General features: G+C 22.4%; 11 protein-coding genes across 13 annotated transcripts in view; 2 read left to right on the forward strand and 9 right to left on the reverse strand.

Annotated features, from left to right (window-relative positions):
• The window catches only part of LOC122713795 (transmembrane protein 205), an 18,829-nt gene extending 18,645 nt beyond the window's left edge, over positions 1 to 184 (reverse strand). Inside the window, exon 1 of the mRNA XM_043934568.1 lies at positions 1 to 184. This exon is cut by the window's left edge and continues 248 nt beyond it. Within this exon, the coding sequence (XP_043790503.1) occupies positions 1 to 27 (27 nt within the window). The 5' untranslated portion in view covers positions 28 to 184.
• A 3,544-nt stretch (positions 185 to 3,728) lies between these two features.
• LOC122714003 (cullin-associated NEDD8-dissociated protein 1) lies at positions 3,729 to 10,049 on the reverse strand. 2 transcript variants are annotated; one of them, XM_043934954.1, is made up of 17 exons: positions 9,820 to 10,049; positions 8,990 to 9,159; positions 8,565 to 8,778; positions 8,104 to 8,396; positions 7,872 to 8,034; positions 7,506 to 7,779; positions 6,914 to 7,420; positions 6,535 to 6,818; positions 6,263 to 6,394; positions 5,965 to 6,133; positions 5,601 to 5,889; positions 5,341 to 5,539; positions 5,005 to 5,262; positions 4,751 to 4,939; positions 4,408 to 4,651; positions 4,194 to 4,340; positions 3,729 to 4,115 (listed from the first exon to the last, which is right to left on the reverse strand). In XM_043934954.1, the coding sequence occupies exons 1-17, from the start codon at positions 9,859 to 9,861 to the stop codon at positions 3,982 to 3,984; spliced, it is 3,708 nt and encodes a 1,235-aa protein (XP_043790889.1). In that variant the 5' UTR covers positions 9,862 to 10,049; the 3' UTR covers positions 3,729 to 3,981. The 2 variants fall into 2 exon arrangements, with proteins under 2 accessions (XP_043790889.1, XP_043790891.1); XM_043934956.1 differs by lacking the exon at positions 9,820 to 10,049 and having other exon boundaries at positions 8,565 to 8,796; positions 8,990 to 9,127.
• Positions 10,050 to 10,597: 548 nt separating this feature from the next.
• On the reverse strand, positions 10,598 to 11,438 carry LOC122713907 (PCNA-associated factor-like). 2 transcript variants are annotated; one of them, XM_043934734.1, is made up of 4 exons: positions 11,301 to 11,438; positions 11,016 to 11,081; positions 10,821 to 10,942; positions 10,598 to 10,736 (listed from the first exon to the last, which is right to left on the reverse strand). In XM_043934734.1, exons 1-4 carry the CDS (start codon positions 11,335 to 11,337, stop codon positions 10,689 to 10,691), a joined length of 273 nt encoding a protein of 90 aa, XP_043790669.1. In that variant the 5' UTR covers positions 11,338 to 11,438; the 3' UTR covers positions 10,598 to 10,688. The 2 variants fall into 2 exon arrangements, with proteins under 2 accessions (XP_043790669.1, XP_043790668.1); XM_043934733.1 differs by having other exon boundaries at positions 10,718 to 10,942.
• Positions 11,439 to 12,906: 1,468 nt separating this feature from the next.
• LOC122713955 (succinate--CoA ligase [ADP-forming] subunit beta, mitochondrial-like) lies at positions 12,907 to 16,893 on the reverse strand. The gene is made up of 8 exons (XM_043934805.1): positions 16,800 to 16,893; positions 15,620 to 15,756; positions 14,539 to 14,795; positions 14,264 to 14,426; positions 13,920 to 14,184; positions 13,536 to 13,840; positions 13,297 to 13,416; positions 12,907 to 13,172 (listed from the first exon to the last, which is right to left on the reverse strand). Exons 1-8 carry the CDS (start codon positions 16,876 to 16,878, stop codon positions 13,002 to 13,004), a joined length of 1,497 nt encoding a protein of 498 aa, XP_043790740.1. The 5' UTR covers positions 16,879 to 16,893; the 3' UTR covers positions 12,907 to 13,001.
• Positions 16,894 to 16,938: 45 nt separating this feature from the next.
• On the reverse strand, positions 16,939 to 18,600 carry LOC122713926 (succinate--CoA ligase [ADP-forming] subunit beta, mitochondrial-like). Its single transcript, XM_043934766.1, has 5 exons — positions 18,529 to 18,600; positions 17,985 to 18,241; positions 17,731 to 17,893; positions 17,392 to 17,659; positions 16,939 to 17,300 (listed from the first exon to the last, which is right to left on the reverse strand). The coding sequence occupies exons 1-5, from the start codon at positions 18,598 to 18,600 to the stop codon at positions 16,939 to 16,941; spliced, it is 1,122 nt and encodes a 373-aa protein (XP_043790701.1).
• Positions 18,601 to 19,949: 1,349 nt separating this feature from the next.
• LOC122713800 (uncharacterized protein DDB_G0287625-like) lies at positions 19,950 to 24,177 on the reverse strand. Its single transcript, XM_043934575.1, has 5 exons — positions 24,015 to 24,177; positions 20,965 to 21,566; positions 20,719 to 20,885; positions 20,380 to 20,566; positions 19,950 to 20,291 (listed from the first exon to the last, which is right to left on the reverse strand). The coding sequence occupies exons 1-5, from the start codon at positions 24,049 to 24,051 to the stop codon at positions 20,100 to 20,102; spliced, it is 1,185 nt and encodes a 394-aa protein (XP_043790510.1). The 5' UTR covers positions 24,052 to 24,177; the 3' UTR covers positions 19,950 to 20,099.
• A 407-nt stretch (positions 24,178 to 24,584) lies between these two features.
• LOC122713799 lies at positions 24,585 to 29,467 on the forward strand. Its single transcript, XM_043934573.1, has 17 exons — positions 24,585 to 24,778; positions 24,875 to 24,926; positions 25,000 to 25,205; positions 25,283 to 25,417; positions 25,743 to 25,964; positions 26,034 to 26,321; positions 26,403 to 26,701; positions 26,830 to 27,034; positions 27,120 to 27,323; positions 27,389 to 27,604; positions 27,658 to 27,814; positions 27,883 to 28,172; positions 28,243 to 28,476; positions 28,566 to 28,733; positions 28,811 to 28,927; positions 29,030 to 29,196; positions 29,259 to 29,467. Exons 1-17 carry the CDS (start codon positions 24,713 to 24,715, stop codon positions 29,368 to 29,370), a joined length of 3,138 nt encoding a protein of 1,045 aa, XP_043790508.1. The 5' UTR covers positions 24,585 to 24,712; the 3' UTR covers positions 29,371 to 29,467.
• Positions 29,468 to 33,951: 4,484 nt separating this feature from the next.
• On the reverse strand, positions 33,952 to 38,271 carry LOC122713808 (origin recognition complex subunit 1). Its single transcript, XM_043934586.1, has 9 exons — positions 37,994 to 38,271; positions 37,567 to 37,931; positions 36,939 to 37,307; positions 36,747 to 36,863; positions 35,524 to 36,666; positions 35,274 to 35,436; positions 34,673 to 35,204; positions 34,473 to 34,593; positions 33,952 to 34,412 (listed from the first exon to the last, which is right to left on the reverse strand). Exons 1-9 carry the CDS (start codon positions 38,112 to 38,114, stop codon positions 34,116 to 34,118), a joined length of 3,228 nt encoding a protein of 1,075 aa, XP_043790521.1. The 5' UTR covers positions 38,115 to 38,271; the 3' UTR covers positions 33,952 to 34,115.
• Positions 38,272 to 38,949: 678 nt separating this feature from the next.
• Positions 38,950 to 40,614, forward strand: LOC122713852 (serine/arginine-rich splicing factor 1B). Its single transcript, XM_043934657.1, has 3 exons — positions 38,950 to 39,240; positions 39,526 to 39,910; positions 40,001 to 40,614. The coding sequence occupies exons 1-3, from the start codon at positions 39,071 to 39,073 to the stop codon at positions 40,190 to 40,192; spliced, it is 747 nt and encodes a 248-aa protein (XP_043790592.1). The 5' UTR covers positions 38,950 to 39,070; the 3' UTR covers positions 40,193 to 40,614.
• A 5,419-nt stretch (positions 40,615 to 46,033) lies between these two features.
• On the reverse strand, positions 46,034 to 57,589 carry LOC122713927. Its single transcript, XM_043934767.1, has 15 exons — positions 57,385 to 57,589; positions 56,420 to 56,489; positions 56,175 to 56,328; positions 55,113 to 55,325; positions 54,529 to 54,779; positions 53,807 to 53,953; positions 52,109 to 52,313; positions 51,379 to 51,608; positions 51,161 to 51,307; positions 49,024 to 49,337; positions 48,256 to 48,760; positions 47,245 to 47,388; positions 46,653 to 46,917; positions 46,390 to 46,556; positions 46,034 to 46,279 (listed from the first exon to the last, which is right to left on the reverse strand). Exons 3-15 carry the CDS (start codon positions 56,260 to 56,262, stop codon positions 46,106 to 46,108), a joined length of 2,850 nt encoding a protein of 949 aa, XP_043790702.1. The 5' UTR covers positions 56,263 to 56,328; positions 56,420 to 56,489; positions 57,385 to 57,589; the 3' UTR covers positions 46,034 to 46,105.
• Positions 47,887 to 49,374, reverse strand: LOC122713851. Its single transcript, XM_043934656.1, has 2 exons — positions 49,024 to 49,374; positions 47,887 to 48,760 (listed from the first exon to the last, which is right to left on the reverse strand). The coding sequence occupies exons 1-2, from the start codon at positions 49,284 to 49,286 to the stop codon at positions 48,157 to 48,159; spliced, it is 867 nt and encodes a 288-aa protein (XP_043790591.1). The 5' UTR covers positions 49,287 to 49,374; the 3' UTR covers positions 47,887 to 48,156.
• Positions 57,590 to 60,948: the final 3,359 nt, after the last annotated feature.

Below are 60,948 nucleotides of genomic sequence, written 5' to 3' on the forward strand. Positions count from 1 at the left end.
GGTACCGATCAACGTACGTACACACATGGTTCTTCGTTTAGTAACCGTCTGTTGAAATCAAGCGTGATAAAAAGAAAATATATTATGTTTCAAAATATGTCGAATCGTTTATACCAATTATGCACAAGAATGTTATTAAATTTTATATAATGTTTCAGAAGCAATTTAGAAATCGCGACGCGTATCGACGCGAACACAAACTTATGCTATCGCACAGTGCGCCGCTCCGTGGAAATAACCCCGTTTTATACCCCCCCACCAAAGATCGACGATCGACCAATCACGAGATCATATAATCGAAAGGATTTACTATTCGAGAAATTTATAATGGATGAATTCAGTGATCTATGAAAATTTAATTCAATTATAATTATTGTATTAAAAAAAAGGTAAGAAATTATCTTTTATATTTCATATTACACATTAATTCTGTTTTTAGAATTTTATAGAATTAATTTTCAATTTTGTTACGTTATAATATATATTCTAGTCTTTTTTGTAGCATTGCATTGTTGATTTTATTAATTAATTGAAAATCAGTTATATACGTAAAATGACAACGATTTAAAACCAAAAACAATTAAATATTTTTTGGTTTTTACATATATTTAGTCAATTTAATATAATATAATGATTTCTTCAAAGTGTATTAAAAGCATTCGCAGTTTGATTGATTTCAATCGATCGATGTATGCAAAAGAATATATTTTACATTTTTTTTTTAAATGATTTCTTTTCTATTTATACTATTTCATATTTATTTTTAATATATTGAAATTAAGAAATTAAATTGAAAATACCGTCTCAATTTAATATCGAAATGCAAAAGACAAAATCCATTGAATTTAATTATGATTTATCAATAAAATCTTAATTTGTCATACAAGATTATATTTTATTTTAAAAGCAAGTTAATGTCTTTTTAATATGACTTTATCGTCACATAAAATTTTATTAATAGAAATAATTAAAATAGATTACAATATTCAATGGAAAATTTCAATATATATATTTATTCTAATATTTTCTCTTTTAAATTGTTTATCTATCAAACAATACTTAATATTTTTAATATTTATCATTCAAACAATATTTCAGATTTAGTCATTTTACATCGTTATCGGTTGATATCGATATTTTTATCCTTCATATATTTATTATGAATATAATTGAATATTCAATTATATGATTATTACTATTCAAAATCTGTTTCATTATTATAATTATATGATATTATGATGATATGATGATATGATTCCATATAAATTCATAAGATTAATTCGGAAATTTTAATTTCTGATAATTTCCAAGAAAGAAAGAGATGTTATTGTATATTATTCAAATATAAAAATTATAAAGAAGAACAAACGTGGAAAAAGAAGAGGAAATGAATAGACCGGATGGCACATTTCGACTATGCACTAACGTTATCCGGCAATTGCTGTTTTTTACTCACTTGATTTCAAATGAAGGGGTACCATCAAACAACACGATGATGAAAGATATTCGAATAATAGGCATGTTTTCAAACTGCCCTTTCATCAATGACACTCGCATGAAAGTATAATTTGAGTTTAAAATCTAGCAATAATATACAAAAAAGCCATTGTGATACATTAATTAAAATAAGAGATTAATATTTCTCTTTTCATAAATAAAAATTAATTTTAATTAATAAATCATTCATTTTTTATTATTTCGTAATGTTTTTTACATTCCTTATAATAGAAATTATATACAATATTAATTATATTTATTTAGAAAAAATTATAAAAATTATAAAAAATATTTTATAAAAATTTTAATTTTATTCAGACAAATTGAAAATTTAGGAACTCAACAAATGTTTAATACAATTCATTAATGATACAAATGAGATAATGACAAATTCTTATTTCGAAATAAAACATGAATATATAAGGAAAAAATTATTTAATGTAGAATGTTTGTTTCATATGGAAAATATAAAGATAATTGATAGCTAAGATCAGTTTGATTGATCAGTGGATATACGTGAGCTGTAGCATCGCACATACGTGAGCTAGGCATCGTTAGCTAAGTTAAAAGCAATTTAGAATAGATGTGTACGTGATTTCTAGCAACGCTAGAAATTTTGGTATTCTATGATTCGGAGAAATTTTTATATATAGTCGTTACAATTCTCACATATCAAATATTTGACTCAATATCAATTTCTAATATAATAAGTTGCATAATTTCTTCTTTCTTATTAATTTTCTTTTCTTTATTATAATATAATTTCTTGTTATTATTTAAATAAATATTAATTATCCATATTATTAAAAATTATGTAATTGATTGATCATTGTATATAAAAAAATGTCTTATAACAATATTACTTTCTATTTATTATCTAAATTTATTAAAATTTTTTATGATTAAGAAGTAAATGAAGATTTTCGAATAGAAAATGTGATTAGTGAAATTTTTTAAATAAATGAATTAGTAGAGGATTGCGGAATTTGTGCATGAGTTTATAAGAAAAATAAATCTGAAAACAGTAAATCATTTAATAATTAATTGTATAATGCGCTTCATCTTGCAATCATTATATGATATAGCAACATACTTAAAATTATTAATTAATTAATAGATTAGTTCATTAGATTATGCACATAATGTTTTTTTGAAAATAAACTTAAAAGATTGGATTTTATTAAAAATAAAATGAATTTAAAAAAAAAAATTTAGAAAATTAAATAAAACAAATATGAAAAATTGTAATAAAAAATTTCATAAAAAAATGAAAAAAATTATAAAAAATTTTAAAGATAGATTATTTATTAATTATCAATATAGTTTCTTATTTTTACATAATTCATTTATTAAAGTATACTCTATCATATACTTCTGAAATGATCTAATGAAAATATTAATGAATATTAATAATATTATATTAAATATTAATATAATATCATTATAAATCACGAATTCTATGAATTCAAATTTCTTTCAAAATACATTTTATATTAATATAATATATATAATTATAATATATAATATAATTAATATATATATAATATATAATTATATAATATAATATATAAAATTAATATTATAATAAAAATTTATAGAAAAAAAATTTTAACAGTAAAAGGAAAAAAATTGCTTATGAATGAAAAAGAACATAAAATACTTGGAATGCTACTTAAATAGAAAAGCTTTAATTATTGAATTATCCTAACTAATAACAGATTTTAATGATAAAATAATCGAGTTGCAGTTGCAAGATTAAAAGTTACTGATCACAAAATATTTGACAAAGTACTATCTTCTAAGTACAACTTAAGCTCTATTTATGTTTGGCTCACATTAATTATTCATATGAAATATTTTTGATTTTTTTTATTATGTGAAATATAATTGACATGAAATATATTTTTAAATATCTAAAATTGAAGATATTTTATAGTTATAATTCAATTTATAAATTAATATTTATTTGAAAAAAAGTAGAAGATAACCTTGCTAATAAATTTATTGATGAATCATATAAATAAATCATCAAATGAAACACATGTGAAAAAATCAATATTTTTCAAAAACGTTTTATCGATTTGTACAATTAAAAAAAATATTTAAACATCTATAAACGTTAGTTCTTATTATAAATTATGATATATTTTTTATTATAAATTATAATAAATATAATCTGAAACAAAAAAATCATTTCTTTTATAATATATTATAAAATTAATTAAGTCAAATTAAAATTATATTTTTAGTATAATTTATTATTAAAAAAAATTAATCTGTCATTGTAAGATGCTTACAATTGGCAAATTTATTTTATAATTTATACATGGCGTATTACATGAAATCACATTCATTTCGAACTACAGTTCAGATCGAAGATAATAATGAAAAAATAACGTATAGAAATAAACTATGAATAATATGATTGTGGATGCTTAGCTAACAGCGATCTATGTAAAATACAAAAAGTAATTCATAGACATTTTAGCTCTGATCCATCACATTGGTTTCATTTACATTACTACCAGTACAATCTTTTTGGATTACTTCGAAAAGTGGTTGAAGTTCAGGTGTTGATTTGATCTGTGTTACAAATTCGCTTAATGATGGATTTTTATCTAAAATAGAAGAAAAAAAATTTATAAATTAAATAATAAAATTTATCTTGATTTGTAAGAGACTTTTATATTTTTCACCAGCATCTGGAATAGTTAACAATGCTGCTACAGCTCTTAATGCCGAACGTTTAAGTTCATCTTGTTTTTCATATTCTTGTTTTACAGAATTTGCTTTTACTTTCATTGTACAAGTGCTTTTTAATGGTTCAACTAACCGTTCCAACCCTATATATAATCAAATGTCTTATTAATAAATAACAATTAATTAACACAATTTATATTATATACTTACTCTGTAAAACTGCTGTAGGGCATAATTGAGCGAGTCTTGCAGTCATTAAATAAGTTAACATCTTAATATCATAATGATCTCTGAGACCATTTTCTACATGATTTAAGAATTCAAAAACATCAAGACGATCGAGACAGGAATCGAGTAATGTATACATGCATTCAAATGCTGCTTTTCTAAGATCTAAACCATCATCTACTGTATGTTTGAATGGACCCATTTCAACTTCTCTTATTAATTCTTTCTATATTTAAATTATTTATTATATGTAAAATATTTTTTTAAATAAATAATTTCATGAAGAATCATATTTTAATATTATTATATAAATTATCTCGAATACCTTTATTTTAGTTTCAGCATAAAGATGTGGTAACACAGAATCTAATAAATCTCTTATGAGCATTGGTTTATTATGAGCTGCTGAATTAAATGCAACTAAAGCCACTCTTCTTACATTTAAATCAGGATCTTCTAAAGCAACTAAGAAATTATCCATACATTGTTTTAACATAACATCAATTTGTTGTGGCTGGAAAAAATTCCATAAAGAATTAAATAATTTATTTTAATATATAAGATTAATGTATAAGATACCTGATCAGAAATAGTGAATTTAACAGCGGTAACAGTAGTAGTTCTCAAAAGTGCAGAAGTTGATTTTAATGATTCTTGTAATCTTGGTAACAAAGTAGCAGGATCAATCAAAGTAAGTTTTCCTAAACACTCAGCTACAACATTACGAGTACCTTCTTCTGTACATTCGCAATGCCTATACAAAAGCATCCAAATCGAAGGCACGAAGTTTTGCAAATGAGATACACCGGATGGACTAGCAGATTGACATGTAATAATCTATAATTCATTTAATTTTTAAAATATTTTATTTCCAATAAAAATAAAATTTAACTTAAAATATTTAATGAACTTTACCTCTTTTAAAGAATGTAATAAAAGATATTGACGTTTTGGTTGTGCTTCAATTTCTTTCAATATAAATGGTAAATATTTTGGAAGATTGCCGACTGCTATATTACCTAATGTATAACTAGCTGCTGATTTTACTTCTTCCGAATGAGAAGAAAATGAATTTAAAATAATATGCTTCAAAGAACTTATTCCACTCAAATCCCTAAATGAAAATATAATATAAATAACAAAATATTCAAATTGATATGATAAAATATGCTTACACATGTCTGCCTATTTCACCAATAACTAATAATGCAAAAATATGCTGTGCATCACTCTGAGGATTTTGAACATCTTTTAAAAATTGTTCTACCACCGCTTGAGCTTCTTGATGCCATGTGATTGTTAATGCTGCTGCACATTTTGCAAGAGAATGATAAGCTTGCTTATGAAGTACAGATTGACTGACTGGAGCTAATAACATTGAGAGCAATTCTCTATAACCAAGACCTGGTATATCTGCTTGTACTAATGCTTGGAAAAATTCCAACATAGAATTCAAAGCCACTCCTAACACATTAAACAAAATTGATTATTAATATCTTTATTATATAAATACTTTTTTAATGATTAAATATATATTACCTTGTAGAAGTGGAGATTTTACTAAAACTAATATTTCTGGAAGGATATTATCAGAAACTCGCGTGAGAGCGACTGGATGTAATTTTGCTATGGTGGTGAGGAGATTAAGCGTTAATTGCGCAATATGTAAATCAGTTTCATTTAATAACGCTGGTAATTCTGTAGTCACCTAATAAGATATTTCATTATAATTATATTTATACTTATTATAATTCTATATTTCATTATAATTTCAATAAATTATTTCATTTAATCAATTAAAAAAATACCAATCATTATTTTTATATTTTTTTATTACCTTATCCAATAAATCTGCATGAAGAGTAGAGCTATAATTTCGGACCAACGTATCCAAAAGTGGAAGAGAACATAATTTTAAAGCTCGTTGATTTTTTCTTAGAAAAGATCCAAGAATTGGAATTGCTTCTTCCTATAAAAAAATATAATAAAATTAAACAAATAAAAATTTTATATATCCTATAAAAAATGTGGTAATATTAAACAAATGAAATAGTAGAATATTGTTTTAAAGTGTTTATTAATATTTATTATCAACTATAATTTATGTACCATAATTTGATTAAGATCTACTCTTAAAGGAGATGCTGCTATACATGTTAAAGCTTTTACTGTCGTAAGTCGAGTAATTTCATTACGGAGTCTGTCCAGAAATATAGGAAGGCATATATGCAATTCATCGAACAAAGTATCTCCGAAATGTGCGAGAATTTGACCCATACAAGCAATTGCTCTTTCTTTTACTTCTTGATCAATGTCTGCTGTTCTCAATCTCATTAATGTGCACCGATATATTTCTCCAGATAATGATGTAAAATCAAAATAACATGTTTTATCTAAAATAAAATTTTAATTTTTTTTAAGTAAAATTTAAAAAATTTTAATTTTTTTTTAATAAAATTTATTAGTAAATAACTTCTTTATAACTTACCATGTGGTCTGATTACTTGTACAAGTTGTTGTAATACCAATAATGCTTCTGCTGTAATTTTATAAAACGGATCTCCCACAGCTGTTATAATTGGAGGTGCTAAGACTGCCATATGAGCATGAAAGACTTCTGGTTGATGAGTTATTAATAAAGTATGTACAAATGCCAATGTATCGATCTTCATATTTGATGAAGAATTTTTATCTCCCAAAGAATATTGTATACCAGGTATTAACGCTGGTATGTGATTACTCAAAGCACCAGGCAATACAAGAACTAATTCTTTTAATAACGAAAAACAATCTTGTCTGGTTTTAATGCTCTTTTCTTTCATTTGACGATGGACAGCTTTCACGATTAATGGAACTTGTTGTTGTAACAATGCAATAGGTCCATCATCATCTTCCATTGCATCGGGATCAAGAGGCACCCCGGTAGCTGGTCTTGTTTGTCTTAGAAGTGCAATGTATGCGTGAAAAATATCAGATTTTACATTTTCCTCTCTTTCTATAAAAATATATATATAATCTATCTTTAGCAAGAATTAAAAGTATATTGGATTTCTACTAAACTATTTTACTGAAGAAAATACCTTTAAATCTTAAAATCAAAGCTGGAGAAACAATCTTATAAAGTTCAGGAAGAAGTTCCCGTCTACTAGATACAACAGCTTCAAGACATTTTGCAGCTGCTCTGCGAACTTTCCAGCTCATGTCATCATCATCTGAATATTCATCTTCTGCATCTTCTTCTCCATCTTCTTCTACTTCCATCATAACATCTTCTCCATCAGACATATCGTTCATATCATCATCATAATTATAATTTGGATCATATGTGATATAAACCAAACAAATTTCTATAATCTAATAAAAAAATGTTTTATTTTAATTTTTTATTTAATTTTTTATTTTATTTTAATTCAAGATATTAAATTTATTTATGAAAGTATACTCACTTTATTTATATGCGGAGTGATTTCTTTGGGACATCTGTATACAAATGATTCAAATGCTTGCAAACAATATTCTCTCAATTCATCATCATCTTCGTTACTATATTGTACAATTAATGGCATAACTTTTTCTATTTGTTCTCCAAATCTGTGTCCTGCTTGACGACTAAAATTCAATAATAAAAATAAAAATTGTATAAAAAAGTAAAACTAATTTCTCATAAAAGATATTTACCAAATAGAAGCAATGCATTGTATATAAGTACGTATAACATTTTTCGCTGTTTGTGTATAAAGACCTTCAAGTAAATGATCTACAAGTTTATTATACAAATAATTATTGCTTGAAGTTAGAAGATGACTCAGTGCTATTATAGTACGCTTTCGAACTGCTTGACGAGGAGAAGAAAGTTGCGGTAATAATGCAGCCAAAATGGTGGAATGAAACGTAATTAATAAAGCACCAAAACGAGACAATAAGTCAGCCATAATATCAAGTGCCTCAAGTTGTACAGATACATCCTCCTGCTGTGTAATATAGAATTATTCTTTTTTTTATCTTAATAATATATAATATAATTTTAATAAATATACAATTTTATTGATATATAATTATATAATATATAATATATAATTATAATATATAATTTTACTAATAATTTCAAAATATATTATTAATTTGAAAATATTAATTACTTTTTCTATAGCACTACTCAGTCGACCAGTTATTCGTTTACAAACATTTGCAACAAGTGCACTGGATCCCAAAGGAAGTTCAGATATTACAGTCTTCAAACCAATACTGGAAATATCTCTTAATTGTTCTTTATCCGATACCATGTTAATACATAGGGCATCTACAATAGTTTCCACCTGGTACTCCTTTACCTTATTGACTAGTGGGCCCAAACTGAAATCGGACACGTTTCTGTAATCGTGTCCAAATACAAAGAAAATCTTGCAAACATAATACGCGTTTTGAACATATAAGCAATTATATATATTTAATTTTTAAAGAAAAATATAGTTAGAAAATATAGTTAATACTCAAAAATAATATATAATATTATTATAAATTTTAAATAAATAAAATGTATATTTTAATCTAGACATTACTATACCATTTTACAGCAAGATTTTGTACTTCTCCATTTTTATCCTCCAATAGTTTTAATAGCATTTTCACAACTTTACGTTCTGAATCATCATCCAATTTGATATTGTCTTTCTGGAGTTCACTCATTAAATCATTAGTTGCCATAAATCTAAAATCCTTGTCAGTGGATGTCATCTAAGTCATAATAAAATATAAAATATTTAATATATAAAAATAAAATATAAAATTATAATAAAAATTTTGAAATTAAAATTATTATAGAAGAAATAAAAAAAAAATAATGTCTTGTATAACAATAAAATACAGCAATATGCATGCATGCATGCACGCACGCACGCACGCGCGCGCGCGCGCACGCACGACGTACATATACATATACATCATAATTAATAAAGAAAATAAAATTATTAAATTATTAATACGCAACACTTAGATATAAAGACTAATAATCATCATAAATGCATAAAAATTCGAATTATTCACATAAAAAATTAAAATAATAAATTATAATATCTTTGTGACAGATGCAAACACCTTTGTTTCTTGCTGACAATGAATTCATGAATGTCTACATAATTTATAATAATGTATGTAATTCATAATAAAAATAAAATTTTGAAAGCAATAATAAAGATTAAATATAATATTGTTACTTATATTAGAAATTATTAAAAAGTTTCTATAAAAATAATTAAATATTTTTTTAAACAATAAATGGAGGTTATGTAGAATTTAATATTATTGTCAGATCAAGTATAACATATTCTTCAATATTATTTCAAAGTAAACAATGAAAAAATTATTAGTACATATTTAAAAAAATATATTACATACCTTTTCCAGCAGGTTTGCAATTTGATAAGAAACACTAGCCATGGTTGAAAACTTTTTTACAGCCGGTTACAGTTGTCGTTTCAATATTCTACGTTATAATGAAACGAAAAGAAAAAAAAATTACGAAGTTCCGTCGAAGCAGACGACACTGAATTCGATTTTATTTATTTGATAAAAAATCGCGTCAGAAACTGTATTTTAATGAAATTTCACTGTCGGCAGCATTTCAATACTGCGAATCTTTACCGCAACTTGGACTGCTAAAATTTTGATGGTAATTGCGTTCCTAAACTCAACAGAATAATAACCGCGGAATGAAACATCGGAATATAGTCACGATTGGTTGATTTCTTCCTTACGTGTTTAACTTTACTTAAATTAAATTTTTTTCACCATATTTTTTTCACAAAATTTAAAGAATAACATTTATTTGATTAATAATATATTGATATATTCAATAAAATATTTAATACAAAAAAAACTTATACAAATAATTTAATGAAGATTCATTTTATTAGAATAAAAAACAAATATTTATTTCATATTTGCTGATAATAATTTTATTTGAATACATTACAATATTATTCTTCTAATTTTAAATATTATTTATAATATATTAATAATATTTCAAATGTCAAATAAAAAAATATATTTATTTTTGTTACTTAGATATTTGCTCTTTTTATTTTTTATTTATTTGTTTTAAATTAATTAAAATTAAGGAATCTTTTTATTATTTAAAAATAAAATATAAAATAACTATCTACATTACTTTTATGAAATAAATAAAATAAAGATAAATAATCTTTTTTAATGATTAAAAATAATAATATGATATTATAATTGGTTAATAACATTATTGTATATTTTTAATCCGTTTCATTTTCTACTTCTTTACTAGTCCCTTCACCACCATCCTATCATATTAATAATATATTATTTAATGTTTTGTTGTTTAAAAATACATTCATTAAATTACATGCCAATACTTCTTTATATACCTGAATTTCTGAAACATCAGTAGATTCTTTCAAAAAATTTTGATTGAGGAAACATGTAATAGGTTTTTGCCATTCTGGAGTTTCTCTTGGATGATATGGATTACCACTTGAATAACTTTTTCCTGAAATTAAAATGTTATTTTTGAAATAATGATTTATTTTTGAAAATATGTTTAATAAAATTAAAGATTTTACCTTTACCATTTGTTTTTTTAATTGATGTACTTTTTACAGATTTATGTGGTGCTTTGCTACCAACAGCTATAAATAATAAATATTAACAAAATCAATTAATCAAATTATAGTAATTATAAAAAATATCATAATTTAAATAAATAAAAGTACAAAATATTTATAAAATAATAATAAATATAATAAAATATTATCAATTAAATCGTATTAAAAATGAAAGAATAAAGAAAAGATAAAAATTTTTGAAATAACTTAATGAAGAAAATATATTTTAGAAATTTTTCTTACCTTTTGTAGGAACACGATCTGCTTTTGTTCTTACCATTCTTTAAATATTAATAATTCAAACTTAATTAAAATTTAATTAAATTAAAATATAAAAAAAAATATAAAAATAAATAACAATAAAATATAAAAATAAAAAACAAATAATATTAAATTTTTTTTATTATAATAAATATTTCGTTACTTTATACGTTATACGTTTTCTTATTCAAAATGAATTGTAAATTCTTAATACCAATCGAACATTAGGTGACATTAAACAGGAAAGCCAACATAAAAAAAATCATATATTAAAAACAAATATATTAAAAACAAAAAATAATTTAAAACACATCAAATTTATCTTTTATTTTGAATTAAAATTAAACATTAATATAATATATATGTATTATATAATATAAAATATGTTTTAGTATATCAAAAATATTACTTTAACATAAATATAAGTTAATATTATATCAAATGTATTTTTAAATTTATTTAAGTTTCAAGTAAGTTTATTTTAAATTTTTTATATTAAATATACAAATAAATTTACAGATTATTATAACACATAATTTAACACATAGTTTTTTATTAAAAAAGAGAATTATTGCGAATTGTAACAATTTCATTTAAGCAAAAATATATTCAAATAATTTTGCATTCCATTGAGGAATATTTAAAATTTTATTTTTTATATTTTTATATCGTATTTGAAGTAATATTATACATTTTTACTCATTGATAAACTTTTTTTATACAAATTACTTTTAATAAATTAAATTATATTATGATATTTTATAATATAGTATATTTTGTAATGTACATATATATTGTATATATATCTATGTAAATGTAAATGCAAACAATATGATATAATTTTTTTTTTTACTATGTAACCATATCATGTTATAATTGAACTATTATACTACATTGTAATTTGATTATTTTATAATGATATTATTAGGGAATTGAGAATAACTTTTGATTCATCAATAAAATAAAAACAAATTAAAATTACATAAAATAATTTATATATATATATATATATGTATATATAACTACATGTGTCTATATTACATAACAGGCCCTTTTTTTCCTTTTAAATGAGATATAATAATTATATCTCGTATAATATTTTAATTATAATAATTTTTTGTGAATGATTATATAAAAGATTTCATTTTTAAACATATACTTTGTTAATATCAATATATGACTTTTATATGAAAGAATATAAAGTACACTTTCATGCAAAAAATATGATTATATCAGTTAATATACATTATGTAACTTAATTTTAATACTGAATCACAGAAACCCATTAATTGGGTAAATAATAAATTACATTTTTAAAGAAGTTTATATATTTTTTGAAAAAGAATTTGTGCTTGCATTGAGAAATAAATAATATTAATTTTAAATAGATAGTCTGCAATATTTAATATGCAATATTTAAAATTATAAAAAAAATATGTTCATTTTTTTCTTTTTCTTTTTTAAAGAAGATAAAAATATTCCAAATATTGAGTAAGAGAAAATTTCAGTAAATTTTTTTTCATTTTACTTATAATAGAAATATATGAAGTAATTAAATATAATTTTAAAAACTGCACATAATAATTTGAAATTATTAATCTAGTTATTATTTTCAAATATTTAGTAATATAAATATATTCTCGTATTTTTTTCATAATATGCAAATTATAATTTTTACTAAATTTATGAAATTGAAGGTATTTCAAAATTAACGCTAAGATTTTCAGATTGTGCTAATTTGACAATCGTTGATAATTTAACTGCGACTCGAGCAGCTTCATCCAAATCATCAATTGGTACAATTTTTAAACCTGCATTCGCGATAAGAGCTTTTGCTTCATCTACATTTGTACCCTGAAATATATATTATATAATATATATATATTATGAAATATATAAATAGTTGAATAAAATTAAATTTATATTTCAATTATTAACTTCAATAAAAAAAAATATTATTATATTTTTAAAATTATACCTGTAATCGAACAACAACAGGAATTTTTAAGCTAAGTTCTTTTGTTGCAGCAATGATTCCTTCTGCAATAACATCACATCTCATAATTCCACCAAATATATTGACTAAAAGAGCGTGAACCTATATGTAATAAATGAAGAACATATTAATTTTATTAATATTAAATGAATATATATCAATATATAATATATATATAATATACAATATATCTTTATATATCTTTATATTATATAACTTACTCGTGAATCAGATGTAATTATTTTAAATGCTTCTTTCACAGCAGATGTAGATGCACCACCACCTACATCTAAGAAATTAGCTGGTTCTCCTCCATGTAATTTTATAATATCCATAGTAGCCATGGCTAAACCAGCTCCATTTACCATACAACCAATATTGCCATCAAGTGCAATATAATTTAAATCATATTTAGCAGCTTCAACTTCTTTGGTATCTTCTTGAGTCCAATCTCTCAAGGAAAATAATTCTTTTTGCCTAAATTCAGCATTATCATCAAATCTGCATTTGCAGTCCAAAGCAAAATCTATATATTAAAAATAAAAAATAAAATCTTCAAATATTACATTGTATAATATATAAAATTTCTTATGAGTTGAACTTACATTCTCCATTAACATCTTCTGCCAGAGGATTTACTTCTAGCAAAAGAGCATCTTTTTTAAGAAACATTTGATATAAATTCACAATGATATTAGAAATATAATCTTTAACATTTTGAAGTCCAAGTTTAATAGCAATACGTTCTGCTTGATCTTTTGTAATACCCTTGTAAATATCAATAGGTTCGTACATAATAGCATTGGGATTTGTTGCAGCAACTTCCTCAATATTTACACCACCTTGACTTGATGCTATAATGACTGGACCCTTAAATAAGAAAATTTTTCTAATAAATTATTTTAAACTATTTTATTTTATCAATTAAAAATATATTTTGACAACTTACACCAAAAGCTCTTTCCATCATGACAGCAAGATAATATTCTTTACGAGGAAACATGCGTTGTGTTACCATTACTGCATTGCATATTCTACCTGCTTCGCCTGTCTGTTTAGTAATTAGTAATTTTCCTAACATTTGACTGGCTAATTTTTTGGCTTCTTCTGGTCTATAAAAAAAAATTTATTTATTTTATATACACGCATATATATATATATATATAATAAAAATATATAAAATAAATATAAAACATAATTGTTTTTGTGCATTTAATAACTTACGTTTCACACATTTTCACACCACTTATATTAGTTTCCTTAAAATGTCCTTTTCCTCTGCCACCAGCTAAAACTTGTGCTTTCAAAACAATATCTTTAGATTTTAAGTCAGCAGCAAGTTTTGCTGCTTCATCTGGAGTTTTTGCAACTCCAAATTTAGGAGTTGGAACTCCAGCTTCATTTAATAAACTATAACTTATATGTTCATGAACATTTAAATTCCTCACTTGTTTTATTAAGTTGATTTTGCATCCCAATATCTATATGAATTAAATTAAAAAAATGGATCATTAGTAACAAATAAAGCTTTTATAAAATATCTATTATGTATATAATAATAATAAATATAATAATATGTATATAATAATAATAGATAAAAACAGAGTTTGATATTATAGACTATAAATTTAAACCTTAAGACTTAAAAATATTCTAAACTAAAGATCAATTAATGATAATGATCTATATACTTTTAATCACACTTGACACTTGACACTTATAGTTTATTTTATCTTTAATATTTCAATTTTATATGTATTCATAACAAGAAAAAATAACAAATAAAAAATACAGCTATTAAAATTAAATAAAATAAAATTTACTAAAAAAGAAAAAAATAATTCTCTAAGAAAATAATTCAAATAATCGATAGTGATATTCGATTATTTAAATTTTGAATTTTGAATTTTTAAAAAAAATGACAATTGTTCGTAATTTGACAAATAATATTTATTTTCGCATAATTTAATAACTACTAATTAAATGAATAGAATAGAATAGAGTTAGTGACCAACAAATCAAAAATTGATGATGGAAATGTCTACGCTCATATTATACAACTGTCATGTACATATTTCGTAAAAAAACTAAGTTTAACATAAGGTTACTATCTTTGGCTTCGAATCATCTGACCCTGGCGCCTAATTTAGCAGACAGCCATCTAATATAATGATTATCTTACTTATAAATCAATGACGTAGATATCGAAAAATTTAGAAAAATAGAATTAAAGGATATATGCGAATATGAATTTCCAAAAATAAATGATATAATAATATGTGATATAATAAAATATAAATCATACCTTCGATCCATTAAATCGGGTAAGATTTTCAACGAGTGAGATAGTCCGAGACAACATAGTAGCCATCTTACTAAATAGTGGCAGTGGACTGCGAAACGTAACTTGCGCCTTCATGTCCCCACCTTTCTTGATATTTACTACAAAAACATGACGCAAATTCTACGAATGAAGATCATGGTGGCAGCACTATTTTACATTATAAATACTTCTATGAAAATTTAATTTATTTATTTACGTATTTATAACATATAGAATGTAATATACATTTTATATTTTATTTTTTTATTAATTAATGTATAATTTTGCTTTTATAAATTATCTCTATAATATATTTTAAACACAATTGAAATTCAAAAATTCATCATATTTAAAAAAAATGTAAACTAGAATATAATTACATTATAATATTTATATTTTTGAAGAAAAATATTTATTCCTTATATTTATCTTTTACATACATTCCATATAAATTTATATATTATAAAAAAGAATAAAGAAAAAATATATAAATGTTCATTATTTCGTGTTTTATAGACATTATCGTTTAAAATAATTAATATAAAATATTAACATATCCATAAAACATTTTTGGAGAATTGATTAAAATTCTATACAAAAATATCAGTTAAGATTTATTTATTAAATTATAAGGAATGGAAATTTATATTACAAGAAACAAGAGTGAATCACTTTGTTTCGATTATATTTCTATCGCATTATCTCATTTACTTAAATTATTTATAACTTAATAAATAAATCTTTTTATTTATATTTTTATTTATTAATTTTTATCTTTGATTTCTAAAATCAACTCTCTAAAAATGTTAACACTCTGTATATATAAAATATAAATCGAAAATTATTTTATCTTACATATTCAAAATAATTATTATATATATCTTTTAAATTGTAATTTTAAAAATATAAAATGTTTGATTTTATTTGCTAGGCTTATTTTTAATTTTGAAATCCATTTCTAAATTCAAAGAATTTGCAATTTTTATTACTGAAGCTAATTTTACAGCTGCTAGTGCAGCCGTAGAAAAATCTTCTTCAACAAAAACTTTCAATTGAGCATCTTTTATTAATTGATTTGCTTCTTTTACTTTAGTTCCCTATATAATAGAATAAAATTTGTTAATTAAATACAGTCTTTATTCATGTGTTATCAATAAATTACCTGCAGTCTTACAACTATTGGCACTTTTATTTGTAATTCTTTGGATGCAGCAATAATACCTTGTGCGATTATATCGCATCTCATAATACCGCCAAAAATATTTACGAATATTGCTTCTACCTAAAGATTTTAATGAATTTTATATTGATTTTATTTTTGAAAAATTTATTTTGATTACTTTTAAATTTATAAGTACATTTGGATCAGATAGTATTATTTTAAAACCTTCTGTTACTGCTTCTTTGTCAGCAGAACCACCAACATCTAAAAAATTTGCTGGGAAACCGCCATTCATTTTTATTACATCCATAGTAGCCATTGCTAATCCAGCTCCATTTACCAAACATCCTATATTTCCATCCAAATGTATGTAATTTAAATTAAATTTAGTTGCATGAACTTCACTAGGATCAACTTGTGACATATCTTGTAGATTAAATAATTCCTTTTGTCTAAATTCTGCGCTGTCATCAAAAGAACATTTACAGTCTAAAGCAAAATCTAAAAATGTGTTATATTATTATTTATTAATATTTTTAATTTAATAATTTTTAATTAAATAAATTTTTAAAACATTTTATTTAAAACATACATTCTTCACAAATGTCTAATGCAAATGGATTAATTTCAAGTAACAAAGCGTCTTTTTCAATAAATAACTCATAGAGATTGCAAATAATTATCGAAGTGATTTTTTTTCCTTCCCCTTCAAGACCTAAATTATCCACAATTTTATTTATTTGTTCAAGTGTTAAACCTTTCATAATATCTATTGGCGTATATGATATAGCTTCCGGAGTCGTAGCAGCAATATCTTCAATATTTACACCGCCTTGCTTAGATACAATTATAACAGGACCCTAAATTATATATATTTTTTTTTATTTTGAATAACAAATTCAATGACTATTTTTAATGAAGAATAATTTACATCAAAAGTGGTTTCCATCATTACTGACATATAATATTCTTTACGTGGAAACATACGTGTCGTTACCATTACTGAATTACAAATTTTACCAGCCGGTCCAGTTTGTTTAGTTATTAACAATTTGCCTATCATACTACTAGCCACAGTTTTAGCTTCTGTGGGACTAAAAATTACATAAAGTAAAATTACGAAGTAAAGTATAACATATAGCACAATTGAAAATTATACTATAATATTCTAATAATTAAACTCACCTTTCACACATAACAACACCTCTCACATTGGAGTCTTTGAAATGTCCTATTCCACGTCCTCCAGCAAGAACTTGAGCTTTTAGAACAATATCTTTTGTATTAAGATTCGCTGCTATTTTTTCTGCTTCTTCTGGAGTTTTAGCTACTCCAAACGGTGGTGTTGGAATTCCAGCATCTTTTAATAAAGTATAAGCAAGATTTTCATGAATTTGTAGGTTTCGAGTTTGTTGAATAGTGGCAGAAACACGATTTAAAAACTGAAAATATTTTCTTTAGTGATTGTATTTATATTTATTGTATATGAATATTTAAATTATGTTATCTACCTGTTTTTCTATTCTTCGAACATAAAATGATATAAATGGCACGATGACATTAATAGACATATTGCCGACAATTAATTTTAAATAATTTTATAGCTATATAAAAGAAGCTTACTTAATATACTGACACAAAAAATTATTTAGTTTTTACGAAATTACGAGAAAAAAAATGTTTTTATATATAAAAAATTACAAGAAGTATGTTTGCAAAAGCAATATACTTGAACTTGTAACTTTAAGTGAAAATATAAATTTGAAGTCAAGTAGGCGATGGATATAGAATTTTGTAACATTGTAATTATAATTATAATACTAAATATTTGCTATAAAAGTTATTTACTAAAAATATTTTAATAAAAAATATATAGGTCTCATAAAGATTATTATATTTATGCATGTTATTGAATAGATTTATAAATTAACATTCAATAAGATAAATTTCAATAAACTATATTATACGTTTAATAAATATAACTTATATTTTAATGAAGATTCAATGTTTTTATTTTTTGTATATGTATAGGGTGTTAACGTATTTGTAATTTTTGAAGAATTTCTAAAACAAAAACAAATACAGAAATTGATATACAAAAATATCGGTTTATTTATCAAGTTATAAGCAATTTAAGTAAATGAAACGAAGCGAAAACAAAATATGAGAGCGAAACAGAGTTCATTTTATTTTCGTCTTGCTTCACCAAACAAATTTCAATTGTTATAATTTAATAAATAAATTCTTATTGATATTTTTGTATTTATTTTGGCTACAAGCATATTAAAATCCTGTATATCCTATATATTTAAAAAAACATACGTATTATATTACATTAATAAAATAAAATAAAATTTCAAAAATCAATTTATATTGTATTTATGTATGATTTTTTTACAAGCACTTAAATTTATTAAAATATATAATAAAGAAAAAAAATTTGCTATATCATAGGCTTATATTTCATTGATATATTGTATTCAATATATTTCAAATGTAAATATTCTTTGTATCTATAATTATACATTTATTTTTAAATTCAATATTATACTTACTTTAGGAACTACATCCTTAACAAAATTTTTAATTCTTATAATTTGAATGTAATTATAATATTTAATGATTCAATCTTTTGTATTAATATTACTATATTTAATTTTTAGATATTTTTAGATTAATTAAATTAAATGTGTTATTGAGGCCATATTTTTCTAAAAATTTATTAAGTTTAATATAAGAAAAATTATATTGAAATCATGTAATTTCAAAATACAAATTTAAGATCAAAATATTATTAAGACATTAACAAAATCTTGACCCATTAATAAAGAATCAAAATTTATATTTAATATTCAAAAAATTCTGATAGTTTCTTATATAAAATTTTACCATTTCATTTTTAAATATTAAATTTATAACAAAAATTTATTATAAAGAAAATATAAACCAATTATTCTTACAAAATTTTTATGGTAAAATATTATAAGATAATGTCAAACATATAAGATAATGCAAATATTGAATTTATTATAAATTCAATATTTGTTATATTTTGAAAATTATTTTTTGAAATTTATAAATTTTTTATATTTTAGAATTTAAAAATAATTTGTATATTGTTTAAAATAGAAATAGAGAAAATAGAAAATATTTGAATTAAATGAATTATTTTTTACATGAAGCAACTTTACTATCAATACAATTAATAAGACAGAATTACAATATTGGATATTTATGTTTCAAGCAATAAAATGTCTGGCCTCAACAGTCTTATATTCTAAATACAAAACAAACTTTAATTTAAAAACTAAATCTATCATTAAGTGTTCTTCCTGTAACGCCAAGGTTTCCAGACAAGCTGTACATGACTTCGCTAAATGTACGATCATCAACATCTGCTCCTGTATCTGATGATGGAGTATTACGTGTACGAGAACGGGAACGCGACCTTGATCTCGAACGTTGTCGACCGAACATAGGTGATCGACCAACCTGAAATATAAATTTTGTTATATTATAGATATATCAAATAAAAACTCAATTTTATTTTTTTTTAATTTTCTTATAATAAATATCATACCATATTCAAACTTTGTACACTTTGTCTAAATGGAGATCGTCCTCTTGGTAATGGGCGTAAACTGTTTACAGCACTTCCGTTTCGATTTGGTGTAAGAGTAAGAGGGCGTTGGTGCGTACTAGGACTATATTCATTTCCCAATGTACACATGAAGTTTACATTTGAGTTTGTACTTAATCGCGAAGAACTACAACATTGTATGATTTCAATAAGATTCCAACACGAAATATAAAGAAAAAATAAAATATTATTACATTTTATTTTAAAAAGTATCTAAAGTTTTATAAATTTTTTTTATACACTATTTAAAAAAATAAATTATGAAATGTGTAAGCATACTTCATTCTCATTAATTTTTGTTCATATTGTGCTCGTCTTTGTGCACGGGCAATTTGATCTGATCGTAATCCACCAGTAGTAAAACGACGTTGAGAAGTTAAAATTTGTTGTCTTCTATCTGTGGATCTTTGTTGGAGTGATAATAATGATTTTCCAGTTTGTGGAACCTATAAAAAAATAAATAATTAATTTAATTTCAAATTTATTATCTTTATAATTAAGTGCTTATATATAATATCAACTTACTCTAAATTGATTTTGCAGAGATAATTTCTGATTTTGTCTTTGAAGTAGTAACTGTTTTGCTCTTTTAACACGATTTCGATAAGCAATTTGGGCAGGACTCTGATATCCCAATCGATTATGAACTGAAGTTGGATCGCGTAAATTTGGTAAACTATTTGTTCTTTTTAATGGAGTCTTATTATTGGTAAAAAAACCTCCTTGTGTAAAAGTCAAGTTTGTACGACTTCTACTACGAGTCAGACCAAATCTATTGCCACGACCACGGCGAACATTAAAAGCTCCTCGTGTATTTGATTTCTGATTTAATGTTAAATTACTTCGTGATCGAGTGAGACCACTATTTTTCTTATATCGTTTTCTCACAAAACCACCACGCACATTATTATTATTATTGTTATTATTGTTATTGTTATTATTATTTTGTCCAGCTTGCCATGTTTGTTCTTTTTTGGCAGTTCCAGTATTACGCTTCACTCTAGCACCTCTACCCCTGAGTCCACTTCGCCCTCGCACACTTCCTCGAGTGCGCTTAGCACCAGATTTTCCATTAGCAGTCCCAGCCTTTTTCTTTTTCTCCTTTTTCTCCATCTTTATGATCTCATCTTAAAAGGAAGAAAATTCACAAGGTTTAGTGAGCGTACAGTGCATGAAGTTAATTTGTGTTAAGCTTTAATCTGGAATATGTGAAAAATTTCCTCTTGTATGGATGATGTTGAAGGACAACTCAATATGGCTAATTCAGTTTCTATTTAATTCCTTTAATGATATCAGTTTTTATCAATATTTATTTATTTTAATTATTTCCCTGATTTTCTTCCAATATGTATGTTTTCAAAATAATCTCATCGAGTATGGTCTAGATATACATACATATCTATTAAAATGTTTAAAGTAAATATAATAAAACAGTAATTTAAAATTCCTGTTTATCAATCAGCCTTTAAAATTAAAATATATAAATAATTTTTTAAACATGATATTAAATAAAAAATAATTAAAGTCTCATACATTATATTAAATAAAAATGATAAAAGTATTGAAATATTATAATTCTGAAGATAAAATTTAATTCTTCAAAAATATAACTATTTTATATAAAATAAATATATATTGTATATTATATATTATATACATAGATGTATAAATTTTATTAGATGATTTTTATATATTTTTTCATAATATACTACTTTAGAATTACAATTTTAATACAAAATTTCATTTTAAATGAAGAAAAAAAAAAAGAATTATTTATTATTATGCGAAAAGCATTGGCCAATTTAATAAATAACAATGTATTATATTCTTTATTCTTTTTTGCATAAATTTCTATATTTTATAAATTTTCTTTCTTTTGTATAATTTTTATTTTAATCTTCCAATAGTGTCAATTATTTTTTCCTTAATATTGACATATGTATTTTCTTATATATTGACAATTCTTCATGCTTTTTACATTTAGATGCTTGACATATTTCAATTTTTCCTTTAACTCAATGTATATCTTCAAGATATAGTTTTTATATTATATTGTTTGCTGAGATTTGCTCCGTTTTTTCCACTTCAGTTCCATGTATTAAAAATATTACTCAATGTTCATTGTTTAAAGAAATATATAAATATTATACTGCTATTCAGATAATATTAGGATAATTACATTGAACAAAAATTAGAATTGAATAAGCATATTATTGATAATATGCTGTAGTAATATTTCTTGGAATATTGGATTGCTTCAAAAGTAAATTTTTGTGAAAATCATCTCCTTTTGCATCTAATGTTATTCACAAAATCTTCATATATAAGCATTAAAATCCAATAATATATTTTTTCCATTTTGCTTTTAGCAAAAGTTTGTCAAAAAATTGGCTTTCGTTTATTGAATATTAAAATGTACCACATATTTTATTTAATAATTGACTTAGTTAAGACATTTAATCATGGATCTTCTTGAACTTTCATGTATTTTTATTGTTTAAATAATTATTAAACAATCATAATCAGTTGAGCGTTTTATTTTTGATTATTTGTTTAATAAAAAATGCTTCTGCTAATTCTAAATATCATGAAAAATATATATATATATATATCATAAAGATAAATTATTCTGTAGTGCAGATTCATAAACGTTTCTTTTATGAAAAACGTTTCAACCAGTTTCTTTTGTAATTTAATTAAATTTCAAATTCAACAATGAGTATTTGTCACAAATGACAATTCATATATTTTCATATCAAAACACGTAGTGCATTGAAAATAAAATCGATTCGAAAATTTCAATGTTTTTATCTCATATATGGTAGTGTTTCAAGTCCATCACATCAACAAAGAGAAACTCGAGGAACATGATAGCAGAGATAAAAATACGACTAAAGTTACGCAAACATATATCTCACGTAATGAGAAAATTGACTTGTTTTTGTGAAGTATAAATTATAACTTTGTTTGCGTTATTATCCAAAAGCGTCTCGTTCATGTTCGTCAATTTTCCATTCGATAAATTGTCGTTTATTGTTAAAAGAAATCCCTTTCCACAAATCCTACGTAAATCAGTATTTTTCTTAAAATGCATAAATCCTTCATGGCGGCTATACTTTTCTTCTTTATTACTATCCGCCGTAGAAACCCGTACCGTTCGTTCCTATTATATGTATGGTCGAAATTGAATAGTTCTTTTAAAAATCCGGAATGCACACTTATCATCATATTGATTAATCAATCATCATAAATAACAAAAACATTTTCTTCCAGCAATTGGAAAGACGCAACATATTCTCCCATAAGTAAACAATGATTAAAACTTGTCTGTCTTTTGATTTAAGAATTAATTAGGGAGATGAAACGATTCTGCATCAAAAATTTGTTCGGCGAGTGATATAAATTTTTTTCCGAGATTTAGTACCATTAGGTATCAAACGAAGGAAAATAAATGTAGATCTACGTTGTATAATTTCATCGCCATTTTGAATTCGTGCAAAAGAAGAAACAGTAGCCGTACGCTCACCCAGGATTATCAGCAAAACTGCTAGATTTTCGAGACTTTGGCCACTTACCAAGCGACATGTTCACTTTTGCGTCAATCTCAGACATTTTGTTCGTTTTATTTCTGTTTATTTTTCTGAACGCGAAATACACGAGGACTGCAAATAAATCACCCGAATATTTCCGTAAAGTCACCACAAATCACACACAACCATATCATACGACACACCGATCGCGAATGAACATAAATGGCCAGTTACAGGAAGTCATCGTCGGATCATACCGGAAATTATGGTTGCTTTTATAATTTAGAATTGATATGAATGCTAGTTTTTGTAATTAATTTAAATATATCATTTAATTATTTATATATTAAATTTTAAACATATAATTATACAATTATATAATTATATTGATTTTCATGAATTTATAATCAAAATTATACATATTCTTTTTTATGTTATTGAAATTTAAACAAAAAAATGTGTTACAAATGCATAATTTATATGTACATTTTCTGAAGATCTTTTTGTTAATAATTTTTTTAATAATTTTTTGTTAATAAATAAATAATATTTATAGATAAATAAATCATTTATATTTTAATTTTTAAATAAATTTTAAATATTTTTTTAATGAATTAAATTTTTTAAATATTCTGATTCTACGTTTTTAATAATAAATATATTATATTATGTTTTAATAAAAGGTTATAATCAATTTTTAAATATATTCGTGTGTTATTAAAATTTAAATAATAAGGTTAAATATGGACGAGATAATAATACGTAAAGCAAAACGTGAAGATTGCAAAGCTATTAGAAATTTAATACAGGTAGTTTTAATATATAATTTATTATTGTTATGTATTATAATATATATATAAATAGTATATCACAAAAAAATTTTTAATTATTACACATTTTTTTAGGAATTAGCTGATTTTGAGAATATGTCAAATGAACCTAAAATTGATTATACAAGTAAAAATTTTTATTACTAAGTGTAAATTATTACTGTAAGTGAATATTTAAATTTATATAAGAATATTTACAGTTTTAGAAACTGATGGATTTGATACAGAACACCCTTTGTTTATATGCTATGTAGCAGAGACTAATAAACATATAATAGGATATACAATATTATATTACACATATTCAACATGGTATGGAAAAGCTATGTATTTGGAAGATTTATATATTACACCTAATTATCGAGGAAAACATATTGGTAGTAGATTATTAAAAACCATTGCTAAAGTACATTTTCTAAAATATATAAAAAATTATAATAAATTACATATCAATGTATTATATCCATATATACACATTTGTAGGAAGCAATAGACAATAATTGTTCCAGATTGGATTTTTCAGTTCTTGAATGGAATCCTGCACAAGAGTTCTATAAAAATAAAGGAGCAATTAATATAACTGTAGAAGAAGGATGGCATCATTATCGTTTTTCAGATGTAACTTTAAAAATTTTAGCACAAGATTTATAAAATTATTATTATATAAATAAAATTATTTTGATAAATTTTATGATAAAATTTTTTTTTTATATATTTGGTAACTCTTTGATATCTATATTCAGTTGTTAAAAACAATAGAAAATTATATTAATAGTTTTAAATAAAAAATAATTATTGCAAAGATACATAAATAACTAATGTAATGTTAAATAAAATAATGGACGACAATAAAGTAAAGTTATATTTTTGAAATAGATTTACAATATTTTTATATTAAAACTGATATTTATGTAAAAATTAATTTCTATAATTTTAATTACAGAATAATTTTTCTTATTTATTTTCTCCTTCGGAACCATTATTTATTGATGATGCTATTAGTAAAATTTCTATTCCAGAAGAACCTTTAAGAGAAGATGATACATTTATTGAAGAAGATTCAGATCTATTGTCACATAGTCAGATGAGTTGGAAAGGAGATCCATATATATCTTATGAAATTTTAGATGATTTAACATCAATTGCAACAGATACTTCTTTTAATGTAACTTTTGCTCTACATAAATTTTATTTTGACATAATTAAAATAATTAAAATTTTTTCATTTCTATAGTTCGATCTTCCATTTTCATTATTTGATGAAAAAGCAATTACACTAGATGAAAGGGTTATAAAATGTGTAACTGAAAATAAATGGAGCTCTCATTCTTTAGATTTTAATTTATGGAATGATGATAAAGCACCTATTGTAAAATTAAGAAATCTTAAGGAAATATTATTTGATGATTTAGAATTCTGTGGGTTTGTTACTGATAGACTAATAGGAAGTGGAAAATCATTTTTAACTAAATCTCCTGAAAATGGTCTTTACATATTAAGTAAATGTATTATGAGAAATATGGTATATTATTTTATATTAGAAAAATAATATTTTATAGTATTTTATAGAATATATATTTATATATTTTTTTTATATTTATAGTCACTTTCAAATATTACAATGTTAAGTTACCATCGTTATTTACAATATATTGATCTTGCATACAATTATATTTCAAATTTATCACCTTTAGAAGGAGTTCCATATTTAATGTATTTAAATGTAGCACATAATAGAATGAATACAATTTTAAATTTTTCACCTCCTTGGTATTTGACATATGTAAATTTATCATATAATTATATAACAAAAATGTGTGATATTAGTGATTTCTGGAGTATTGTTCATTTAGATTTATCACATAATGCAATTGAAATTATTACTGGTTTGCATAATTTGAAGTAAATATATATCCTTTTATAATTAAATAAAATATAATAAATAAAATAATTAAATAAATAAATATAACTTTACTTATGTATATATATATATATATATAATATGTATAATATATATATTCTATTTTTAGATATTTGAAATATTTAAATTTATCTTATAATTTAATTGAGTATATTGAAAATTTGGATAAATTAAATATTCAAGAATTAAATTTAGAAGGTAACTGTATATTATCATTCAAATGTGCTATACCTGGTTATGGTATAAATATTTTATCCCATTTGCGAAAATTATATTTAGGATATAATAAAATATCTTCTTTAGAATTTTTTAAGGTAATAATTTTTATATTATAAATTATATATTTATTTATATTTAATAATTATTTAAAGTTTAAAAAATATTTGTTTGATACTTTAGGATGCATACAGTTTGCGGATAATAGATTTAAAATTTAACAGAATCAGTGATTTGTTAGAATTACAAAATTTGAAGGGCTTAATACATGAAGTAGATTTTAGAGGTAATAGTTGCACAAAATGGCCTAATTATAAAGCTGTACTTCTATTTTCCATACCAAGTATACAAATTATTGATGGTGTTAATGTATTTAGTTCAGAAAAGGTATATATAATTAAATATTAAATATTGTATTACTCTATAAGATGATAAGATATTTATTTTAATAGATTGCTGCTGCAACTTTATTTACATCACCAATAAATTTAACAGCTGCTCGTACTATCACAAAACTAACTTTATTAGAACAATTAAGCATCCCTAAAATCGACTTACATGTAACACCATATGATGAATTGAGTCCACCTTTGATAATACTTACAGGTCCAAGTGCAGTAAAAAAATTGACCTTGGCTCTTCATATTGCCCAAACTTTATCAACAAAAGTAATATTCTAATACTTATTAATATATAAAATTAAAATAATAATTTGTTATAGGTCAAATACTGTCCATGGTATTCAACAAAAAATTCAGATATACTTAAAACTGAAAATCCATATTATATTTTTGTAACTAGAGAAGAATTTAATGATATGTCTCGTCGTGGGGAATTTTTAGCAATTCAAGAATTATTGGGACATAGCTATGGATTTCGTTAGTCAAATAAATTAAAATAATAGTATTTTTCAAAACATTTTTTAATTGTTTATATTTATATATAGATCACAATGAAATTGTTTCCTTAAAATTAGAAAAAAAAATTGGTATCACACAAACAGATTTACATGCAACTATTCAAATGAATAAAAGGTATTCCAATAGTAAAGCAATCCTTGTTCTCACAAAAGATGTAAAAATTCATCATGAATGGATAAAAGAAAAGTTTTATGTTTACACTAGTACACTACAAGATAACGCAGAAAAAAAAGATAGTAAAGAAAATTTAGTTTCTGAAAAAAAGATAATGTCTACAAAAAGTGATTTAGATTTTATTAAAGACATATTAAATAATGTATGAATAATTTTATTCTTTTATTATAATTTTTATAATTTTATAACTATCTTTATAAACTTGTTTATAGATTATAAATAATCTTAACTCAATTTTAAATATTACATCTATAAAATATATTGATGAAATAGAAACTGATGTTTTATTTAAAACATTATTTAATAAAAATATAGAAATAGAAAAACAGAATCTAACAGAAATGGAAAACAAAGTATTACATAGTAATAATAAATTTCCACAACAAAAAATTTTTCCAGAAGTAAAAGATTATGAAATTTTGTTAGATGAAAATAAAGAATTACGAGTATTTATTATTATAATATTATTATATATATTAAAGGTTTCTTAGCATATAAAATATCAATGTATCACAATAATTATGTTTCTTTTTAGGTAATTTTAGATGAACATGCAAATATTATAATAGAGGATGAAGTATTAAAACGTAAAAGACATCAAGCAAAACTTCTGCAACGTCGTGATACATTAATGCAATTAGATCCAGCTGGAGAGTTAGCATTTATTGAATCAATTTCTAGCGAAGAATTACCAATACAAATAGTATTAAAATTGACATTTTATTTAATTAATATATATGATCATAAAGATAAAAATATAAATTTATAATTTATTTTAAGACACCAGAAATGGAAGAACCAGAATATATGAAAAATTTTTATACAAAATTAATATTAAAATCAAGAAACATATATATGGATCAACATCTTAATAATCCTGGATTTTTTTCTTTAGTGGTAAATTCTTTTAATATATAAACAAATTAAGTATAAAATTTATCAATATAAAAAATATATTGAATATATTGAAAGTAATTTTTCATAATCATAATTTTTTAGTTATTAACAGATGACTATGTTAAAGCATTTAACACACTCATTAATTTTATTCATGATTCCTATATAAATTATTCTTTAGAAAAAACTGAATCTTTATCCGAACTTACTCATTTTTCAAAAGTTGCTATTACAACAATGATTAATCCTATTATTGATGAGATAAAAGAGTAAGTTCTAATTTTTTTCGTATTGATTGTAAAATGCAATTTTTTTATAAATAAATTTTTAGGTCTTTATCGACATCTATATTAAAAAAAAAAACCTTATTGCGAATGTATGGTGTTAATTCATGGAAAGATTTAATGCCTAGTCAAAAAAGTTCAATTAATATTGATAATTAAATATATGTTATTTGATTATAAAATTATATATGCCATTATATTTCATAATAAATTATAATATTTTATTTTCAATTTATAATATTTTATTTTTATCTTTACTAAATTATTTGTAATTTTATTGATTATGTACTTATTTAATATAATAAATTTTATGTAGAATGAACAAATTTTATTAAAAATACTTTTATATAAAGAACTTTTAATTTATTTATGTTATTTCTTATTTTATTTATTTAAAAAAATATAATTATATATAATAATATATATTATATATATATATAATTTAATAAAAAATAATTAGATTTTTTGCAAGAAATTTGTTAAAATACTAAATAATTATTTTTTTAAAAACTGATATTGAATCACATAGACATATATATATATAATTTAATGTTATATTAAATTATTATTATTATATAATATATATATATAATATTATATATTAATAATTATATAATATAATATTATATATTATATTATATAATTAATTTAATATATATATATAATTTAATAAAAAAATAATTGGATTTTTGCAAGAAATTTGTTAAAATATTAAATAATTATTTTTTTAAAAACTGATATTGAATCACATAGGCATTTTATCAATAGAAGAAAGATTGTTTAAAAATGATATATTTGATTGTTCTATAATTATTTATAAATTTATGTTATATTTGTATTTTCCAAAAATAATTTTTGATTATTAAATGTAAAGAAATTTTCGTTAATTTAAGGTAAAAAATTTTATAAAATTGCAAATCTTGTTAAAGTTTTGCTTAATTGTCAATAATATCTATTTTAGAATGATTTATTTGAATTCATATTTTTTGTAATATGTTGTTTTCGAAATTTAATTTTTTTAATAATTCATAATTTTTTAATTAAACTTGAAAAACTGTACATTGTGATTCTTTAAAATCAGATTCATTATATATATTAAAATAATATTTCATATGATCATTTAAATTTTGCTTTTGTCTAAATATCAATTACAATAAATTATAATGATTACATCTAACAATAAAGTAAAATAAAATTAAATAAATGAATGTAACATAGAAATTAAAAGCCTTTAAAAATTATAACTTGAAGTTTAAGAAATTATTAAAAGAACAACTTATTGAAGTTATATCTTTTTAAATTTTTTTATTTTATTTTTAAATTATTTTCAAATAAAATCATGAATTAGATCATGAATTTTTTAGTAAGCAAACAAACTGTATCGTTTTACAAAATATTTTCCATATACTGTAAAATTATATGGTTTTTCATCTATATGAAATTTCGCATATGCTTTTTTAAATGAAATGTTGAAAATAAAAATAAATCACACATCTAAAATATAGAGATTAAAATATATATTAAAATAAATAGATCTTAGTATATGTACAAAACTTTTTGTATATTATTTATTGCTATACTGAATATTTATAAGATTTCTTTCCATTAATTTATGCATCTTATATGATATATATCATATATAAATCTTTTACTATACAATTTACATTGATAATGCATTTCATCAATATGCATTAATAAATATCTCATAAGAGCTCTTTTTTGCATAAAATATTTGTTACAAAAGTTACATTGAAATGGATTTATTTATTATGTATTCCAATATATATTTCTAATGCATGTTTATATTTATATATACTTGACTACATTTTTCATACATATATATTTTTTTAAAAGTTGAATGAGTTTTGATATACATTTTTAGTTCATTTGTTTTCTATCTTTTAGTAGATAAAAATATTTAAATTTTTTTAAATCATATTTTAATATGATTCCTGATTCTATAAATACTTTTATTTGATCAACTATTGTTACAACTATTGTTATACATATATATATACATATATAATATATAAAAATTTAAATAATACAAAAATGTAATTAATGGATAAATAAATGATTAAAATTAAATTCAATAATAAGAAAAATAATTATTTGCAATATTTTCTTTTATTTCTCTAATATTTTTATTTTTTTTTTCACTTAAGATGGATATTTTGTATTTTATGTATGTAATTTGTATTTTTTTTACATTGTCACAAAATGTCTGGAATTTGCTTTTACAGAATTTTTAAATTCTTTTTTTTCAATACTTATAATATATAATTTTCTTCAATAATATGCATTTTTAATATATTTGCTAAAGAAATATAAAAAATTATTTTTATATTTCTAATGTATTAAATATATTTTTAATATTAATTTTAAATTAATGTACTCTATAAAAAACAAATATTACAATATTGACTTTAATAATTATCTTGTCAATTAATGTTATATATTATTATCAGTAATTAATGCTATCAATTCATTTTTGCTATCATTTTTTTTTATTATTATAAATATTATTAATTGATTTTATGTTATCTACTTTATTGTAGTTATATGTGTTCTTTTTAAACTTTTCTTCTGATTCTATAAAAAATTTGGTATTAATGACATAATCTATTTGAAATACTTATATTTTGATTTATATTATCTATATTATCTTGAATACATTGTTATTGTTTTTTCAATTTTTTTTTCAATGATTTATAAATTCAATGCTTTCTTTAAATTCTTTTCATTATTTATTTTTTTCTTTATTTCCAATATTATATTGGAAATAAGAAATATATAATTATATTAGTATTGATATTCAATTTTATAAGAAGTAATAATTTTGTACTATTACTTATTGATTGCTTAATACTTTTTCTTTTTTCAGTATGATATATTTTCAGCATTTCATAATATATATTCAAAACAGTTTTTTATGCTTGTTTTAATTTGAAATAAATTATAACATTATAAACAAATATAAATAATAATTCAGAAATAGCTATACAAAGTACTCGTGATGTAGAATTTATTAAGGATTTTTCATGACAAGAGAAAAATGTAGAAAATATATTTATAGAAGATGAAGACAAAATATCAAGATTTATATCACATATTAAGCAAAAAAAATTATATTGGTATTTTTTTTACCAGAAAATTATAAAAATTTTTAATCAATTATTTAACTTTATTTTTATAGTATATTTACAATTATTATTTATTATTTATCATTTTATGATAAATAATAAATGTAAATATGATCATTTTATGCTATATTCATAAATTATTTTTGGATAGTATATTTCAAATATAAGCTCTATTATTTCTCGAAACATAATTTTCATAATTTTATACATGAAATAAAAAAATTTTGAATTATTTTCTGTTTTATAGAATTGATAAAAAAGTAATAAAATATATTTATTTTTTTAAATACAAATCAGATATTATATATTATTAAATATAAATAGTAACAATAATACATGTTTGAGAAAGTTATATATAATTTACATATAATTACTATAATTCAGATGATATATGATTTATAAAAATCTTTCTATATAATATCTATAGTATCTATACATATATAATGTATATACATTTTTATTAAATGTTTTTTATAAAATAATATTAAATTGAAATATTATAAATTATAATTAATAAAGTCAAAAAATAATTGATATTAAATAATTATGTTAATATTTATATTATTTAAAGAAACAGTTTTATAGTTTATATATATGAGGGAGGGAGGGAGTGAGTGAGTGAGAGAGAGAGAGAGAGAGAGAGAGAGAGAGAGAGAGAGAGAGAGAGAGAGAGAGTATAATAATGTTTCCAAGTATGTGGATATTAACTTTAGCTTCTAAATATAATCGTATTCAAAATCATATTTAAATAAAAAAAAAATAATTGATATTAAATAATTATTAAAATCTTTATATCAACATAGATTAAATATATTATTAATATATTATTTTTCTATGTATATCAATTTTATAATAAAATGTTTTGATATAAGAAATATTTTTGTTTTTATTTGTTTCAGAAATAAAAATTATTTACAATAATTGAAATATTGACTGCATTATATAATGATTATTTTTTTTGGTCTAAAAGACTAGATTACAAATCAATAAATGGGAAATTATTATATACTTTATAATTATTACATTAATATTATGTTTCATTTTAAAAAGAGTATTTTTATTCAATTATATTTCAAGATAAAAACATTATTTTGTATAACTGTAAATTTGAAAAAATTAAAAATTATATTATGTTTATATATACATAATATATATAATTATTATATATATTATATAAGATATGATATCAATATAAAAAGTGCAAATAAAATCTTTTTGTTTGAAGCTTAATTTTCAAAACAATCAAGCTAAAAATCTACTATATATATAATTACGATTAAGATACGATTTTTCATGCGAAATAAAATATCGATTTACAAATAATATTTCAGGAATTTTAGAATTGCAAAGAGAAAAAATAATTTTTTATTATGAACATTTTATTATTAGTAATATTTTTGAAAATATTCTTATTCTCGATATCCTAATTATTGTTCTTACTATTAATGTTTATACTTTTAATAATGTATTTTTAATTTTCATATCTCTAAATGCACAATTAATATATTCTATTGATATATTCTATTGATATTCTAATGATCTATATTTTGAATGTCTTCATTATTGTAATAAAATCGATATATTTCGTACAGAAAATCATATTTTAGTTGTAAATACATATATATGTAATAGATATAAAATCGATTACTTTGAAAACTAAGCCTTGAATAAAAAAATTTTATTCTATATTTCTTTTTTACAAGAAAAAAATGTCTCAATATCGTACGTTATACAAATCTTAATCTTAATCTTATCTAAATCTTATTCTAATTTTAAAATTTTATCTATGTCAGAATCTAAATCTGATATTTCTGATACAGATTCTGTATGTAAAATTTCAGACATTTTATCTGTTAAATTATATGATGCTGGTTGTGATAAATCATTTGGTTTTTTAGTATATGATAAAGACATTTGACCTGGGTTTATTACAAAAGAACTTATACTAGTAGGATTGATTTGTTCAATGCTCTTATTTTGATTTTTTTTATTTTGTATATACTTTGAAGAAAATATTGTTTCAACAGATCCTATAGGTTTTTGTCTCACCATATTTAACTGAAATAATATATTTATAATTGTTAGTATTAAAAAATAAATAATTTTTTAACATTTTACCTGTATTTCAAGTTTTTTTGATAGTTCTGCTATTTTATCACTTTGTGCAGTTTTTAGTATGATATTACTTGAATCTTTATAATCTTCTAATTGAGATAAATATTTTCGCTCATCAGAATTACTAAATAAATATAAAATTAAGTATAAATTAAAATAAAATATTTTTTATTTATAAAAAAATATTATTTATTTTTACATACCTTAAAGTATTCTCATATAATTCTTTTTTATCTTTATCATCATCAGAATATGATTCTTTATCCTTTTTATTTGTTAGATCAAAAATAACTTTTTTTTTTATCAAACTATTTGTTGAACCAGTTGTAGATTTTAGAACACTTTTATTATGTTTAGGTGATATAAAAATATTTTGTAATTCTTGTTGTATATTTGAATTATTTATATCATTGTTTTCAGTAGATTTGTAATTTGATATAGTTTTATTATTTGATATTACTTTGAATGTTTCAGAATTGAATATAGGTTTCATTTCATTCAAAAAATCTTTTTTTATTAAAAACTCTTGTAAATTTGTAGTATCTTGTATACTTTCCAAAGATTTTATTGAATTTGGAGAAATATCTATTAATTCTTCTACAGTTTTGTAATTTGCAATTTGTGTTTTTATAGGTAGTGATTCATTTTCAGTTATATTTTTAATAGAATCTTTAGTTTCTGGTGTAGAATAATATTCCTTTAATGTTATTGCTTGTAATGTAGAAATATGAGAATCTAGAAAAGATGTTTTTTTTTCTAAAAAAAAAAGTTAAATTTACATATGAAAAACAAAATTATAATTACCAGAATTTTGATTGCTTAATTCTTTTATTATTGGTCTACATAAAGATAACTTTTTATTATTTTTAAATAGTTTCATATTTTCTATAATTTTTTCTTTTTTAGATATTTTATTGAGAACTTCTTCGATTATTTTTAACTTAATTTGATGATATTTTGGTAATTTCTATGAATAAATAAATAAATTTAAAAAAACATTAATAAGTTATAAAAATTATAAATATTATAATGACATTTTACATATTTTTCTTACTTTTATAGCTAGTTTATGATGATGTTTTAAAATATCCATTTTTTGTTTAAAAGTTGTTTTTGGTATTCCTTGCCATTCTGGATCTATTCCTAAATCTTTTAATTTTTGCTCAAAAACATCCATTAAATTAGCCTGCAAACTCTTATAATTATGTTCTGTTATTTTTTTAGATTTTAAAGAAAATGGTAATTGTGTTTTATATTTATGCAATGAGGAATCATTGTGAATTGTAGTATCATTATCTATACTTGAATTAGAAATAAATGATTCTGAATTTGTTACAGAAGATAAATTCTCTTCTATAGATTTCAATGTTTTGATATTTTTAATGTCAGATAAAAAGTCATTAGATGTATTTTTATTAATAGCATTTTCTAGCTTACTTATATCAGATTTGTGTAAATCCATTTTTATAATTGATTGATTATATTTTCTATGTTTAGAATTATTTTCTTCTTCAAGTATTGAATCTTCTAAATCTGAAATATTACTTGAATTATAATATTCTAAATCTTTTTTGATAATTTTTATATGATCGAAGTTTTCGATATCTGGAATTTTTTCATATTTTTGTTTAATATTTCTCTTATTTTCATGAACAATGAATTTATTTTTAGAATTTAAAATTTGTGTATCTTTTAAAAAATCTGTATCTTCTATTGTTAATGGAAATACTTTACTTGATAAATTTGAAGTAATTGTAGTGCCTATTGCATTATTTTCAGTAATAATTTGTTCAATTGTTGTATCCACACAACTTTGTTTTAAATTATTTTCATCAGATTTTTTTGAAATTTCATTATCTAATATTATAGATGGACTACATTTTTGTAAAGAATTATTTTTCGAATCTTTATTTCTTACATTTAATTGTGAAATATTTATTTCGTGCGATAAGGAACTTAATTGTTTACTTTGTTCAATTAAAATATTTGATTGATTTGCCGTTTGACGTTCTAAATCATTAACTTTTGCTTCATATTTAGCTTTCATATCATCAGCTGCATTTTGTGTCAATTTCAATTCTGTAGTAAGTCTTTCAATATCTTTATGATGTTGATTTTCTAATTGTTCTATTTTTGATTTCCAATAATTTTCTTGATCATATAACTTTGTATGCATGCTTTCTATGTCTGGAGTAAACTATAAAATAAAATCAAAAAAAGTTGTCATCCATATTGTTGTATAATCATATTCATTATATGAAAAAATTTTTTACTTACTTTGTCAAGTAATTGATTTTTTAATTTTTGAAATTCTTTTTCTTGTTGACTTATTAATGCTTGGACATTTGTTTCAGATGTACGTTCATACATAATGTTCTCTTTTTGTCTTAAATTCTGTTAAAACATTTATTTATTATTATTATATATTATTATTTAAAATATTTTAGAAGTTTCCAAATTTATACATACATGTATTTCATCAAAGAGCATGATTTTTAAATTTTTTATTTCTTCTTGATATTCTTTATATTCTGAATGTTCTTTAGATTTGTTATTATCATACTTAAGATTTTCAATTTCATTTTCAGTTTGTTTTTTATTATAATTCAATATCTTTTTATCACAGATTCTTTCAGATTCATTTCTTATTACTTTTTCCGTTTCATTTAATCTTTCTTTTAAGTTTTTTATTTCATTATGTAACTTTTCAGTTTCATTGCGATAATGCTCATGTATAGGAGAAACAGACATATATAAATCTGATGTAAGTGTATGACGACGTATAATATGTGCACTAACAAACATAGAAGATATGAAAGATTTTGGACAATGTGGACACTAAAAGAATATTAATAATTTTACTTAAAAAAATTATAAATATTAATAATTAAAAATATTAATAATTTTACTTAAAAAAATAAAATAATAAATAATATTTTTACATATATAATTAAAGCTTTTCTTTTAAGAAAAATATATCTAAAATATATTTATTATGCAATTTTTTTAATAATTAATACATCTATTTTATTTACATTATATTTTTAAAGAAAAACTTCAATTAAAATAATTAAAATAATATTTACAATTTTCTTACTTTATATATTTCACCATTAGTATCTCCAATTTTAGTTTCTATTAATTTACTTTTTTCTTTTACTTTTTCTTTCATATGTTTCACTATTTCTTCTAAAGTAGCTATTTCTTTTTTTAATTTAACATTTTCTTCAATTTTTAATTTTAGTTCATCTTTTAATATCATTACACTATGATCTAAATATTGTTTACAATATAATAAATATTCAACTGCTAACTGTGCAAGACAAAAGAGTTTTACAAAATTTGGATCCAAGATTTTAACATCATATTCACTTTCTAAACAATAATCTATTACATTGTTTATATTTTCATCAATAGAATGAAAATCTCTTTCTTTTATAATTCGATCTATATCTATATTACCTAAAACAATATAGAATTATAAATAAATTAAATAATGCTACTAAAACCATTTACATACATACTTATACGATTCCAATCTACTCTTATTCTGGATCTATGCATATTAAAATAAAATCCAGATTCCTTTGCTAATTTTGGAAAATCATGGCACCATTTGGTACCAATACGAAATGAAAATGCCATTATTATATTTATAAGTTTAATGATACATGTACATTATTTGTGGTTGTGATTTTATAACTGTTAATTAATTAAGAATATAAAATATATTATTAATATCATATAATATTATTAATATTACAAATTTTCATATTTATAAATAAATAACATTGTTGTAAGAAAAAATAAATAAAATAATTATTCGATGTTTTTATACATTTTGAAGGTTAGAGGAAAACGTAAACAAAATTTAACAGATTTAATTTCTAGGGGATACTATCTATAGTTATATGTATATTTATAGGTTTTATTTTTACACTTTAAAATTTCATTGAAATATAATATAGAAAGATTAAAGAAAATAATAAAATGAATAAAATAATCAATTAAAATATATAAAATATAAAAAAATTTGATATTATATATTATTTTATAAAAAATTTTAATAATTTCATTAAATCATTTAAATAAATAAATTCGTAATTTAAAAAAAATGAAATGAATTTATATTGAAGTAATGTTACATGACTTATTTATAAAAATATAAATGAAAAAAATATTGCATATGAAATTTAATATTTAATTTTTATATATATATTTATATATATATTTTATATATAAATTGAATAATAATTTAAACATATTTTATAAGAAATAAATTTAATTAATTCAGTATATTTAAAATAAGATAAAGTTAAATTTTTTTAAAAATAAATTATTAATTCATAAAAAAAAACAAATAAAATAAAAAATATAGTACGTAATAAATTAGTAACTGTATAAAAATATTTGATTCGTTTAGATTTTTTAGCGTTCTTAGTTTTCTATATATTTCATGATTTTCCTTCTTCCCGACCGGTACCACCATCTTGTTTGTTTCATCAATAAAGAGAGTGTAAGACTTAAGAGACGATTAAAGTTTTTAGAAGTGTTTTTTATTTGTGTCTTATATACAGTAAATTATAATACAAACTTTGAATATGTCTCACGGTGGTAGAAATGAATGTAGAATTTATGTAGGCAATTTACCTCCCGATATTAGAACGAAAGACATTCAAGATCTTTTTTATAAGTTCGGTAAAGTTATTTTTGTTGATTTAAAAAATCGTAGAGGACCACCTTTTGCTTTCGTCGAATTTGATGATCCAAGGTACGTTGATAAATTATAATTAAAAATTTTTCATTTTTTGTATTATAATACTGTATATGTATATAACATTGAATATTATATCTATTGTTTTATAATATATTCTTTCTCATTAAATAAAAAATATTAAATGAAAAAATACTTTAAAAATTTATAATTTAATTAAAATAAAATTATGTTCATATTATATCGAGTATTAATTCAAGTTTGGATTTAACATTTTGGAATTACATAAAAATTACATAAAAATTATATTAGATTTGTTACTTTATAAGTAATTTTTTTCAGAGATGCTGAGGATGCAGTACATGCAAGAGATGGATATGATTATGATGGTTATAGACTACGTGTAGAGTTTCCAAGAGGTGGAGGTCCTAGTAATAATTTTCGTGGTGGTCGTGGAGCAGGAGATAGTGGAAGAGGTGGTCGAGGTGAAATGAGTAATTCTCGAGGACGTGGACCACCTGCAAGAAGATCTCAATATAGAGTTCTTGTTACGGGTCTGCCTCCTTCTGGTAGTTGGCAAGATTTAAAGGATCATATGCGTGAAGCTGGTGATGTTTGCTTTGCTGATGTTTTTAAAGATGGTACTGGAGTTGTAGAATTCTTACGATATGAAGATATGAAGTATGCTGTAAAGAAATTAGATGATTCAAGATTTAGGTCTCATGAGGTATAAATTTATTTAAAATAATGTATATGATTTATACATTTCTAATATCTTTTATATTTTTGTATTAGATAATTTCATTTTTATTTATAGGGTGAAGTAGCATATATTCGAGTGAAAGAAGATCATAACAGTGGCGACAGGGGACGCAGTGAAGATAGGGAAAGAGGTCGAAGTCATTCACGAAGCTATAGTCCACGGCGTCGTGGTTCACCTACCTATTCACCATTGCGACGTAATTACTCGCGATCAAGATCTCGCTCCAGATCTCGTTCATACGACTAGTGTGTACGTATATGTTTCACATGGTAATATAAGTAAAGGCTTATCAATATTTGCTTTACCATGTTTCATTATTACTGATTTAAATTTCACTTAAAGACACCTTCCAATCCAAACCAATTTTGTACAAATTATAAAATTATTTCTATGTTGCTTGAATTTAATAATTGTATTGTATCTAATGTATAGTTAGAGCACGGTTCATTTTACATATATCAAAACTGTTTTTTCAAAGATTTTGTCATTTTCTATTTAAATATTCTTAGCTTATATCTATTTATTAACAATTAATCTAAGAATATATCATCCTTTTATAAGTCCACAATTAAAAATGATTATTTAAATAAACCTGAAAGAGCAGTTAGATTTTTCAACAGTAAATATTAACAAAGTTTTATTATCTTAATTTTTTGTCTTAATAAAGAAGAATCGTGCTCATATTAATTGCATACTATTGTTGAAGAATATTGATTAGAATTATTTTTATGTTTGAAAATACATTCCTTTATATTTTGCAATTCGTTTTGACACTACAACTATAATTGAGATGTGTAACAATTTTGAAGTATTACAAATGAAAATTTAAAAAGAAATAACTAATATTATTTTGGTTCACATTGGTAATAGTATTTATTATATAGTTACCAATATAATCTACATTCAGTGTGAATGTTTTCTAATTTAATATATGATCATTTGCATTGCATTGTTTAATATCATTGGTACCTATATTATAATACTTGATGTGATCGCGATTTTTTTTTCATATGTTTATTCAAATTTGCAATTGTGAATACAGCATTTTATAGCATATATATAATATGAAATTTTTTAAAGCTTCTAATGTTGAATGCTTTATTATATATATATATATATATTCATAAAGCTAACACTTTTTTACTGATAACAATTCTAAATTATTTTACATATATTAAAAAAGTAATTAATGCGATAATGATAATAATAAACAATAATATTTTTAATGAGCATATATAATATGCAAAATATATAACAAATGAAAAATATTGTATTAATCATTTGAATTTTGTTTTCATTAAAAATCAAAAGATTTTTCAATATAATTATGCAAAAACTTTAAAATTTTTTCTTTTATTGCATATAATTTTAAAATATTTGATAAACAATTTGATGAAATATATTAAAGAAATATATATATAAAAAAATCTTAAATTCATTATAAAGTTATATTTTATTTTATATACACAAATTATAATTAATTCTTAAAATAATTATTATATAAATAAATACATCAAAGTTGTTTACACGGCTCATCGTCGTTTAAGTTATCACACAAATTTAAGTACATTTATTTTAACTATCTAGTGATGACAATACAAAATATTATATGTATTAAAAATATAACACTTAATATCTAGATAATGTAATACATCGATATCTATCGACGGATGACATATAGAACATATTTGATAAAGATAGGTCAAAAATTTATTTTTTACTAATAGATTAATATTCATATGACCAATTTGCTTTGGAAAAACTGACATAACTCATTTATTATGCATTGATATTGTTCATTTAATATAACAACAGCTTAAAATATGTTTTATTTGAGTGTCCTTTAACGACGATCATTGGGCCATCTTTTTGATTTGATAAAAAAGCTGTGTGTTATGTGTCACTTTAGAATGAAAAAAACAAATATCTAATTCATATTGAAATTATTATTAAGAATACAATAATATGTCTGTTATTTTGAATGTCTGTGAAATATTAAAGTAAATTTTAAGTTATACACGATATATCCTGAGAAATGTGTTTTTATATTTGGCACTTACAAATGATACTCTGCTACACATTTCTCGTTTTCCTTTTAAAAATTATACAGACGAAAATTCTATAAATTTTGCAATGCCTAAAAGCATACATTTTTTTAGAATTCTCGATTGTAAATTAAAGATGTTGAAGGAAAACAATGATTTCGTGTATTATTGAGAATATTATTATTGCAAATTGATCTTGTGATTTCTGTTTCCTTTTTACATTATTTAATATGGATATGTAAAATAATTCTAAATTTAAATTAAGCAGATACAAAGTATTGTTCTGTATAGTATTTGCTCAATTTATAAAATATAATATTTAAATATTGTAAGTCACAAGCATTATATTTGCAGTAATAAATTTTATATATAACATTAATGCATATTGTATAAGGGACTAATGTATTTTTTCTTCTTTTGTATATTGGATTGGATTGTAACACAATGAATGAAAAACTGAAATCGACACGATCTTACTTCTTGGATGGATATAATACACATTCGCTTGACGGTGGGATGAGATGGAATGCGTTTTGGATGGATTTATGTATGGAGCATATATTATAAAAAAGGATTAAGAGAATGCAAAAATAATGAGGCATTAAGGATACTTTCAAGAGGAAATTCAGGATCAGGAATTCAGGAAAGGAATTGGATGAAAGACACAATCCGTTTCATTCAAGGATTCTCAATTAGCTGGATTTTCATCAGAAAACGTTGGCAAATCCATTACAAGGATTCAAAATGATTGTCCATATTTTTCTCTTTCGAATCGTTAAACAAACTTAAAAAAAATTATCTAATCGTGATGTAGCAGTGTTTCTGCATTGACAAACTAAATGAAAAAAAAAAAAAAAAAAAAAATACCGTAATTGAAAATGCAAAATGAACATCTTACTAACATCTTAATGACGTGGTTATATACAGATTTCTTAATCGTTTCAGTGTTTCGGTTTTATTACTACTTCACGCGATTTTAACGCTAATAAAACAAGAGAAAAAAAGAGGAAGACTTTCGCGATTTTTCTCTTACGTTTTACACACTCTAAAAAAAAAAAAAAAAAAAAACAAACTGGTAATGGAATGTCAACATTATAAAGTTTTATTTTATATGAAAGTACTCGCTTATAGCTTCTATATCATACGTTCGTAAGTCGAGAATTATTTTTATTATTACCGATATGATAATTTTGATTCTCATCGTCAAAGAAAAACGTTGTTGACCGGGGTATATCATATGTTTCATCCATCGGCGCTCAGTGATCGATTCGTGACAACTTATATGAAAAGGATATATAAAACTGGTGCCTGGTTCAACGCGAGGAAATCAGCTCGTTGAGAAATCTTCCATATTTCTCGTTTGACTTGTGTAATTTAAGTATTAGCATAGGCAATTACGATTACGATTGAACTATCTAACTTCGTGCTTAGCGTTCCTCAGGATCGTGCAGAACGAACGAGGAGTCCTCCAAAAGAAAACTATCGCGTTGCAAAAATAGTGTTTCTACGGTTTACCTTCTACCTTGTGATCGAACATCGTCTGATTGCTCTTCTCTCAATCGTTTTGATCTTTGATTGTACATATTAATCGTGACCGTGTGTATATACAATTTTGATATGTGTGCTATAGTAACAATCTACACCTCGTTCTTCAGGATTTTGATGCATGTTCAAGAGGATATTTACGTTCAGGTCGGAAAATAAGACGAATCCTTCATCTTTTAACAAGGACCTGGCTCTTCCTAGTTGTAGAGGATCTTCCGGAATGAAAAATAAAGTATATATGTATATATACATGAAATAATAAGATGGAAAGACAGGATTTGACAAAGATACGGTGTTTGGGATTAGGATGCTGACAGGATATAAAATTAGTGTTAATGATGGATATTTTGGATAAATGGATAATTTGGCTGGAAATATTCTATGGATTCTGTAAATAAGCGGATTACTTGGATCTTTGACCGGACAATATATATATATATATATATACATATATATATGATAACGCCGTTATATTCATGGATTTGGATTATCAAAATATCGATCAATTATATAAAAAAGAGAAAGCAAAATGTGTGGCTGTACTCGTTTCACAAATAGGTTTCTTCATGGATTATATCTCCTAGGTCGGATATGGGATTTGGACTTGCACTTATCGAGATCAATACAGGAATTTAAAAAAATAAAAAATAGTCGGATATCATTTTTCGGATAACACGGACGATCGGGAACGGATGATGCGATTCGCACACTCTCGCTGTAAGGTATTTGTTCAAGTTTAATATCTCTGCCGCCCCTTCGATATATACATATTTTTCTGCATGCAATTCTTCTAAACGATATGACAAAAAAAAAAAATCCTAAAAGAATCAAAAAAAAATCCATTTTTTAATTTTTTTTACGAATCCATTTCTTTGCGAAACTAACTTAAAAACGTGTAACAGATATAATATTCATCTGTTTGAAAGATCTATTTCAGTGTGATTAATCTTTCATTATCATCTTTATGTTTAGCTTTTATCATACATACATATACAAGATGGATCAGCTCATATTGATTTATCATCTTGATTTACATTATTATCAGTAAAGAAAAATGAATTAAAGTAAGGTTGTATAATCTCAAAAAGATATAAAATCAAATGAAATTTTGCAAACATAGCCATACATTTTAGAAATTTAAAAATAATCTTTAATTTTGATTCTTTATAATATATATAATAATTTTATAGATTTCATATATAAAATCAAATCAATTTTCAAATCTCTAAAATAATAATAATTAAAATATTTTGTGTCATTTTATATTTTCATTGAAATTATGCAAATTTATTTTCCTCCATTTTCTTTAGTAATAATGATATTGACGTAAATCAAATTGATAATATCATACGAATTATTGCACAAATTTTTGAATCCTTAAACAGAAATTTTTCTCATAAAATTTTTGACAGAATGAATGTTTGTTTCCTGATAGTAGATTAACTCCTCTTTAATAGTTATCCAATTATTTCTTTAATTAGAAACTTTACGTTTGTTATCTTGATGATAAGAAGAATTTTATAGAAATTCTAATCATCTGTTCAGGAAGCAGGAATAAAAAATGTTTGATTATTTTATTATTGACACTATTTTTGAATATAACCTGAATTCCTTTCCTTAATTAATGTTTATTGTTGAAAATATCTCTATTACTATGATTATATAATTAATATCGGTAGATTGTACACTTTTTTTTCATGTATTTGTTCAAGAGAGCAAGAAGAAAATAAATATGTGAGTATAGATTCTCTTCCACGAAATATATTATTATTTTTCCTATAATATAAAAACAATATATTAAAAAATTGATGATTAATCAAATAATTTTAATAATAGGAAAATATTAATGTATTTATAAGGAAGAAAAATATATTAAAACATTTATAGAAATCTCTTTTTTTTTTTTTTACAAAAAAAAATAGTAATTTTTTTAGATAAAAATATTTTATTTTAATTTTTTTTTATTAAATATTTTTTTTATACAAAAATTTATTAAAAGTTGTGTTAATACTTTATAGAAATGTTTTTCAAATGATATGAATGAATTTTAGGTGAGTAATATGTAAGAAAACGGAGAGTATAATGAATTAATCTTTTATCAGTTTTGTTCAGATGATCCGTCGGATCAAGAGGAGAATGAACTTCCGCCGCTTCTTGGATTAATGAAGTGACCATTTTGTAAGATCGTGATATCTAATAGTATTGCAATTAATATTTGTTATGAAAATTCTATATTTGTAAATTTTATATTATGTAAATATTTAATTTACATAATTTATTTATTTAATACTAAGAAATAATAGGAATTTAATCTTATTATATTATAAATGTAATAATTTTATTATTTTATTTTTTATCTCATTATATTACACGATCGATAAATAAAATATTCTTTTTGCTTGAATTATACTATTTTATATTTAATAATAATAATATTCCATGAGAAAGAAGTAATATTACAAATATTTCGATGTTGATAAATTTTTATTTTGTATTATTATTTACAAGTATTAATTGTTATGTTTTTGTTAAACATATGGAAAAATAATAAGTGGTATTTGGTTTTTCTTTATATCGTTTCACGATTCGGTGTGACAACCAGTTCTTTGATCAAGACATTGTCAGGAGTTTGTAAAGCGAAGAGAACACAATCGGAAACATCTTTAGGTTTCAAAGCCAGACGAGAGTTTTCTTTTAACCATTGTGCAGTCATATCGGTTTCCACTAAATCAGGACTAATGGACTAAAATATATATTATCAAATTTAAAATTTCGAAGACATAATTGACATAAAGAAGATATAATTAAAATTTATATTTCTAGATATAAGAATGAAGATAATTGAAAACTTACAATGACTTTGATATTGGATTCACATTGTGCTAATTCAGACCTAAGACAGTCTGTCAAGGTAGTTAATGCACATTTACTGGCTAAATAAGCTGGACGATTACGATTCATTGGTAGTAGGTTCAGTCCAGAAGCATCATTGATGTTTATAATAATACCATTATTAATTCCTAGAAAATACAATAGTATAATAATATGAAAAATTTATATTTTGAAATACATAATATATCATAATTTTCTAAGTTTTTATAAAAATGAAATTTTACCTTTTTTCTTCATTAATTTCAGAACTTCTTGCATCATGCAAGTCAGTCCAAGAAGATTTATGTCAAAAATTTTCTTCCAATCTAATACTTCATCATTTTGCATTGTAATATCAATATTAATAGCTGCATTATTGATGAGAATATCTATAGCTCCTAAGTTCTTCTCGACCCATTCTATGACTTTCAAAATATCGTTCTGGTTGGAAAGATCGCATTGAAGAGGAACTAGTTTTCCGGGTTTCGATTTTAGTTCCTCAACAAGAGTCTATTTAGTAGAATAAATAAAATTTAAATTTTAGGAATAAACAGATGTAATTTTTATTTAAAGAAGAAAGTAAAGATTCAAAGTACATGAAATTGTTTTAAATTATTATATTTATATAAATCCAAATTTATTAATTTGATTGATGAATGAAATGTTTTACAATCTATAAATTAAACAACATAATTATAAATGAAAAAGTGATAAATCCATAATGTAAAAAAAAAATAAGAATTATTATGGAAAAGATATGTAATTTATTATGAAGTTTTATTATTTATTAATTATTGCTTGTTTAAGAAAACATTTTTACAAAAAAATCTTATATACCTTCATTTTATCGACTTGTGGAGCAATTCCAATAACTTTCATTCCTTTGCCAACTAAACATTCTATTAGACATTTGCTAATGCCCGAGTTAGCTCCAGTAACTAAAACAACTTTATCAACCCAATTTTGTTCCATTGCGAATTCCTTGATATATTAAATTGCTTGTTTTTTTTTTTTTTTTTACTTGTAATCATACGAGAGAGAACCGTAGAATTGAAACCATAAAATGTATCTGAATTTTGAAGCGTCGGTGCCTCTTTTATATTAAACAAATTGTGGCCCAAGATTACCGAGGTCGCGTTAATCTTCAGAGATACTTTAACCAGACTTTGTCTTTTTAACTAATATACGGTAGACCGTAGTTTTATTATATTATAGATTAAATATATTTTGATTTAAATAATAAATATTTGTAATATCTTTTAGAAAAAAAAAAGTTTTCTTTTTCAATGTGTATAAATTTTACGTGATTTTACAATAATAAAATAAAATTTCAATAAATTTTATAAAGAATTTTTTATTGAAAATTACGATTTATATTATAAAAATGATTTTAATCGAAAAAAATATTTTTAGATCAAATTATTTAATTATGAAAAATTATATTATTGTAAATATGTACCATCATGATATTAATGTAATTTTTCTTAAAATATGTGTTTACTAAAAATAAGGATAAGTGATAAAAAGAGATACAGGCATTTTCTTGTTCGAGTAACATTTTGCAAATATTGCATCAGATGTGTATTTTTAACATTGCTTCAATCGATACAATTTACGTGATCAAATTTAAATGATCTTATTTACGTGATCTTTTAGCCTCGAAAATTATAAATAATTGTAATATTATAAAATTCTTTTTTTTCTTTTAAATTTATATAAAAAATATATCGAAATTTGTACGAAAATTTATTAAGAAAATTGCATAAGGATTTTTAAAGATCGAGGTAATTTTCGTTGTGGCGCAAATCGATCGATAACTCCTTCCATATTTCTATCGTTATATAAAACTTGATACAGATCCGGATTTAGTTCGCGAGCAAACCTCAAACTATCAGCCGCAATCTCGCAACTTTGTTTTTTCCGAATCACTTTATTATTTTCTATTTGAAATAGACCACGAGCTTTATGGATAAGGGCACGACTACGTTGTAAACGTAATTCTTCTAATGGTATTTTATCTTCATCAAATATTTGAAGTATTTGTTCAGCTAAATTAATGGCTCGTTTCGAATCTCTATTGTTTATCGCCACTTCTGCTTTATCGTTCAGGATATCGATTATTCGTTCCGCTAAATCGATAGTCTTTTGACAAAATGGTAAATTCAGTTTGCGCATCTTTTTTCGACATTTGAGATATGATTTTAGTGCCAAATTAATTTCATTACGTTTGACAAAACAGTCGCCTAATAATAGATATGATTCTGGATATTGTTTAACTAAGTTACTTTTCAATACAATTTGTATTGCCATATTGATTTTGTTCTCTAACAGACATTGCATCGCCATATCATATCTGTAAACGAAGTTCGAAGTTTTTGGCGTATAAACATATAGCGTATTATAATACTATCAATATTATTATCGATAATGTAACAATTTTTTTATGCTTTTTTATATTTTTTTTATATTTTTATTTGATACGTTTTTAAAAATATAAAATGGATCAAATATGGAATATCTATGATACTGTTTGATTATTTGATATTGGAAGAATTTTGAATTAAAATATTTATTATATATATATATATATATCTATAAAAATATTGATATTTTTACCGTATTAGATACCATTGTTTGATCAAATGATTTCTTGTTTCTCTAATCGAAAGCTTTCCCATGATCGATTTTTCTTTGTCTCTTGTCGGTTTTACTAGTTTAAAAAAATTTTTATTGAGACTCTCTAACCATATATTTGCTTCTTCGAAACGACCAGACAATCGTAAAACTACAGTTTTTAATAAATTAAATCCTGGATTGTATGGATTACAATCCAGTGCTTTTTCAATTGTGACCAAACCTTTGTCGTAACAAGAATGCATGCACCATAAAACAGTATAGGCTGATAACGCATGACCAGTACTAAATACAACCTGTTTGTATATGTGATATGATAAATATATAACATGTATGATATATTTAGTTTCTAAAATTTACAAGAAAGTGATATAAAGTAATGGATTTTTAAACTTAACTTATTTTAAATTTTATATTATAATATTTGTAATTCAATAATAAATAATTGTTTAAATATATGAAAATAGTAACATCATATAACATTCAAATATTGATAATAGTATTTGCCAATACATCAAAATAATTTAACAAATTTCAAATGATAATAATTTTAAACACGATAATTTTAAAATATATATTATAAAATAATATTAAATAATTATAAAATATATATTATATAACTTAATACTTTTTTTTAAAGATTATACTATATTAATTAATATATCAAAATATATGATTTTATATAAAAGTTGAAAAATTTTTCTGAAAATTATTTTTTATTCTTGTTTAAATAACAGCAGTTTATATTCATATAATGAAATTAATCGATAGGAGTTAAATTAATTGAACAAATTAATTGAATGTTTGTTCTAATCTGCAAACAAATTCGGATAAATAAAATTCTAATATTTCATGTGAGCGAAATATTCAATTCATTCAAAGCATTTTTACTGAAATCATAAAGAATTTAATAAATAAATTTTGCCTATAATCATATAGCTATTCTGGAAGAATTAATGATTTGTAATCTCAGTTGATGTTGCTTATTTTTGCGTGTAATTTGAAGTCTTGGAATTACTTCGGTACAACGAGATTTTCCTATTTTTTTTTTTCATTAAGAAATAAAAAATAAATAATAAAAATAAATAATAGAAATGTCGAAAGATAAATCATTCTAGTCCTTTAATCAATTTCGTCAATATAATAATTTTAGTTTCGTTTGAACAAAAAAATATGCAAATGCAAAAATATGGCTATTAAAAATAAAAAAATTTGAAAAACCATATATAAATCTAATAAAGTATAAGATAGAAAAGTATGTGGCTATAGCAAAGAAAAGTGAATGCCACTTTTTGCTCAGATAATATGAAGAGTTGATGAACAAAGGATAAATAAATTTATTACCAATCAACTTAATATTTTGATTATTAGATAGATTGAGACGAATGATACTAAAAAAATAGGATTTATTGCGTAGGAATGAAGAATTTTGATGAAGAATTTTTGAAAATAGTATTAGTATCTTTAAAAATTGGAGAAAGTTGAATTGTAAATATAAATGAATAATGAAAAATTTGAATTATAAAAAGAAGAAAGAATGATGAAATTGCTATATGAATATATTGTTGAATATATATTCGATATTTTGGTGTATATTAATTAATAATTATTTATATCTTTTGTAATTTTAAAAATCAATTAAAAATAGTTTTTCAATATTATTTTTATGTCAAAAATATAATTTGTCTTATTCGAAATCCATTACTTTTATCTTGAAATTAGATTAGACGATTTAATATTGATTTCTACATTATCAAATTTACTTTTCATAAAAAAATGGAAAATATCAAAAGATTTTTGAGATTTAATTCAATAGAAAGGTTATAATTATTTTAACTCTATAATGGCACACCGAAGTTGTTCATTATCCTAATAAGATGTTGAACATCTTCTTTAAAAAAAAAAGAATTATCTAAAAATAAATAATCGAAAGCTATCCTAATGTTTGATGAATTGTGTGTGAAATCGATGATGAAAAAAAAAAAAAAATAGTGTGCTATTGCAGGGTTAAATTTGATAAATATTTTTATTATTAAAAGAATACTTGTAATAAATTTTGAGCTATTTCATTATTTTTATTAATGCTAAGAGCTTTCAGAAGCATATGCCTGGCAGTTGCCATTTCTTTAAGATGAATCTTATATTCTGCATGTACAGCTAATAAATCAGAAATCCTCATAGGATCAGGATTCATTATAAATTGATCCCAATACATTCGAAATTTATCGTATTTTTGCAATCGACGTAAAATTTCTAATAACCTATCCTGATAATTTATATATTGGAAATTAATTTTTAATCAATACTTATTAACAATAAGGAATTAAGATCGTATACTTGTATTTCCATTATGTTCGTTTTAGGTATTTTAAATAAAAAAATTTGTTCATAGTCACTCAAAGCTTCTAATAACATATCATTTTCACAATAGAATTCACTTCTTTTCTTATAAGCATTGACTAATTGATCATTGTAAATATTTTTTAATTTCTCTTTCGTCAATGTATAATCATCTTTGGCAAAAAGCTTTGCGTTTTCATAGTTCTGGATGGCTTTTGTCCATTTTCCTTAAATTAAATAATTTTTTATGATTTTTGTGATTTTTTTATAGATAATAATATTTTTTTCAAAATAGTTTTTTTTTAATTCAAAATGTAAATATGCAAAAAGATTATGAAGATTGTAAATTTGTATAACAAATAGTTTTTAGATGTGATATATATGTTAATAAAACATAAAAAAATATTTTTTCTTGACATTGTGTAATAATATTTATTATAGCTTGAATCTATGAAGATAAGATAAGGAAAATAAAACAAAATTTTTAAAATTAAAATCATTTTAAATTTTTATTTCTTTCATAAAAATTTTCTTTTTTTAAATATTCATACATTACATACAAATAAAATTGTAATACATTTATTTAATAAAATAATAAATTTAATTGTATTTTTCTATTAATTTATCTACCAATATATATTTAATATATTGTATAAAAATTCAAGCTCAATTTTATTTCTAATATATCGTGTATATTATGCATAATATTTTCATTAGAATTTCAAACCTTCAGAAAAATGAATGTCTCCTTTTATAGCATGAAGTGAATGAAATCTTGGATTGTGAAACAATCCTTTGTTAATTACACGATAAATTTGATCTAATTTTGCCTTAATTTTTATAAGATGTTTTGCTTCTCTGAATAAATGTCTCGCTTCCTGCAATTCTTGTCTCTTGGTAAGCGTCTTTGTATAATTCCATAAATCTCGCAACTAGTTCAATAATATATTTGTAATTTAATAAATTTTAATAAACTTTTAAACATAAAATAATCAATTTTTCGTAGTCTTATTCAATGAATATTTTCGTATTATTTCTATATATTGTTTTTAATTCATAACTTGTATTTTAGTAGAGTTATCTAGGGAATTTTATGATTTTGCTGATTTTAATTTTTGTAATAAAATAACATTTAGTTCCTAATTAGTAAAATATATGAGAAATATAAGAAATATGATTTTCCTTTATTTTAATTTTTTTGATAAATTTTTTTTTTTTAATAAAATCTGAAATAACATTCTTTTATAAGATAAAATAAAATTTACAAAATTTCATATGAGAAAAATTATCTTTCGATTAAAATAAATTAAAAATTACTGATTTATAAAAAATGATATTGATTTATCTCACTTTAAGAGCTTCTTTTAAGGGATTTTTGTAACGTTCTTTTGAATATGCAAAAATCTTCTTCTTTTCGCCAAGCTCAAATATCTCCATCACGAGAAAACATCGGTTGCAGGAAATATTTAAATGGAATATAGGATGGATAGGTTATGTCATTTGTTTTTGTTACGAATAATCGAGAAATTGAAGGATGTATAGATGTATAGATGTATCATTTACACGTATCTCTGCGAACTTCATCATCTTTGATACGTACACTTTGGATAAAAATTTAATAAAATTTAGAATTTTTTTATTTTTTTTTTAAATTAATTTAAAAAGATTTTTTAAGTTGAAATTTTCATGAAAAAAATTAAAAAATTTTAATCAAAGAATAAAAATTAAAAATTTCAAATAATATATTAGTATTGAATGTATTAAGTTAGTTTAAAGAAATTTTATAAGATATAACAATTATTAATTAACAACTAAATAAGTGCAATTTTCAATTGATAGTATAAATATTTTCTTTCTCTCTATAACAATCGTTTGTGCAATAATTAGAAATGAATAATTCTAAAGTATAACTAAATCTTGAATGGTTTCATATGTTTATTACCAAGACTCGCCCAAAGGTCGCAGAATAATATCTTGAACCTGAAAATATAATTAAAAATGATATTAATGCATAATATATAAAATATTTTATAAATATAAGATATTATAATACTATCGTAATGATATGATTTTCTATATATAAAAAAAAAAAAAAAAAAAAAAAAAAAAANAAAAAAAAAAAAAAAAAAAAAAAAAAAAAAATAAACCGAAAATAAAGAGTACAAAACATTTAAAAAAAAAATTTTGTTTTCAAGAGAATCGATTTTGAAAATATATTAAATGTATATATTGCAAATTAAAAAAAGAAAATAAGAAATCAAATTGGTAGTTCATTATCACGTGTATAATTTATGTATTTAATATTTGTTGATTCAAGTCTGTGTGATAATCTGTAATAATGTATATGTATATTTTTTTTTTTCGAAGATTTTTTATATCATTCTAAATTTTCGACAATTATCGAAGAGTGGATAATTATATTTACGACAACATGCGGGGCACATGATAAAATATATATTGCAGCTGTTGCGACGTCTTCTGGATCCAATGTGGGAAATGATGCTAATGCTTCCTCAGAATACGTGCTGTAAGATACCATTAACTCTGTGGCTACTAAACCTGGGCTAATACCCTGCAGGAAAAAAAAAAAAATTAAAATTTGAAATGTTATTAATATATTTTTCTTTTTTTCTCACTTTTTGTTTTTTAAAGTATTTTATTTAGTAATTACATAGTAATTTACTGACTTTTTCTAATTTTGATCTCAATCTGATCTTTTTCAGATCTTTTTAGAAGCTTTATTTTATCATATAATTAAAAAATCAATCAGGAGAGTTTAAAAAAATAATATACTTTTATTACTTTTTACGAAATAGTGGAAAAATGTATATTTTCATAACGAAATAAAAAATGTATCAGTTTTTCAAGCTCCTTCGATTAAAATTCTATTGTGATTATAATTATAAGTTATATATATAATTATATATATAATTATAAATTAAGATTCTATTGTGCGAAATTTTTTAAAAACAAAAATTGTAAAATTGAAAAAAAAATCGTTAAATTAAATATTTATAATAAATTTCGTGTCGTAACTGATTATATTTTTAGTTACAATTTTTTAAAACAATTTTTTATCATTTCCACTTCATTCGAAAATAATTTAATTTTGAATATAATTTAAGTAAAAATAATAATTGCAAATACCGTAACCCTGATTTGGGTTCCCGTCAGCTCGTGTCGCAATGTTTGCGCCAGAGCAGCGATAGCTCTTTTTGAAGCTGGATAAACGGAGAATCCAGGTATGAAAGGCACTCTTTCACCTGCAAGACTGTTTATGTTTATTATGACACCTTCGCCTCCTGTTTCTCGCATCATGCGAATTGCTTCCTTAGTGCAGAGGCACAATCCGAAAACGTTCACGTCGAAGACAGAGCGCCAATCTTCTAAATTGCCATCTGCAGATTTGATATTAAGCTAATCGATCAAAGATTTTTGTAGCTAAGTTAACAATTACAAATTAATTTGGAGATTGATTAAAAATTGGAAAAAATATTTTATTACTTTTTATGAACTTAAGTTATTCATTTAAGACATAATATTTTTATTATTTTGTACAATTATAATGTATATTATTAATTGTAATAATATGTTTTTTAAATCGATGAAAATTAGATTCGAATTCAAGTGAATTAAAAATTTTTTTTAATAGAAATTCTATTATTTCTATATTTGTATTTTGTTCAAATTAAATTATCAAAATATTAAGAGTATCATATTGAATGAATTACCTATAAGAGAAGATTCTTTTGTTATTCCAGCATTGTTGATCAATACATTTGCAGGGCCAAGATTTTCTTGAACCCACGCGAAAGCTGCGATCACGCTTTCCTCTTTTGATACATCGCATTCTACGGCGTACAGCTTTCCCGAACATTCTTCCAACCCTTGCTCCAATTCTTTTATCTTTTCTACTCTTCTGGCAAGACCTGCTACCACCATCCCTTGCAGAAATTAATTCATCGATATGTAAATTGCTGTGCATTGTAAAAATTATCAAATCAGATTTTTAATTTCTTATTAATAAAAAAAAAAATTTTATGCTTCCTTAAAAGAATATACCTCGTATGTTATTCTTTCCTTGAAATTTTTTTATTTTAAGTTTTATCTTTAAATTTTAAAAGAAACTAAAATTTGAATCATTTTTATTTTCATTTTTCATTCCTTTTCGTGGTTTAATACAAAAATATCGAAATTTATTTATTTATTTTTTTTAAATTCGAGATGAAACATGAAAGAACAAAATATTCTATCTTTCATAAATAAATAAATTTATAATTTTTTTTTCTATTGAGTAAATTAAGAATAATAAATAAAAATATTTCTTTTACATTTCAAAATATGATCTTTTATTTTATTATTTTTAAAATTTCTAGAATTTAATTTTAAAATATTCTTTCAATTGCACAGTTCAAGTGCAATCTTCCAGTTGCGCAATTGCTAATAATCTTATAAAGGGTTGCATAAACATTAAATAAAAAAAATCTTTTTATAAATTTTAATATTTTCACAATATATCCGCAAAACTTATACTTAAACTGCAGAAACTTAAGTAAAATAAAAATGTTTACTTCTTTTTCCAATAAAAATAAAAAAAATAAATTTTTATTTTCTTTCTAATATTTTAAGCGCATGATACAAATTACAAAAGGCATATCATAGATATATTCCAAGTACAAGATTCGCTGAAATAATTATTAAAATAAATTAAATTTTTGAGTTGAATTAAATATAGGATCGAAATTTTCTAAACAACAATTGGTAAAAAAAAGTATTTTTGAGTGAAGAATTACCATGAGTGAGCAATTGCTTGACGATCGCGGCCCCAATTCCGGCACTTGCACCCGTTACCACGGCCACCTTCCCTGCCCATCTGTCCATCCTTCCTATTTCACGTATGTCTCGCGACTGTTCGCCGTAACTCCGGTAATAAGATCGCTTATAAGTCTAGAAACCGATAGGTAAAAAGTAACAGCGGTTAAAAATCGATTGCGACTGGTCTGGTGGGAAATCCGATAGTCTCGTGGTAAACCCATACCTAGCCTTCGGTCTGACATGTCCTCGGCAATTAATGTTGTTTGCGAGATCTCTGACATCCTGTCTACGATCTATTTTCGATTGTCATATACGATTATATGATTCTATATGTTATTATTAGAATTTCGATTCATCAGAGACAAAAAAAATTTGGATAAATATTTGTTTCTTAAAATTGTTTTTTTATTAAAAGAATATTAAATTTTATAAAGAGAGAAATAAAAAATACAATGGCAGATAAAAGTTTAGAGATATTTATTTGATAAATGATACAATAGTATATTATTACCAATTAAAAAATTTAAAAACACTTTTTTTATATATATTTTTAGCTATTATATATAGCTTTTAATAATCTTTTTATTAATTCCAATTGATATAACTAATAATGATTATACTATAACATTATTAATAATGATTTTTTTTACTTTGACAAATTTTTAATTAAAAGATTTCTTCTTTAGTTTCTTTAGTTTAAGAATACGTATTTAATGTATTTTCCAATTTTTTTAGCTACTAGTATATATATATACTATATTGTATATATGTGATGTAATGTAGTGTTAAAAAAAAATATTTTTAATGATTAATAGACATTTAATCGTTAATTTTGATTTATTGATTACTTATTATCTATTTATAATTTTTTCATGTTGAATGTTATGTATGCATGAAACTTTACTTACTTATTAAATAATTAAATATAAAATATAAATGTATTTCTTTTCGATGAAACAATTCTTTAATAATATGTATGTGAATAAAAAAAATATTTTAAAAAATTATTTCTTCTATAAATAATTAAAAAAAAGTAATGAAAAAAAAGTATTTTATTCCTGAAAAAAATTTGGTTCCAAAAATAATATTACAATACATCAAGAAATTCATCGCAAACTTTTATTCTTTTTATTCTTATAAGTAAAAGGAATAAGTTAAAGGAATTTTATTGCAAAAATATGTACTTACAGGATGTAAAAATTATTTTTTGAACGACACTATAAATACAAATTATATTACAGATATAACGATTACAATCGTTATAAGATTTTTCAAAAATTTTTCAATCGATTGGCAGTCGAAACGACCACGATGAACTTCTTTGCACAACTGCAGTATACGGTTTACGATTACGTGCACAGACATAGAACGTTAATTGAGAAGCCCTTGTCGGCTATTCTTTATTGTGTTTCTGTGGTAGATGATATAATAACATATTGTGGTTGATATTGATTTATTATAAAGATTATTAATAAGTTGAAATTTGTCGTTGCAAAAATTTTTTATTAGCGGCTATATAATTATATAATTGTATTAACATATGCCTGAGTAATTGTTCTGAAGTTAACATCTTTTGTTTGCAATACGGAAGCATTTTGTTAGTGAATTAAGGCTAACGAGAGACGTGCTTTAGATTGCGAAATCAATTTATTCTATTGTCATATGGAATATTTATTGTTTGACAAAAGAATTAATTTAGGGATAAATAATTTTTAAATATTAAATATATAATAAAATAATATAATAAAATAATTGATATTAATAATAATTAATATTTCTTTTTTAATGTGGAAATTATACAATCTATAAATCTATTTCTTGAACTTTATATTTTAAAAGACTACTTTAGGAAAAGATTAATTTATATTAAAGAATTATTTATTTATACAATAATTAAGTTATTTAGTATTTTTTCATTTCTTTCATTTCTTGACATGGAAATTATATCATTTATACGTATAATGTGTTTCTTAAATTTTGTATTTTCAAGAATTAATTTAAAAAGAAAAACTAATTCATAAAAGGGATTATATAATAAAGTAATATAATATAAATATAATACAATTAATAATTAATGATAAATAATATCTATTATTCTTTAACTATTTATATTTCTTTTATATTTTATATTTTATCCAGTTCTTAAATTGCAAAATTGTGTTTCTTTCGTCAGACATTATAATAATGTCATAATATTATTAAAACTGTTATTTAAATATTCTTTTTTAAAAAAAGATAAAAAGGATCATCATGGGATAAATATTAACACAATCTATTTCAAATCTACAAGTTATTTATTGGATATAAGGCGCCTACATTGCTGAATACTATACACTTGAAATTTGTATCGAATCTGCTTCCTTCGGAGATCTAATAAACACTTTTTCTTTTAAATTCACCGTTATAATTATAATTAATAATAATTATTATTGTTTTTTTTTATTATTCCTTTCTTTCTTATTCTTAAATTCGTTACGTATCGTCGTGGAATGCGACAATGATTCGCTAAAAACATTGTCTAAGCGTGGCATTAAACAGGAACTGCATTAAACAATGGCATAGAGAAAGAGAGTAAAAGAGAATGAAGATGAGAGAAAGAGAGAGAGAGAGATAGATAGATAGATAAATAGAGAAAGAAAGAGACAGAGACAGAGACAGAATAAAAGACAGAGACGGAAATCGAAATAGCGCCCCCGAATTTTCATGTTTTCTGAAACAGTATTATTTCATTCGATCGAGAGTCACGCCGATTTTTCTTATAAATAAAATAGAATAAATCCATTGGTCATTATCGTTCTTATCTTTTTTTTCTTTTTTTCTACAATATTAATATTCGATAATTATTTACAAATCCTTTAAAAATTATTGTACTTCTTCTTCTCATGTACAACTATTGCGAAGAAAATATGTATTATTAATTTTTTCCTAATTTATATCATTGTATACGAACGATTTGAAATCGTAAAATCAGATTGGTTTTAGATTTATTTATTGATTGTTTCTTTCATGTTTATTAAATTATATTAAAGACTTTTAATTTTGTAGAGAACACACGTTTATCTTTAAACGTCTTTTAATAAATCCGTTCTCTAATCGGTTATGCATAAAATAAATAAAATACATCCTGAATGAATTATCAATTTAATGCTTTGAACGAGATAAATATGTCGCATACGTCAGAAGTGTAGATATCTCTCGAAAGATTCAATTATATGCTAATTTTTTAACAATATTTATGAACATAATTCCAATTACGAGATTTAAAGTTTAAAAATAAATAGCGAGATATAAATAAAAAAATTAACAATTGATAAAGAGAGAAGATATTGCAAATTGTGGAAAAAATAAAAAAAAATAAAATAAAAGTGAAAAATATTGTGAAATTGTTTTCTAAATTATTTCATTGAATTTTTAATTACAAACTTATTTAATTTTTATTTAATTATTTTAATAATTAATAATTTATTTTAATTATATATATATATTTCAACTAAATAATTACTAATATTTAATTTATTAAAAAATCATATATTATAATTTTTTAGTAAATTAAATATTATTGATATTGAACAAGATTTTACAAAGAATCATAATATTTTAAAAATTTTAAAATCTTGATTAAAATTGGATCTTTGGAAATATTTCTACACTTCTGGTAATAAAATTTTCAATTTCAAATAATAAATTTCGTAATCAATTGCATTGAAAATGCGACTCAAGTGCGGAGAGAATGGAGGAGAAATGCTTGCAGATTTCCTCTTACATACGAGATATGTGGAATTTTATTTTTTTATTTTTTTGTTGTAGGGGGGAACACGTTGAATTTCGGCCTCATCGATTCGATAACACGGTCTATCTACGAAACGTAAGTAACATGTATATGATTTTAAGCTTTTTTTTTTTGCATCTTCCGTTGCACGCACATCACGAAAAACATAATAAACTTAAAGTAGTAAGATTTTTACAAAATGTAAGATCACAGATACTAACGAGATGTAACAATTATTAAGATTATAATTATAATACTTATTATAAACTTTGATGTGTTATATGAGAACTAATGTATATAATTCTGAATATAAATTTGAGATTATATTTAAAATTGAATTGTGTATTTTTAGAATGAAAGAACAGATGAGTCTAATTATAGCTGTCAATTATCTGAAAAGAGGATAATGCTTTGGTAATCGTCTTAAGTTATTAAAATCTTCGAGTTATTATGATATAAATAAGTAATGAGAAATATAAATAAAATTTATCTTTTAATAGTCAAAATTTTGTGTATTTAAAATTCTAAATTTTCAAATTTTGAAACTTCCATTTTTGAATTTTTAAAATTTTCCATTTTTCTTTTAATTTTTCAATTTTTGAATTAAATTATTAATCTTAAATTTTTGTTCACAGAAATATAAAAGATCTAAAATTGAAAAGCTTAAATCAAAGAATCTCAAACTTACAATCAGTAGTGCTTATCAAAATTTATAATGAAATCATAAATTAACGCTTTATACAATTATTTTACACGATAGATGCTTAGAGATGCGACATTTCATTATCTCGTACATTCATGACACATGATTTTTCTATTCGCTAATAAATCAAAAAATTTATCGAAGTAGGTCATCTTTAATTTCAATCAATTTGAAAAAAAAGAACAAAAAAAAAGAAACAAATCGATGCTCGTATTCGATATTACAAATATACATTAAATACTTTACATTATTCGAGTCCATACTAAAATATAATATATGC

This window comes from Apis laboriosa, unplaced genomic scaffold, assembly GCF_014066325.1.
Source record: "Apis laboriosa isolate Shangri-la unplaced genomic scaffold, ASM1406632v1 scaffold26_cov146, whole genome shotgun sequence".
NCBI lineage: Eukaryota > Metazoa > Arthropoda > Insecta > Hymenoptera > Apidae > Apis > Apis laboriosa.

What these genes read in the sequence shown, in the direction of transcription:
- LOC122713927 (XM_043934767.1), bottom strand. Translation starts at nt 56,262, where the DNA reads ATGGACAGATGGGCAGGGAAGGTGGCCGTGGTAACGGGTGCAAGTGCC. An exon ending in AAAAGAATCTTCTCTTATAG is followed by an intron (nt 54,780 to 55,112) that starts GTAATTCATTCA and finishes TCAAATCTGCAG; the next exon opens with ATGGCAATTTAGAAGATTGG. An exon ending in AATCCAATATCAAAGTCATT is followed by an intron (nt 46,280 to 46,389) that starts GTAAGTTTTCAA and finishes TATATATTTTAG; the next exon opens with TCCATTAGTCCTGATTTAGT.
- LOC122713907 (XM_043934733.1), bottom strand. Translation starts at nt 11,337, where the DNA reads ATGGTAAGAACAAAAGCAGATCGTGTTCCTACAAAAG. An exon ending in AGATCGTGTTCCTACAAAAG is followed by an intron (nt 11,082 to 11,300) that starts GTAAGAAAAATT and finishes TATTATTTATAG; the next exon opens with CTGTTGGTAGCAAAGCACCA. An exon ending in TAAAAAAACAAATGGTAAAG is followed by an intron (nt 10,943 to 11,015) that starts GTAAAATCTTTA and finishes TTTTAATTTCAG; the next exon opens with GAAAAAGTTATTCAAGTGGT.
- LOC122713926 (XM_043934766.1), bottom strand. Translation starts at nt 18,600, where the DNA reads ATGTTACAAAATTCTATATCCATCGCCTACTTGACTTCAAATTTATAT. An exon ending in TGATGGAAACCACTTTTGAT is followed by an intron (nt 17,660 to 17,730) that starts GTAAATTATTCT and finishes TATATAATTTAG; the next exon opens with GGTCCTGTTATAATTGTATC. An exon ending in ATTAGACATTTGTGAAGAAT is followed by an intron (nt 17,301 to 17,391) that starts GTATGTTTTAAA and finishes ACACATTTTTAG; the next exon opens with ATTTTGCTTTAGACTGTAAA.
- LOC122713852 (XM_043934657.1), top strand. Translation starts at nt 39,071, where the DNA reads ATGTCTCACGGTGGTAGAAATGAATGTAGAATTTATGTAGGCAATTTA. An exon ending in GTCGAATTTGATGATCCAAG is followed by an intron (nt 39,241 to 39,525) that starts GTACGTTGATAA and finishes AATTTTTTTCAG; the next exon opens with AGATGCTGAGGATGCAGTAC. An exon ending in CAAGATTTAGGTCTCATGAG is followed by an intron (nt 39,911 to 40,000) that starts GTATAAATTTAT and finishes TTTTATTTATAG; the next exon opens with GGTGAAGTAGCATATATTCG.
- LOC122713799 (XM_043934573.1), top strand. Translation starts at nt 24,713, where the DNA reads ATGGACGAGATAATAATACGTAAAGCAAAACGTGAAGATTGCAAAGCT. An exon ending in CAACAGATACTTCTTTTAAT is followed by an intron (nt 25,965 to 26,033) that starts GTAACTTTTGCT and finishes TCATTTCTATAG; the next exon opens with TTCGATCTTCCATTTTCATT. An exon ending in ACTGGTTTGCATAATTTGAA is followed by an intron (nt 26,702 to 26,829) that starts GTAAATATATAT and finishes TTCTATTTTTAG; the next exon opens with ATATTTGAAATATTTAAATT.
- LOC122713808 (XM_043934586.1), bottom strand. Translation starts at nt 38,114, where the DNA reads ATGGCATTTTCATTTCGTATTGGTACCAAATGGTGCCATGATTTTCCA. An exon ending in AGTAGATTGGAATCGTATAA is followed by an intron (nt 37,932 to 37,993) that starts GTATGTATGTAA and finishes ATATTGTTTTAG; the next exon opens with GTAATATAGATATAGATCGA. An exon ending in TGCTCTTTGATGAAATACAT is followed by an intron (nt 36,864 to 36,938) that starts GTATGTATAAAT and finishes ATGTTTTAACAG; the next exon opens with AATTTAAGACAAAAAGAGAA.
- LOC122714003 (XM_043934954.1), bottom strand. Translation starts at nt 9,861, where the DNA reads ATGGCTAGTGTTTCTTATCAAATTGCAAACCTGCTGGAAAAG. An exon ending in CAATGCATTGCTTCTATTTG is followed by an intron (nt 8,035 to 8,103) that starts GTAAATATCTTT and finishes ATTGAATTTTAG; the next exon opens with TCGTCAAGCAGGACACAGAT. An exon ending in TAGATCTTAATCAAATTATG is followed by an intron (nt 6,395 to 6,534) that starts GTACATAAATTA and finishes ATTTTTTTATAG; the next exon opens with GAAGAAGCAATTCCAATTCT.
- LOC122713955 (XM_043934805.1), bottom strand. Translation starts at nt 16,878, where the DNA reads ATGCGATATAATCGCACAAGGTATTATTGCTGCATCCAAAGAATTACA. An exon ending in CAATAGTTGTAAGACTGCAG is followed by an intron (nt 15,757 to 16,799) that starts GTAATTTATTGA and finishes ATGTTTTTGTAG; the next exon opens with TAAATATCAAGAAAGGTGGG. An exon ending in CCCGATTTAATGGATCGAAG is followed by an intron (nt 14,796 to 15,619) that starts GTATGATTTATA and finishes TAATTCATATAG; the next exon opens with ATATTGGGATGCAAAATCAA.
- LOC122713800 (XM_043934575.1), bottom strand. Translation starts at nt 24,051, where the DNA reads ATGTCTGAGATTGACGCAAAAGTGAACATGTCGCTTG. An exon ending in CTCTGCAAAATCAATTTAGA is followed by an intron (nt 20,886 to 20,964) that starts GTAAGTTGATAT and finishes ATTTTTTTATAG; the next exon opens with GTTCCACAAACTGGAAAATC. An exon ending in GTGTACAAAGTTTGAATATG is followed by an intron (nt 20,292 to 20,379) that starts GTATGATATTTA and finishes TTTATATTTCAG; the next exon opens with GTTGGTCGATCACCTATGTT.
- LOC122713851 (XM_043934656.1), bottom strand. Translation starts at nt 49,286, where the DNA reads ATGCATTCTTGTTACGACAAAGGTTTGGTCACAATTGAAAAAGCACTG. An exon ending in AAACAATGGTATCTAATACG is followed by an intron (nt 48,761 to 49,023) that starts GTAAAAATATCA and finishes CTTCGTTTACAG; the next exon opens with ATATGATATGGCGATGCAAT.